The sequence below is a fragment of the Oryzias latipes genome, chromosome 5 (genome assembly GCF_002234675.1).
Source record: "Oryzias latipes chromosome 5, ASM223467v1".
NCBI classification, from domain to species: domain Eukaryota; kingdom Metazoa; phylum Chordata; class Actinopteri; order Beloniformes; family Adrianichthyidae; genus Oryzias; species Oryzias latipes.
In genome coordinates, this window is record NC_019863.2 from 27,624,862 (window position 1) to 27,694,874 (window position 70,013).

The 70,013-nt window shown below is 37.5% G+C and overlaps 6 protein-coding genes across 10 annotated transcripts in view; 2 read left to right on the plus strand and 4 right to left on the minus strand.

The window, feature by feature from the left end:
- Positions 1-1,664: 1,664 nt before the first annotated feature.
- On the minus strand, positions 1,665-15,219 carry LOC105354141. Its single transcript, XM_011475492.3, has 10 exons — positions 15,138-15,219; positions 14,608-14,690; positions 14,115-14,301; positions 13,868-14,019; positions 13,443-13,632; positions 13,123-13,271; positions 12,950-13,020; positions 2,380-3,889; positions 2,080-2,297; positions 1,665-1,992 (listed from the first exon to the last, which is right to left on the minus strand). Exons 2-10 carry the CDS (start codon positions 14,674-14,676, stop codon positions 1,923-1,925), a joined length of 2,616 nt encoding a protein of 871 aa, XP_011473794.3. The 5' UTR covers positions 14,677-14,690; positions 15,138-15,219; the 3' UTR covers positions 1,665-1,922.
- Positions 15,220-17,873: 2,654 nt separating this feature from the next.
- Positions 17,874-35,208, plus strand: LOC101175073 (natural resistance-associated macrophage protein 2). Of its 2 annotated transcripts, XM_004069131.4 has the most exons (17): positions 17,874-18,011; positions 21,883-21,968; positions 23,750-23,880; positions 24,002-24,121; positions 24,459-24,578; positions 25,525-25,631; positions 25,715-25,785; positions 25,877-25,944; positions 26,035-26,190; positions 26,343-26,501; positions 26,608-26,694; positions 27,518-27,637; positions 27,729-27,878; positions 27,995-28,068; positions 28,597-28,750; positions 28,901-28,954; positions 32,432-35,208. In XM_004069131.4, the coding sequence occupies exons 2-17, from the start codon at positions 21,935-21,937 to the stop codon at positions 32,507-32,509; spliced, it is 1,683 nt and encodes a 560-aa protein (XP_004069179.1). In that variant the 5' UTR covers positions 17,874-18,011; positions 21,883-21,934; the 3' UTR covers positions 32,510-35,208. The 2 variants fall into 2 exon arrangements, with proteins under 2 accessions (XP_004069179.1, XP_020559159.1); XM_020703500.2 differs by lacking the exons at positions 17,874-18,011; positions 21,883-21,968 and adding an exon at positions 22,713-22,800.
- Positions 35,209-44,498: 9,290 nt separating this feature from the next.
- LOC101175475 (protein canopy homolog 2) lies at positions 44,499-47,331 on the plus strand. Its single transcript, XM_011475494.3, has 6 exons — positions 44,499-44,643; positions 44,764-44,873; positions 44,951-45,066; positions 45,835-46,032; positions 46,171-46,267; positions 46,357-47,331. The coding sequence occupies exons 2-6, from the start codon at positions 44,771-44,773 to the stop codon at positions 46,398-46,400; spliced, it is 558 nt and encodes a 185-aa protein (XP_011473796.1). The 5' UTR covers positions 44,499-44,643; positions 44,764-44,770; the 3' UTR covers positions 46,401-47,331.
- Positions 47,332-47,539: 208 nt separating this feature from the next.
- On the minus strand, positions 47,540-53,251 carry LOC105354142. The gene is made up of 3 exons (XM_020703502.2): positions 52,888-53,251; positions 52,659-52,765; positions 47,540-51,739 (listed from the first exon to the last, which is right to left on the minus strand). Exons 2-3 carry the CDS (start codon positions 52,739-52,741, stop codon positions 48,034-48,036), a joined length of 3,789 nt encoding a protein of 1,262 aa, XP_020559161.1. The 5' UTR covers positions 52,742-52,765; positions 52,888-53,251; the 3' UTR covers positions 47,540-48,033.
- Positions 53,252-55,682: 2,431 nt separating this feature from the next.
- Positions 55,683-58,613, minus strand: eef1akmt3 (EEF1A lysine methyltransferase 3). Its single transcript, XM_004069254.3, has 3 exons — positions 58,176-58,613; positions 57,987-58,098; positions 55,683-56,218 (listed from the first exon to the last, which is right to left on the minus strand). Exons 1-3 carry the CDS (start codon positions 58,335-58,337, stop codon positions 55,821-55,823), a joined length of 672 nt encoding a protein of 223 aa, XP_004069302.1. The 5' UTR covers positions 58,338-58,613; the 3' UTR covers positions 55,683-55,820.
- A 5,561-nt stretch (positions 58,614-64,174) lies between these two features.
- Positions 64,175-70,013, minus strand: part of stx16 (syntaxin 16) — a 9,308-nt gene continuing 3,469 nt past the window's right edge. For all 4 annotated transcript variants that reach the window (XM_023955216.1, XM_023955215.1, XM_023955217.1 and 1 more), the window contains 7 exons: positions 69,972-70,013; positions 69,753-69,893; positions 69,511-69,673; positions 69,347-69,435; positions 68,183-68,326; positions 65,765-65,845; positions 64,175-65,522 (listed from right to left, as the gene is read on the minus strand). The exon at positions 69,972-70,013 is cut by the window's right edge and continues 66 nt beyond it. In XM_023955216.1, the coding sequence (XP_023810984.1) occupies positions 65,421-65,522; positions 65,765-65,845; positions 68,183-68,326; positions 69,347-69,435; positions 69,511-69,673; positions 69,753-69,893; positions 69,972-70,013 (762 nt within the window). In that variant the 3' untranslated portion in view covers positions 64,175-65,420. The remainder of the gene's footprint in view (positions 65,523-65,764; positions 65,846-68,182; positions 68,327-69,346; positions 69,436-69,510; positions 69,674-69,752; positions 69,894-69,971) is intronic.

The window sequence follows — 70,013 nt, forward strand, 5'->3', positions numbered from 1 at the left end:
ATCATTCCCTTTGCCTGTCTGGACGGATTTGGGTTTAAGTGTGGGTTTTTGACCAAATGAGATTAGTTGTTTAGCTGTTTTACTGTGTTTTGCCAAGTTATTTTATCCTATTATGTTCAATTCTTTCTGTACCATAAATGACAGGTAGGGATAGGATGATGAGGTTATTTTCCACTCCTACTGCTCACAACAGATACAAAAGGCGAAGGTAAAGTCAAAGCCACAGGAAATTATTAAGTGATATGTGTTGTACAACATTTCTGCGTCACATGTTTTAATTTGATAAAAATGAGAATAAATGCAGCCTCAAACTTAGACAAATGAGAGTGCAAGAAGTAAAATAAATTAAGATGGAAAAACATTTATTTAAATTGTAGGTAATATGACTTTTATTTAAATAAATATGTAAATTTCAGTTGTATAAACAATTATTGAGTTGGATAGACATAAGAAATTAGGTTGAATAAATTTAACTTAATTGATTGTTACCAATTGAATCAATTCATTGAGGTTGGATATACTTCTTCCCAAAAGCTTTTTTTTTGCTAATGCAGCCGTATTACTTTTTTGATGAACATATAATCTTCATGCGCCTTCATTAAAATCTCAGACTCCATCTCACTGAAGTAAAGCGCTTTCTTTTTTTTTTTCTCCACGCGTTTCCATGGTGACTCCGGAAATCGGCGATCCATTGAGAATGTCTTTATGTACTTGTAGTGCACGTTACTATTGTTACTGTCATACATATTTGTTCTATTTGTGTTGAATAATAAAGTTAAAAACTTGTAGTGCACGTGCATTAACCCAGGGTTACCAAGTCGAGCGTAATTACGCTAACTCATATTCGGTCTTCTGGAACCGACATACCCAGAGTATGCAAGTTCAGGCGGATTTCAGCCAGAGGTCATGGTTAAAGTCAGGCTAGTTTAAACATGCTTCCTGGAATACCCCCCCGGTTAGCATTCTTTTCCTATAATGATGACTGAAAAGAAGTATCCATTTCATTCACGGTATCCAAACTGAAGTGTTATTTTATTGATTAAATTGAACCTTAAGGTTTAAACAAAGTGAGTTTTAAGTTTCTGTAACTCTTTTAATACAGAAAAATAGAAAACACAAAGAGAAATTCCTGATGAGTCTTCTTTAACACCAAACCTTCAGCTACCATCATTATTATTCAAAAACATAGTTGCACTGAATTGGTTTCTTTTTCAATTCATGAAAATTTAAAAAAAATCTTTTCAGTTGCAATTTACATGTTTAAATTTCTCCACGACATGCTTCATGCGGCTGATCTTCTTTTTCTTTTCCTACCAGTCCAGTGTTATTTTACGCTGTTGTCTGTGTTTCATCTTTAATTTAGAGAGAAGTAAAATCACTTTACCTACAGCAGTTTTTGCTGATGCCTACATACATTTTTCAGATTTTCATCTTTTATTAGTCGATTTATTTTTAATGAAAAAAATGTCACATAGCTTTTCTAGTACACGATGCATGGAGGTCAGACTTTCTTCTGGAAAAAGAATACTGTTGAATTTTTGCTGGAGCACTTTACAAACTAAGTCACAGATGTTGTTATAAATATAAAAATTTAAATTGTACAGAATACAATCAGCCGTGTTTTGTTTTTGAAAGTGAAAAATTACACTGAGTCATGTTGTTTGATGATGTTGTTGTTTCTTGATACACTTCTGCAATCACATTAAAGGAAAGATAAACCAATCACGGATGTTTATTCCATTAAGGTTGTCCCTGCTAATGTATTCACCATTTGCGCCGTAAAGTAAACAAAAGTTATTTTAGAGAAATCCTTAAATCACACAAAAAAAGTTTGTTTTTAAAATGTAATTCATTTTGTTCATTTCAAATCTTTATTGTATTTTGCTCTGATTTAGTGATGACATCTTCTCCTGGCATCACATTTACTCGATACCTTTGGCCTTAAGCTCCTCCTTCACTCTGCTCAAGTAGGTTGGGTCAGGATATCCATAACTGTAGAAGAGCAGTTTCAAGATGAACATGTAAAACCCTTAAGGAGAACTAACAGTGAAACTTAACAGTAGAATTGAGGAACTTTACCTGTCTGGTCCTCCATACAAGCTTGTTTTATGATGAATGTCATTCCAGGTCACCCGGGTTTTAAAGCCAGTAATATTTGAAGCCATGATGGTGAAGATCAGCTTCTGATCAAACGCCTTCTTCAAAAGTTTCAGCACTTCGTTACCCTCTTTGTTGCCTGGAATATATGCCGTTTTAGTTGTACCAGTATAACAGTGTCCAGGTTTGGGATGCTTCTCCTATCAAGAGGAATGTAAGACATTTTACCTGAGAGCAGTGACAAAGACAGCTGTGAAAATCCCTTTTAGAGGAAAAACCTACCGTCTGTCTCCCATCTGGAATAGAGTAGATGATGGTAATGATTCCACAGTTTGAGAAACCAGGAACTTGACCAGAACTCCTAGTCCACGTCATTCTTCCATCTGGCTGATCTCCCTGTATGATGCCAAAGACTTTTCTGCAGACAGGACAGATGGGTCCATAGTTCTCCTCCGCTTTCTGCAGGCATCGCTTGCAAAATTCATGTTTGCAGTTCAGACTTTTCTTATCCCTGAAGGGAGACAAACAGATCGGACAGTTTTCCTCTGTGCTGTCTCCTCCTGTGGCCCCTCCTTCAGAGACAGGTCTCTTTTCTGACTCATCTTCATGCATCGTTGTCCAGTCCATGAAACTAGGGGCTCCTTGAAGCTGCGTGAAGTTCAGAGGTGATGTGACACTTTTCTCGTAAAGACTAAGAAGAGCACTGACAGCATTACTGTCCATGAAGGGGTTTCCTTCGGGACCCTTATAAGAGGCTTTCACCTGAACTCTAACTCCATCCCTCCTGACCTCTTGAAATTTCACATCAAACTCCGCTTCAAACTTTTCTTTGATCTTTGTAATTGTACCATCATTCTTTAATGCCTTCCAGGTCCTCTCCTCCATCTTCATACCTTCATCAGCCAGAGGATCTTTGATGGTCATCTTCTGGGGGGGGTAATCATGCAGCAGATAAGGTTTTTCATCAGGGCCATTTCTTTCTAGAACACTCTTTAACTGTGCGCTGTCTCCTCCTGTGGCCCCTCCTTCAGGGACAGATCTCTTTCCTGACTCATCTTCATGCATGTTTGTCCAGTCCATGAAACCAGAGGCTCCTTGAAGCTTCGTGAAGTTCCAAGGTGATGTGACACTTTTCTGGTACAGACGAAGGAGAGCTCTGACAGCATTACTCTCCATGAAGGGGTTTCTTTCAGGACCCTTATAAGAGGCTTTCACCTGAACTTTACCTCCATCCCTCCTGACCTCTTGAAAGTCCACATCAAACTTTTCTTTGATCTGTGTTATTTTACCATCCACATCTAATGCCTTCCAGGTCCTCTCCTCCATCTTCATCCCTGAATCAGCCAGAGGATCTTTGATGGTCATCTTCAGGGGGGGGTCATCATGGAGCAGATCAGGTTTTTCATCAGGGGCATTTCTTTCTAGAACACTCTTTAACTGTGGGCTGTCTGGTCCACGTACAGTTATTTCTTTAGGAGTCAAAGTGAGCAGAACTTTTTTCTCGTTTTTCTGGATGAGTTTGAACGCCTCACTGCACTGCTCTGGTCTTACATTCTGGACAGGAATGACTGACTCTCTGGATTCATTAAGGTGATTTTGGACCAGGTTTGTGAATTCAGAGAGAGCATTCTGTTGACTTCCATCTTTTTGTTTGGCTTTAAATGTCACGTTTAAATTTACTTCCATTTCACATCCATTCTCTTTTTCTATGCGCTTGATTTCCTCCTTATAGACTTGGCTCAGATACCAGAAGAAACCCACTGGGACAGGAACAGCCTCTTCCTGATTCTGCCTTATTCCTTCGCCCTAAAAAAACATTTATTTTACTTTATTTAAATAGAAACTACGTTATATTCGTGTGTGTGTAATATTTCCGAACATACATCAGATTTAGATGGAGTAGGAGTCATGGAAGCTTTATCTGCTTGAGTGTCCTTCTTTGATGATCCCAGAATGACTGACTCTACAGTGACTGTTGTACCATCTCCAAGAGTCAGATTTACACCAGATAATATCTGAAGAACCTCCGAAGCTTAAAAAGAAAAATTTGATGATAAAAAGAAAAAGAAAAAGAAAACCCTCAAAACATTTATTAAATTATAATATTTAAAAATATAATGAAAATTTAAACAATCATCTGGGCTGTTACTAAAATGTAACATAAACAGGCATACTTTACCTGCAGAGGGTTCAATGTTTATCTGAGCATTCTTGTTTTCAAGGATCTTGACAACTGAACCGCTTATGCCTGTTTTTCTCTTGTTGAACCAAGATTGTAGAGATTTCTCTCGATTTAGTACCTTAAATTGAGTTTGTTTGGGCCACTTTAACACCAGAGTTATTGGTGCTTCATCTTTTTCTTTTATGTCCTAGAAAACATGCAATTAGACCAATGTTACAAAAATCTTTACTTCTTAAAAAAAATGTTTATGTATTTTATTTTGTTCCTGAAACCTTTTATTGTTGTTAAATATACAACTCAATAGAGACTAAAACTAAAATCAATTTGAATTCTAACTCAGCAGTTTTTTCATGCATCACTAGACTGACACGTACTGTTTTATTCATGACATTTAAAATCAAATCCTAACCACGGATAACATTGTTCTTGCAGAAAAGAATCACAGTGAAAACTTAATAGCAATTTGTCTTTAACTCACTGTCTGAGTGTCCAGCTTTGGTGAGTCCAGAATGACTGACTCTACAGTGACTGTTTTAAAGTTTTTAAGATTTAGGTAATTTCTGAACGATGTTTGCAGCTTAAAATGTAAAGGAAGAAATGTTTATATTAAAAACAGAAGAAAAGAAGATCTTCGAAATAGTTTTTATTATTATAATTTAAAAAGATTAAATAAAAAACTTGGGTTCAAGCTAAAAATTAGTATTTAAAAAAGATGTATACCACACCTGATGTATACCACAACTGAAATCGTTAACCCTTTACATTCTTTTCTTGACCAACTTTTAAGAGATTTCTCGAGATCATTTGGTCTTTTTTCTCTGAGTCAGACCACTTCAACACCAGAATAAGTTTTCCATATTTTTCCTAGAAAACATTTAGTAAATAAATCATAGTGGATACATATTTGTTACTGATCAACCCTTTTTATAAAATGTCATGACTAATGTCAAAACTGGTACAGGTTTAGGTCTGAGGAAGCAGTTTCTCCGTGCGTCGCTAGTTTCATCCATAAAACAGATAAAAACCCACAACAACGAGGAAATGCGTTTAAAAATTAAAATCCTAAACACGGATAACATTTTACTGGCAAAAATTACATCACTTTGAAAATATAACAGCAGTAAATAATTAAAACTCACCGTGACTTCATGATTAGACAGAGAACCTGCTGGATTGGCATCTGCTTTAGGTTTTTTTCTGCTCGTCGACATTTTTTCTCTTTTTTCCTTACAAAATATTTTAAATAACAGTCATTTCATTTAAAGTCTAACTTGGTGTTTCTTGAAATACAGGAATCATTATAGAGCTACATAACAAAAGTCAGCGTGATAGAAGTAAACATTATTCTTTACTGGAACAAACTTAAAAAAAAACATAACGTAAACCAAAGCTTTACGTTAACTTAATGTTAATAACAAATCATCGTTCGCTGGTGAATAAAGTAAGAGGATTTCCAGGCCGTCGTGAACCTCTTAGCTTTGTGAAGTGAAAGTTGTTTCTATGATGAACTTTGTCTCTAACACGTCTGAGCGGAAGAGCTGCTGTTAAATAAATGCTGAGGAAAACCTCTGAATGTTTTGTGTAACAAAAGCAAACCAGAAAATGAACACAGGAACAAAAACACTGTGACAGCTGCAGCATTAAGAGCTGGATACATTGATGAGACAGAAGACATGTTCCACAGAGGACCAGTCTCCTTAAAGTCCACGTGACTTTATTTATTTAATGAGACCCTACTTGACTTTAAATATTCTGTTTTATTATTATTATTCATAATATTGTTGTTGTATGATTTCCACTAATTTGAGCACTACATAAAAATGTGTGCTCTCACAGTAACTGCAGGGGGCAAAGGACTAGAATGAGATTCTACTAAATGGTAGAGGTGTGTATTGGCAAGAAAGAGTCTGGCGATACGATACGTATCCCGATATTTTACCTAAACATAGTTCCTTTCTGTTTTTTTTAAATATGACTTTGAAAAAACTCTACCTGATTTTTAATGTCTTCCACTGTAATAAAATGGTGAAATTCAGTTTATTCAATGATCACAATGTTAAGCACTGCAATTGTATCTCATATATAAGTTGCGTTTACCAAAGCAAGTCATAGTGTTTTTATTTTGGTACGTTAAAATGTAGAAAGGGAACAGTCAATATTGTCTGATTTGCAAAAAATATATATTTTTCAATGTAAGAAAAAACAAAGAATGAATGAGCCTTAACCAATAAGTTTCTTTTGGGGGGTAAAAATGCTGTTTATTTTCAGCATTGCTTAATGTAGTAATCTAGTGCTTTTAAACGATTCAGGAGCCTGAATGGTGCTTCAAAAATAAAGGAAAGGGTGGGGGGGAACACTGATTTTTTCCAGAAACAATCATAGTGTGATGATGAGGCAGCATGACAGAACTAAGGAAAGTTGCTTTAAGTTTAATGTGACAAAAAAGGGGCTTTGTTTTACAGCTGCACCAGTTTGCAGCCACGCTTCTCAGAAGTAACTGGTAACGCTCCTCGCCACGATCTGACGACGTCTGTCTTTTTTCAGAGTGTTGTACACATCCCTTTGATCCAACAGTTCACGAAACTAGAATCTGTTGGTGGGAGGTTCTGCAGAACTTTAACCCGCTTTACCGATAGCATTTTAGCCTAAGCGCATTAGCCGCTGCCATGCTTCACTCGTATTTATCTGAGCCGCTAAAAAGCACAACAATCCACGTTTTTATATATTACTGGCAGCAACATGGCTCAGAGTTTCTGTTTGGTATACATTCCAAGAAAAAACGAAGTAGTTCATGTCTCATAACAACAGAACAAGCTGCCTCTGGCTGCAGTCTTCCTGTTGTTTTGTGCAGAGTAGAGCTGCTCAAAGAGGCTCCGTGTGCTCTGCTGCCAACTAGCGGTCGGAGGGTGAAGTGGACAACAAGAGTCAGACACTAAAGGACGCACAGAAATTATTAAATAACTAGAAGGGGCTGCATTTCCAGAAGAAAATGCAGGGTTGAATGCTGTATTGCTGAATGAAAGCTGAATTTGCTAAAGAAATGGCTGAACAGAGCTGGAAGAGCTCAACATTTTAAACGTAGAATGGTCAAAGTGGGTAAAAAACTGTATAAGAAGTTAAGCTATAAGATTTCCCATGTATTTTAATGAAGCAAAAATCCTCGAATATATTTAAAAGTTCAAAGATTTGAGAAAAAAAGTCATAGCAGGAATAAGCTAAAAAAGTTGAACATTGTAATAGTAGAATGGCTAAAATAGGTCAAAGTTTGTAGAAGGAGTTAAGCATGAAAGCTGAAATTGTTGAAAAAATGGCTGAACTTTTGAAAATTTGAAGATGTTGCTAAAATGGCCAAAAGTGCTAGCATTGGAATCAGCATCATCAACTGACTCCAAAAAACACATTGTTTGAGAGTATCATATTGGTCAAAGCTACATGTTCTAAGTTGATAGAAAATCCAGTCTTTTCAAAATGGCGGCTTTTCTATTGATTTTATCTCCATAGCAACCATTTTATGTTTGGGTCGCCTGGAGATGAGGAACAAATCAACGTCGGTTTCAGATGAATCGGAAAAAGTAAACTTTTGGACGTCCTTAGCAACGAACTTTGTTTGCTAACCACGCCCACATTCCTTATATGTCCAGATCCAGTGAATTTCAATATGTTCAGTTCCAGCCATGGATGAAGTTTATTGCAATATTTTCTTCAGATTTTGTCAAAAAATGCCCACCAAACAGTAGGTAGTGTTGCCATCCCATAATAATTTCAAAACGTATGTTGAAGTCCAAAGCCTTGTGAGCATTTCAATGTTTGAACGGTGCCTCTAGCTGAAAGCATGTTAAAGTTATAATGCTTGAAAGCAACAAAGGTTTTCAAGGATTCTCCATGTATTTAAATGAAGCAAAAATCTTGGAAAATCCTGGAAAATCTTGGAATATCTTGAAAAGTTCAAAGATTTGAAAGACTAAAAGTCGTAGCTGAATGGAATAAGCTGAAAGGGTTGAACATTGTAATAGTAGAATGGTAAAAATAGGTGAAAGTTTGAAGAAGTTTAAAATTGCCTCACATTTTGGCACAAAATGGCCGCCAAACTGTAGGTGGTGTTGCCATCCCATAATAATTTTGAGCCTTATGTTGAAGTCCAAAGCCTTGTGAATATTTCAATATTTGAACGGTGTCTCTAGCCAAAAGAATGTTAAAGTTACAATTGTTTAAAAAAGCAAAGGTGTGGTCAATGGAGCAAAATAATTGGAAAATCCGGGAATATCCGGGAATATCTGGAAAAGTCCAAGGATTTGAAGAACAAAATGTCATAGCTAGAATAAGATGAAAGAGCTGAACATTTCCATAGTCGAACGGTTAAAATAGGTGAAAAATTGTAGAAGGAGTTTAGCTGTGAACTTCTGCACGAAAAATTCTCCATGTATTTCAATGGAGCAAAAATTCCCGGAAAACCGGGAATATCTTAAAAAGTAAAAGGATTTGAAAAACCAAAAGTCATAGCACAAATAAGCAGAAAAAGCTGAACATTTTAAAAGTTGAATGGTTACAATCGGTTAAAAATTGTAGAAGGAGTTAAGCGGCGAAAAACGGCGGAAGATAGGCGTAAAGAATAATAAATAAAGAGAAACAGGAAAACAAAGGGTTGAATGCTTTACAGCATTCAACCAATTATCGTCATGGCAGCATTTTGAATCGATACAAGTATTGCCAAATGAACTATTGCAGCCCTACTAAATGGTTTAATAACAGCTTTTTATGCAATTGTGGTCATGGTAAATTTTTATATTTATACAGATTTATTTCTAATTTAGACCACTAACAGGAAGTTAGTTGTTGTTGGTTGTTGTTTGGAAAAGAAAAAACAAAAGACTGCAAAAAAATAAAAATAATCAAAAGATCAGATTATTTGTCCGTCAACTGTGGCTCAAAAAAAGTGTTAAAATACTTAAAGATATTATTATTCATACAAAGATAAGAAAGAGGTTTAGGTAATAATTAAGAAAACTTTGCTCAAAGGCACAATAAAGGAAAAGTCCAAGCTCATCAGTTTATGCTTCAACAGCTGCTGGGAGATTTTCTTTATTCAGATGAACTGTGTGAGAAAATGCCACCCAGAAAGAAAGAAAAATACACAAATATGTTTACGATACAAGAAGAACTCAGCGAATGTAACAACTGGCGCGGTATCACCCTTCTGTCCATCCCCAGTAAGATTATGGCCAAGATAATCATCAATAGGTTATCGGAAGCTGTGAATGCAACACTTAGGAAGGAACAAGCCGGTTTTAGAAAAGGGAGAAGATGCACGGAACAGATTTTTGCTCTGAGAAACATAATAGAACAGAGTGCTGAATGGCAGCAGCAGCTCTTCGTTAACTTTATAGACTGTTAAGATGTAAGGATTAAAGTGCGCCCTTACTCAATGTGTTATGGTAAAGTTAGAACCAGTGTTTATGTGTGTGTTCATACAAAGTGCTTTACGGTAACCTGTTCACAGTGATGCGCATGTGCAATGTTCAGGTGTGTATGGCAGACTCCATGATCCGAGGAGCATGTACTACGTCTTTCTCATGTGAATAAATGTGCCTGTTATGCACAAAAGAGAAAGTGGCTCTACGTTTCTTCATCAACATGCAAAGAGGACACGGAAGCAGACACTGTTCCCTCCATCCCTCTACATAGACTTTGAAAAAGCATTTGACAGTGTGCACAGAGACAGCTTGTGGTGAATCTTGAGGGCTTATGTAGTACCGACCCACATGATAAAACTGATTAGAAGCTTCTATAACAACTATAGATGCTGTGTGGGAGGAGGTGACATCTGGTTTGAAGTGAAAACTGGAGTCCGTCAAGGATGTGTGATGTCAGCTCTCCTCTTCAACGTAGTGATAGACTGGGTGATGAGGCGCACGACTGAAGCAGGACCAACTGATGGACACTCTTCTCCACCCTTGAGGATCTCGACTTTGCTGACGATCTGGCACTGATCTCTCATATTCACCGACACATGCAAGACAAGACTGACCGGTTAAGCCGATTTGGATCCCAGGTTGGTCTCAAAATCAACCAAAGCAAGTCAGCGATTTTGACCTTGAATACTACGGCACAGCCCCCCATCAAGGTCAATGATCAGAATTTACCATTTACTGAAAGCTTTACTTATTTAGGTAGCATCATCACATCAGAAGGTGGAAGTAACAAGGACATACAGAACAGGATTAATAAAGCAAGGGTTGCATTCATAAGAATGAACAATATTTGGAAGACATCACAGTACAGCACTAAGACAAAACTGAAGCTCTACAGCAGCTGTGTTCTGTCAGTATTACTGTATGGAGCAGAGTGCTGGAGAATGACACAGCAGGACTTGACCAAACTTTCGACCTTCCACACCAAAAATTTAAGGAGGATATTAAGAATTTTCTGGCCCCAAAAGATCTGCAATGAAGATCTATTCTTCCGCAGCAATCAAGAAGACATGTCATCAATTATCCTCAAAAGACGCTGGACATGGATTGGACATGTACTCAGGAGTGAAGACCACACAATAATAAGGACAGCACTACATTGGACACCGTATGGTAAAAGAAAAAAAGGACGGCCGAAGATCACCTGGCCCTGAACAGTAGAAACCGAGCTGAAGGAATTTGGACACACCTGGGGAACCATCATCACCCTGGCCCGCGACCGTCAGAAGTGGAAAGATTTCGTTGCTGCCCTAAGCGTATCAAGGCGTAAAAGGCAGTAAGAAGAACAAGAAGAATGATGTTCCAACAATTCACAGACTCAGTCATTAGAGCTTATTTTTAAAACTGAACCGTTTTTGAAGCGTATCCCTACTGCTAAGAAGCTTTTATTGCTATTAATCAGACATTTCATAACATAATTATGACAAATATGCATGTTAGACTATTTTCCCTAAAGCAAAGTTAAACACAAACACACCGTTTAGCCCCTGAGAAATTTTTCACAACACAAAAATATCATTTGTATGTCAAAATTATTACTGTAAAGTGCTGCGTTATTTTGTTTCTTTAAAATGTGCGTTTGTTATCTGTGTCACACAAACACAAAGCAAACAGGTGCTTGCACACTAAAACAGAATCACATGAGAAAAAACAGTCAGAAATACTGCAAATTTTGTTCCACAAACAGAGGAAACTATAGATATTCGTGCACAAACTGCCCCTTGCAGGTAAAAATAACTTTCTGTGCTCAGAGAAAAGTTTTTAAACAAACCTTGCTGTAAATGTTTCTGAAGAGATAATTGTACCTCTAGAGAAAAAAAGAAAAAAAGAGGGTAAGGACACAATAACACAAGTCCGGGGCTTTAAGACCCAGTTACCAATCATTGTGTTGTCTGGCAGATGTGTCTGTACGAGAAAATGACTGTCCTGGTTAGCATTTTTTTCCTATAATATGGAATAAAAAGTATTCATCCAAACTGAAGTGTTATTTTCTTGATTAAATTTAATTTGAAGGTTTAAACAAAGTGAGTTTTTCAGTTTCTGTAACTCTTTTTATACAAAAAAATAGAGAACACAAGGAGAAAATCCTGATGAATGTTATTTTACATCAAACCTTCAGCTATCATCATTATTATTCAAAAACATAGTTGCACTGAAATAGTTTCTTTTACACTCCATGAAGATTTAAAATAAATCTTTTCAGTTGCAATTTATATGTTGAAGTTGTCCCACGTCATGTTTCCATGCGCCTGATCTCCTTTTTATGATGCCAAAGACTTTTCTGTAGACAGGACAGATGGGTCCATAGTTCTTCTCTGCTTTCTGCAGTCATAGCTTGTAAAATTCATGTTTGCAGTTCAGACTTTCCTTATCCGTGAACGGAGACAAACAGATCGGACAGTTTTCCTCTGTGCTGTCTCCTCCTGTGGCCCCTCCTTCAGGGACAGGTCTCTTTTCTGACTCATCTTCATGCATCTTTGTCCAGTCCCTGAAACCAGAGGCTCCATGACTCGGCGTGAAGTTCAAAGGTGATGTGACACTTTTCTGGTACAGACGAAGGAGAGCTCTGACAGCATTACTCTCCATGAAGGGGTTTCCTTCAGGACCCTTATAAGAGGCTTTCACCTGAACTTTACCTCCATCCCTCCTGACCTCTTGAAAGTCCACATCAAACTTTTCTTTGATCTGTGTTATTTTACCATCCACATCTAATGCCTTCCAGGTCCTCTCCTCCATCTTCATCCCTGAATCAGCCAGAGGATCTTTGATGGTCATCTTAAGGGGGGGGTCATCATGGAGCAGATCAGGTTTTTCATCAGGGGCATTTCTTTCTAGAACACTCTTTAACTGTGCGCTGTCTGGTCCACGTACAGTTATTTCTTTAGGAGTCAAAGTGAGCAGAACTTTTTTCTCGTTTTTCTGGATGAGTTTGAACGCCTCACTGCACTGCTCTGGTCTTACATTCTGGACAGGAATGACTGACTCTCTGGACTCATTAAAGTGATTTTGGATGAGGTTTGTGAATCCAGAGAGAGCATTCTGTTGACTTCCATCTTTTTGTTTGGCTTTAAATGTAACGTTTAAATTTACTTCCATTTCACATCCATTCTCTTTTTCTATGCGCTTGATTTCCTCCTTATAGACTTGGCTCAGATACCAGAAGAAACCCACTGGGACAGGAACAGCCTCTTCCTGATTCTGCCTTATTTGCTTTTCAGAAGAGCTTCTTGCTGCAGAATCTGAGTGATTCTGGCTTCTCTTCTGTTCTGAAACCTACATAAAAGTACATTAGTACATAAAAAATTGACATTCATTTTACTTGATTGAAACAGAAACTACATTATATTTGTGTGTGCGTAATATTTCAGAACATACATCAGGTGTGGAGGGAGTAGGAGTCATGAATTCTTCATCTGCTTGAGTGTCCAGCTTTGAAGATCCCAGAACGACTGACTCTACAGTGACTGTTGTATCGTTTTGAAGCGTCAGATTTTCGCCACATAATTTCTGTAATATTTTCAAGACTGCAAAAGTAATGTAACAAAATTTTGTTAAATAAATTAAAGAAAAGAAGTAGAGTCCCTGGACATTTTTTTTTATAATTATTATTTTTGTAAAACCAAGGTAACGATAGAAATAATCATTCAGGATTCAACTAAAATGATTGTAATGTGAAAAATAGAGATATACTGCACCTGGAGAGGGTTTAATCTTTATCAGAGCATTCTTGTCCTCAAGAATCTTAACTACTGAGCATCTTAAGCCTGTTCTTTCTTTGATGAACCAAGATTGTAGAGATTTCTCTAGATATTCCTGCTGTGCTCCAGGTTGTTTGGACCACTTTAAAATCAGAGTTATTGGTGGTTCATCTTTCTCTGTATTTTGCTAGAAAACATTGAGTTAAAAAATGATAAGTTAACTAGAATTCTCATTTTCACTTTTAATAATAAATCTGAAATCAGAGTTTAAATCTGATACAGCAGATTTCCCATTACTTAATAGATGTCACTGTTTTATTCTTGAAACAGCTTAAACTTCATAGAAACACAGTAAAAAGACTTTTGAAAATGACATTCCTAGAATCAACATTCATAGTGTATATGTATATTTCATAACATACATCAGATGTAGAGGGAGTAGAAGACATGGAAGCTACATCTGCTGTCTGAGTGTCCAGCTTTGGTGATCCCAGAAGGACTGACTCCACAGTAACTGTTGTAGCGTCTTTAAGAGTCAGACTTTCACCGGATAAATTCTGAAGAATCTCAGAATCTTAAAAAGTAGAAAATATGTAAAATAAAAAATTAAGACAATCCTGTAGGATTCCAGTAAAAGGATATGAACATTAAAATAGAGGCTAACTGCACCTGGAAAGGGTTCAATCTTTATCAGAGCATTTTTGCCTTTAAGGATCTTGATTACTGAACAGTTTAAGCCTTTTTTTCCAGTGTTGAACCAAGATTGTAGAGATGTCTCCAGATATTGTCCAGGTTTTCTAGGTTGTTTGGACCACTTTAACACCAGAGTTATTGGAGCTTCATCTTCTGCTTTGCCCTGGTAAACATAAAGTTAGAAAAAGAAAAAAGGTGCAATAGACTTATGACTGTAATTTTTGAATTTTACGTTATTGTTTTTAATTGTAGACGTACACTTTTTACAATTTCAAAATCATCACTGAAACCATTTTTAGTCAGAAACGGCAGTTTTTCCATGTGTCTCTAGATGTCGCTCTTTCGTCCATGAATTATAAAACTTCGTAACAACAATAACAAAAATGAAATATTAAACACGGATAATAGTGTTCAGGCAAAAAATAAATGCTAGTGAAACTAGAATAGCAGTAATTTGTCTTTAACTTACCGAAAGTTCAGCGTTAGACAGAGAACCTGCTGGATTGTCATCTGCTTTAAGTTTTCTGTTTGTCGCCATTTTTTTTCTTCTTCCTTCAAAATAAGACGAAAAGATTTGAAACAATCATTTAAAGTCAAACGACATGTTTCTTTAAAATTATAAACTAATATAGAGCCACATAACAACAGACATTGTAACAGATATAACTTGTGTTTTTTGTTGCATTTTGTTCCGTTTTTAAAAACATCAAGTTACATAGTTTATACTAAAAGTGTCAAAAAAATTTTTTCCTTTTTATATAACTTACTATCTATACATTGTAAACGTAAAATGTCCCAATTTAGTTTGTAGAAGCACTGAGTCAGGCTATACTTTCCAAGCTACACATACATGCTCTAGTATACTTTCTATACTTATACTCAAGAAAACTTTATGAAATAAACTTTAAGTTTCTGCCAAAACTTTAAGTAGATATTAGTATTAAATCACTTTTCACTCCTAAATCTAAGAAAATGTCCAGGCTTTCGTAAACCTCTTACCTTTCCTCGTAAGTGAAAGTGAAAGACTTTTTAGCTCAGAGATGAACTTTGTCTTTCTGACAGGTCTGAACAAAAACACAGTGACAGGTGCAGCAGCTGGAGATATTTAGACAGAAAAGCTTTTATAAAAGTCTGCTCACTCGTTTGAAAGCTGAAACAAATCTTAACATACCTGAAATATTATGAATAAAACAAAGATAAGAAAGAATGATATGCTATGGATCACTTCTGCAAAGTTTCTTGAATAATACACAGAAAAAAAACACAAAGAGAAAATCATGAGTCTAATTTAATATTTGATTATTCATCTGTTATCATTTGTTGTTGTGTTTGTAAAAGGAACTAGTTCTGAAATGGCTTTTTACAATCCATGATTTCTTTCATTTTTCAAATCAATCGATCAATACTTCCAGTTGAGGTTTATGTCTTGGACGTTTTTTATCTTCTGGACAAAAGAAAAAGTTTTAAAGAAAGCAAAACATAATAACTTGATATATATGAATGTTGCAAAAATGCCCTTTCTGTCTCTAGATTTCCCCTTAGGTGTGAATGTGTGCTGTTGTCAGTCTTTGTCACACTGCAATGGATCAGTAAACTGTCCATGGTTTACCCCGCCTTCTCCCAACAGTATCAGGGCAGAACTCTAGCAACCCAGTGACCATAGTTCAAAGGATTGACTGACTGTAGTGTCTGTTTTCCATTTGTGATGCTGTAAGTGTTGATGATTTGATTATTTTTTTCTGCCTGACCCTGACTGAATAATTCTGCTGATCTGGATCAACAAACTTGAGAGAAAACGGTGATCACAGCTGAGCTCTCCTCAATAAAGTTTGTGAACTCAGAGCGTCATGTGGACTTCCACCCTCCTCTTCAGCTTCATATCACACATTGTCACGTGTCACCATTTAAACTTTGCTCTTTATTTCTTTGTCTTTAATTTCCTAATCATCAACGTGATTCACACGGCAGGAAAGGATCAACAAGGATCCAAAACTTATGTCAGAAACTATGAATTTTTTTCTTAAGTCAAATCTTGTTTGATGTTGGAGTTTCATTTTAAGAACATTTTCTCATATCACAATGTGATCCGTGGGACAATACACCAATAGGACAATAGGAATACACCATTAATCTGAGTTTTGTTTGTGTGGAAATAAAGGGAAAAATAATTCTCCTGAAGAAAATATTAGAAATTCCTAGAAAAAAAACAATACTTCACATTTCTTTTCCTTTAATTTACAAACATTTACCCATTTAATTTTAACCTGCATTTTACCAGGAATATCAGTTGAGAACAAATTCTTATATATTATATAAACATATCACTAATTTTGGTTTTATGAAATAGAAGTGGACTGTTTTACAGTTTTGTAACTTCCACCACCTACCTTCTGAATAAACAACCGTCTCCTATCTTCATATTTTCATCATGACCAGGAGACAAGAAACATAACATATTTATTCAGTTTTATTCAGACATACCTCTGGTTTGTCTGAAGATTAATAACCCCTGTTGTTAAAATAAAATTTATCCAACACAAGAGGCCTTCAGCTCTCATCTGTCTGCCCAGCTGTTGGACAGGACAAGTTAAAAAAAAAACATAACATATTGGTCAAATCAATATAAACACTTTATTTTTTTGGGCCTCATCCAGTTTCAATTTGGAAATGTCTAATAAAACAGATAATCTGTTATAACCTTTGAAATAACCATCAAAAATGGTTATTGTAATTTAGCTTTTGTCATGCTTAAAGTACAAATCACAAAGAATGAAGAACAGATTTACGTAATATCCGAAGAACAGACAATCAGATAAAACAACAGATAAAAAAAATACACATCAAAATAATTACATTCTTATTTGACAATCATTACAGTCAATGGATTCAGTGTGTCGTGTGTGTATGAAGAAGATATTATCATCTTCTTTAGTTTTTTTTTTTTAATTTTCCAATCAGTTTATTAATAAATATCTTGAATAGGTCTAGTATATTTTGTATTTATTCTTTTTGTCTTTTTCCTTTGTTTTTATGGCTATAAAATAAACCAGGAAAAAAAAACATTTCAGCTGTGACCAATACTGAGACCATGGGTTCTTCTTTGTCTTGTGTCTTTTCTTGTCTTTTAAAAGGATCACAGCAGATACTAACATGACAATAGACTATAGAAAGTAAAATTGGTTCAAATAATAGAATTAATGAAATCCTACTTGAGAAAGCTGCTCTTAGCTTCTGTCAACAAGTTTACATAAACAAGTTTTCTTCATTTTTTTAAGGTGTTTTTAAACCCTGAAGTATAAAACATCAAATGGGTAAGATTAGATTTGCTTTATTGTCATTGTGCACAGTACAATGAGATTTACATGGATGCAAATTCCCCTCAATGATCCACATAACCATTGGAGAACAGATACTAAAACTGCAAAACCTTCCATGGAATTCATGTGACATAACTGACACATGACAACTTTTGATATAATTAAAATAGAATTGTTCGAAAGGGCGATAAATCTTATTAATGGCTATGGTATGTATGGGATAAACAGTGTTATTTATTTATTAATACATCCATTCATAAATATATGTATTTATTTATCAGATAAACAAATCAATACAATCTGTTTTCACACCTTTAAAACACACAATCGTTTGACTTCGCTGACCAATGACAATAAGGGTCACCGATCATCTCAACCAATCAGATCGGTGTAAAAGTATTGCACATGCGCAATGAGTCGTTACGTCAGGAAAAGACTACAAGGTTGTACCCAGTGGCTAAATGTGCTTAGCTAGGTTTAACATATTTTGTCACTGTAAAAGCAGATTTCTTTTCGGATAAAAACTGACTTGTTTTGCTCCGTAACTTGCACACAGGTGAGACGTTTTTTCTTTCGCATCGTTTTTAACTTGTTCGAGTGGAGCGAGTTAGAGAGTCCGCTGTCGTTGCAGTTTGTTAGCTTGATTCAATAGTGTTGCTGGTGTCAGATCATTATGAGGCTGCGATAAGCGAGTCATTTATTAGCCATGATGGGAAATATCTATGTGTTTGCATGTCTTTTGATATTATTAATACGCAATTTTCAGAAGTCTTATTAAAACCAACTCTAGACTAAAACGAGTAATCATTATTCTGCGTTTTTCTCGTACAGTAGTTCAGTTGCAGTTTGTGTTGTTCGATAAAGAAATAATACAGCCAAGAGAATAGTAACTATTAGGATAATAAGTTCAGAAATAATTCATGTGCGAACAAAATGTGTTTAAATAAGTGACACTTTCAGAGGTGTTTGTACTGTGACATTTGTCCCAAGCTTTTCCAAGACAACATCACAGTCCAACCGTTGGACAGGATTAAAAAAGTCCAATTTGTTATTCTTTTAGTCTTTTTTTAGGACACACTTTGCTGTGTGTTTTCAAACACGTGATCAGCTCATCATCAGTGGGTTTAGAGTGGGTTTATGCTCCATAGAAAACATGGAGGGCAAAGTGCGCTGGGAAGCCCTGACTGTTATATTATTCTCATTGTTCATTTAGTTAAACCTTGGAGTTTGAACTTATAACGGTGCAATCTTATAGCCAAGTCCAAATTTAAAAAGTTGCCTTAGTAAAATTTTTATCTCTTTTGGTAAATACTAGAGCTACAAACTGTTACGCTTTTGGATTTTTTACACCTATTTTGACTCGGCCCTGTTTGGAAGGGTGGGACATCACAAGAATTTGTCCGTTTGGGTGTTTGCAAAGATGTAGTGATAAGAAGCTGTTTTGAGCCGATTGCGTTTGACTTTTTATTTATTTTGTGTTAATTTACAAGAAGTTAAATGAAGAAAATCCATGTTTATTTCATTAGTTTGTCATTTCCAGTTTTAAAATTTGTTGAAAGTTGAATATGAATGATAAGAGATTGACGTGTGTGAATCTTTGCTGATGCACAATATACTGTTTCGCTGAAGGTTTTTATGACAGCACATCCTCCATTTGTCTTTCTCACATTTAATAGAAATAGAAATGCTTTGTTTGTCATGTAAACTGGCTGTTTCTATTTGCTATTTTACTTTTTAAAATGGAGTTAGGTATTTATTAGGTATGTATTTGAAGTATTACTAGTACGTTATTTGTCATTGTCACTGGTTCAACAAAACTCTAAAAAGTGCTCTTTTGATCACTGCATCCTTCATTCATTAAGAATTTACTGAGAGAAAAAATATGGTTTAAATAGATATAGAAAGTGCATTATTCAGTCTTTGAAAACAAGAAAGTAAAACATTTAATAGCTGAATAAAAGCGTATTTGTCATTATCAACAAGGATATACCACTAAAACAGTAAAATTGTTAAAACTACAATAAATGATAATAAATATACCTAAAACTTTAATGACCACAGCAAGTTTCCAGATTTAAATTTTTAGCTGTTTTTCTTTTTCTCTTAGCCATTATTAAAATATTTATTGTCGTTAGATAATATATTCTGCGGTCTTTTGGTCCTTGCTTTGCTTGATCTTTAGCGTCTACGTGACGGCAACAGATGAAATGGGGTGATTGGGGTGTGAAGTGTCTTTTATGATGCCCTGTGCTCTGTTGAGGCAGTGGGAGCTGTGGAGGTTTTGCAGTGGGGGGGGGGACAGCCAACATGAATGTCAATCAGCAGTGTTGATGACTCGTTGGAGCGTTATGTTAATAAAAAAAACTGCTTTAATGTTATCTGTTCTGATTCTAGTTAAATGCATACCAGAAACAAAAGTTAGATAGGTATTGTTCTTCAACCAGGAGTGACGAAAATGAACTTAACTGCTTTGTAGTCTTAATCATTAACAGTGTTTTGATTGATTATAGCCAATGGGGGAAAATAAAGGGAAGTAAAAAAAAAAAGTTGTGATGTGTGAGAGCATGCTGGGTAATCTACATGAAGAAATTTAGGAAAGTTGATGGTTTGAGAAACATCCGTTTGGGATAAACCACATTTTCTCTACAATTTGTAACACCAGTAAAATGTGAATAGTGAAATGATTATTATAGTTTTTTGTTTTGTTTTTTTGTTTGGGAGATTAAAAACAGTTCCAACCGTTTGAAGTGATGCAGAAAAAGTATCCAAAGTCTGTCTTTGTAGTATTTTGTGAAGAAAATGTCTACAGACTTTGGTCACATGAAAGCATGTGACACATGGCATAGTGTTACATGTATGCCCCTTTCAAGCTGTTAAATAGTTGGAGTTCAACGGGCGGATAAAGCTCACACACACAATTTCACTGATCTGCACACCATGGATTCAGCACTTGTTTGAAAAAGCTGTGGGAAATGGTTAGAATTACCAGTTTCCCTAAGGTCAACATTACATTTCCACAGATCAGCAGTTTATTATAAGATGGTTGAGATGCAGAGTTGATATGAAAATGATTCAATTCAATTTATTTGTATAACCCAAAATCACAACAACAGTTGTCTCGATGGACTTTGAAGTGAAACATGGACTCACAAGGATCATGAATACAAAGAGTTCAATAGGAAAATACTAGAATGAACTAACAAACTGACTAAACTAAACTTGACATCCCTGCCCTTAGACCCTCCTTCGCGGTAAGGAAAAACTCCTAACAAAACGGATTCCGGAAAAAACGAAGAAACCTCAGGGGTGCCCACATGAAGGAGGGATCCTCCCCCAGGACGGACAGGCCATTTACCAGAACTCTTAGAGAAGAATTAACTTATCTAAATCTACAACTACATATATAAAGTCCAGCAGACGAGCTTCATCCAGCCGGGGTTGGGGGGACAGTCAGGGGCGCGAATCGAGCCGGAGACAGGAACCACAGCCAGGTGTAGGAACAGGAGCAGAGGCGAGGTACACGGTCAGGTACAGAGCAGAGACGAGGTACTCGGTCAGGAACAGGAGCACGGATGAGCCAACTGGAATCTGGAAGCACTCCCACTCCCCAGGAGGGGAGAGGGAAAGAGGGACAAAACATGAATCGCACTGCACCAAACAGAGGCATGGAGAACTAAATGATGAATAATGATCAAATGATGAATAATGATCAAATATAGAGAAGAGAGGAAGGGTAGAAAGATGAACTCAGAGAGGGTTAAATTTAAGATCCCAGTTCATTTACCCAAAAGAAAGAAGAACTTTGTCATAGAAGTTTCAGGAAAAGATCAATCCTACATATTAGAAAATAGTTGCTTTTGCGTCACCCCGTTAAAGGGTTACGTTGATTGTTGCTTAACAAAGAAAAATCCTATGTTTGGTTTGCGTTTGAATTGCAAATTTTGTTGTGCACATGTTCATCTGGAGAAAGTAGCCCAGCGGCGAGTCTCTATCTGTTGTCTCACCTCATCTCCTTAAGAACTTCCCATCTTTTCCAGAGACCTCTGTGTTAAAGAAGCAGTTGTGTGTTTGCTTTTGGTGTTTTATCCTTTGTCATCGGTTTCGAATGATGACTGCGTGTGAAACGTATGAGTAAGAGGAAGGATGTGTGTAAAAGAAGTGAAATGTGTTCTTTTTTTTAACTTATTTTTTGGCATTTGGCTTGCTTTTAAAGTTACTTAGTCATTATTATGACCTGTGACTTATTAAACTGCAAGGAAGACATTTTTTTTTGCATAGTCATGGGGATGATGCTTGTGATTGTTGCACCATAGTCATATTAAATCGCCATTTTTAAAATGAAAAATCTGTAAATGGGCAAATACAAAGAAAAATCTGAAATAATGTGTTTTTTTTGGGGGGTTGCATTAATACTTGTCTTGTTGCAGGGAAGGCTGAACTTAACCCCTCCAGTTTGTTGGAAGGCGTCAGCCTGCACTGATGACGGCTGAGCGAGACGAAGACTTTCTGGAAGGTATTGATAAGAAGAATACATGATACTTTACTGCTTTACTTCAACTTTACTCAACTGTCCAGCTGGATAGCTCCAATAATGCTCGCCAATTTTTTGTCCCACCGGTAATTTTAGGATGTGTAACTCGTGGGGGGCTGTAAGCTAGCGGAAAGAGTGGGAAACAGATGGATGATGGGAAATGAGCACAGGCTTACTCTACACCTGCAGTTTAGCCTAAAACTCAGAGGCGAATTTCTGATAAACTATTGGCGCTCTGCAGAAACTATGTCCTGGAAAACGTTTTTAAAAGTTTTACATTTGGGTTAAAAAACAGCTAAATCATAATCAATAGTCTTCTGGGAACACTTGAAAATAGATCAATAGATGACCACAGTGAGACTGTAAACTATGAGTAAACACAATACAGTTTTCTTTTCTTTTCACAAGTTATGTGAATCTAAATTCAATCAAATCTTTTAATTTTTTTTTTTAAATGTCTAAGTTTATCATCATACATGAATGTTTTTTGCATTTACATGCTGCTCCCTGTTTTGTAATTTCTCACATAATGCTTTCAAAGCCCTAAAATGGGAGGGCTGTTTTTATTGACAACTTGTAGCACATGATTGCTTCAAGTGTTTGCTTTTAGGTCTTTGTGGGTCACTTTTAGATAAAAAACTGCTAAGAAATGGCTGTGACTTTCTGTGTGCCCCCCCCCCCCCTCCCTCCCTGACACCCATGTAAAAGTTCAAGTCGGTGCTGTAAAAGCAAAGTCATTCTCAGACAGCTCTGGGTTTCGTAAGCAGTAGTGAGCTGGATATGAAGGAAGGAAAGAGTGAGAGGAGCGGACTCCGTAAGTTGCAAACACTGTTTGATAGCTTACTTTAACAGAATGCATATTTGTTGGTGAGGGTTGAACTGGAAGTTTATTTTTATATTTTTATTAATATCTTTCTTATCCTATTGAAACACCTAGAATTAAAGTCAGTTGGATTGTAATGTAATGTGGGTCTTCTTGCTGTGTTTTTCCCCAGTCTTTACTTTTGCTATAGCTTTTTACACGACTATTCAGACACTTATTTTTGGTTTAATCTTCGTAGAATTTCATGTAGGACGGAGTATTTTCATTCGTTTACCGTATAAACAGATATTTTAGGTGAAACATTGTCAAAAAAGGCAAAGAGTACTATGAAATGTTTTTGAAATTCACGTCCAGTACCTAAATACTTTAGCTTTTCCATGACAAAAACCACAGTTAAAAATGGATTCTTGTCTTTGAAACCTAAACATCATGAGAGGGGGAGGCAGAGTCACATACGTCTTATTATTTATTGGAGGATTGGGCAAATTAGAAGCTCTAATCTGGAATTTGAATGTCCATGTGAGTCCAAGCATCAGGCAGAAAATCAATCCCTGGAGTTCCTCAAGAAAACGTATTAGTGCAAATGTGTTTAATGTTGATAAGTCTTTACTATTTAGAAATAATCTCTATTTTTTCCCCCTCCTGTGTTACACAGTTTTACTAAAAGTTCATGGCAGATGATATAATAATAAACTACATAAAGACATCTGCAGATTTAAATTCTTTTTCACTTCTCATTTTCTCATGTATTCTTTTTAAAGTTTTGCTCTTATTGTCCGTAAAAAAAACCACAACTTGAAGACGGAGGAAGGAAATTGAAGGAAATTCAATTTTCTGTGATTTCTTTGCACACATGCTTTACTTCTCTTTTGTCGCTAAAAGCATTATTTTCCTTCTGTTTTTTTCCCCTCCTTCTTCTTCTTTTTAAAAATATTTTTAGATCGACAGGAAAATGGAGTCGAGACAAACCATTACAGCTCCATACCTCCTTCCCCCTCCCCTGAGGACCAGGACGAAGCCTTCTCCACATACTTTGAGCAGAAGGTGCACATTCCAGATACTGGCAACCAGGTACTTAATTACTAGTTTTAAAAAAAATGTACAATTAACATATAATCCTAGTGGTTTTTTTTAATTTAATTTCTTGTATTACAACATTATAAATCAAAGTTTTCCGTCCTCTTGCTCTCAGATATTTAGTTTCCGTAAACTCTGGGCCTTCACTGGACCAGGGTTTTTGATGAGCATCGCTTATTTGGATCCAGGGAACATCGAGTCAGATTTACAGTCTGGAGCCAAAGCTGGCTTTAAGGTAAATAGTTCAAACATGTTTCTCTACATAGCAAAACAAACTCGGCAGTTCAGCTTTTTTTCCACTTTAAATTTGGAGTAAATAAAGATATCTTCATTTTTTTCCCAGCTTTTATACTGAACTCATTCATTCATATTTATTCTTGCTTTCAATTAGCCATGTTTTGTCTACATCTGTTTTTAACACAGACTCAGACATTTCTTATTTCTGTAGTAATGTAATACAACAATTTATGGTTTGTGTCATTATTTTTATAAATGGATAACTGATTTAAGAGTTTGCTTGAATGCAGCTCTCTGTGGTTGTTTCATCCAGGTTGTGTTGTCCTTCTTCACAGCTCCTATGGGTGCTTCTTGGAGCAACCATTATAGGGTTGTTGCTGCAGAGGTTGGCCGCTCGCCTTGGGGTTGTCACGGGGATGCACCTGGCTGAAGTCTGTAACCGCCAGTACCCAATCGTAAGCAATCTTCACCTTTACCACAGCTCTTTTCTTCTTGTCTTTAAAATCCATATAGTCCTTTTTTTTTATTTGTCCTGTCTAACAGCTGAAAAAACAGATGAGAGCTGATGGTCTCTTGTGTTGGACATATTTTACTGTTACAATAGGGGCTGATGAATCCTCTGATTCACAAGGTGTATAATTGCATAAACCACTACTGTAGTTTAGGCTAAACTTTATTTATTTTTTTGTTGAGTACATTTGCAACTGTTTTTTGTTGGACCGGACAGAAAAGAAGAGGAGTGGAGAAGAGAGGGGGATGTGTGTGTGTGTGTGTGTGTGTGTGGGTGTGTGTGTGGGTGTGTGTGTTTGTGTGTGTGTGAGTGGGTGGGGGGGTACAATCATCTTTTGATCTATTTTCAAAGTATTCCCAGTCATCTTTTCATAATGATGATGCTGTTTTTAGCCAAAAAACAAAACAAGCTGTCTACTTTTCCTGGTACAGAGTTACTCCACCTCATTTCCCATCATCCATCTAGTTACACACTCCTGCTAGTTTACAGGTCCTCACACTTCCAACCTAACAATACCGGTGCAACAAAAATGAGAAGCATTATTGAAGTCGTACAGTTTTGAGCCACATGGAGTTAGTCATCCATTAGTGGATGCATCAGGATGGAGCGGAGCAGGGAGCTCGTGGCCCTCTGATTCTAGCACCTGCTACAAGCTTTTTCCAACTTTTGTCATCTGTTCCTGATTCACATTTTTTATAAAGAAATACTCAGAAATGTAATTCTAATCTTAATTTTCTTTACATGTGTCCTCCATCATGAGAAAAATGCCAGAAGAAGATGTTAAAAACACCAAAAACACGAATGTTATTGGAGCTGGTCTTTGACATATTTTTTAAATAAATTGAAATAAAAATACGGTTGTTAGTATTTCACTTTCTGTCCTTTGTCAGGTTCCACGAATCCTCCTTTGGCTGATGGTTGAATTGGCGATTATCGGCTCCGACATGCAGGAGGTCATCGGCTGTGCTATAGCTTTCAACCTTCTCTCTGTGGGCAGGTAACACATGACTGCTGATTCTGAAAATGAAAATGGAGCAAAGTTATTCTTAAAGTTTCTTTTATGGGTTTCCTCTTTCTCAGGATCCCACTGTGGGCAGGAGTTCTCATCACCATCACAGACACATTTGTCTTCCTCTTCTTAGACAAATATGGTTTGTAATAAGCCTTAATATAAACAAAAACCAGCTGCTCCCCATCGCAAAACCCAGAATTCATTGCTTCTCTTTGTACCTGTTTCTGTAGGCCTGAGAAAACTTGAAGCTTTTTTTGGCCTTTTGATCACCATTATGGCTATAAGTTTTGGTTACGAGGTAAGAGAGTTTTGATTTCATATCCAGGGTAATTCAGTGTTTTTATTTCATTGCTGCTTCACCTTTCTCCACTGTATGTTTTGTCTTTAGTATGTAATTGTGAAACCGGATCAAGGAGAGCTTCTTAAGGGAATGTTTTTGCCCTACTGTGCGGGCTGTGGGCCCGTCCAGCTGGAGCAGGCGGTGGGAATCGTGGGTGCCGTCATCATGCCCCACAACATTTACCTGCACTCTGCGCTTGTCAAGGTCAGGGATGTCATTTTTTTTAAATTTCACTTTCAAAAAGGATTAAATTAGTTGCTATAGTATTTTTAAATTCCTTCAAAATGTCTAAAATACCGGTACCTGTAGATATAGTTTGTAAAGATAAAAGCTATTTTTTATTATTTTTTTACCAGTCTCGGGATGTCGATCGCAAAAACAAAAAGGACGTAAAAGAAGCCAACAAATACTTCTTTATTGAGTCTGCAGTCGCTCTCTTCGTCTCCTTCCTCATCAACGTTTTTGTTGTGGCCGTCTTTGCCGAAGCCTTTTTTAATAAAACCAACATGGACGTGGTGAGTAAAGACAGAGCTCTTTGTTTCAACACACAAACCGATGCAGCAGTGTTTAAAGTTGGAGACGTTTTCCATCAGTAGTCAGACGTTGCGGCTCTTGTTGCAGAATGCTATGTGCAACGCAACCGGGAGCCGTCACACAGATCTCTTCCCTATGAACAACGACACGCTGGAGGTGGACATTTACAAAGGGGTAAGCGAGCTCATGAAGCCCTCGACTGTCATTACTGTACAGAAAAAACTGTAACTTATAGCCATATTTTATTTTTTCTCAATCAGTTTAAAAATAAAAACAAACGTCTAGATCAAGGGTTTGTAATTTCAAGCTTTTACTCCTTCATTGTGGCTCTCTGGCTGAAGAAAGTAAAATGATCATAGTATTTGTTTAAATGTAGCTTGTTATATTCATTAGTTCATGGCTAAGATTCTCCTATAACAGTAAGGTAAACTTTAAGTATTTTTATATTGATCTTGCATTGAATCAAGAGGTTTTGTGTTCCTTGCAGAATGCACACATTTCCACAACTAAGCAGAATATTGGTTAAAGTTTGATCTTCTTTAACAGGATACGTTTAAAACAGTACTTCCTGTTCAGAGGGGAAAAAAGAAAAATATGCACTTGTTGGATCTTTAACCTATGAAGTCATTTTTATATTCAAGTTAACACTAGTGATGTAAATAGGATGACAGTCCACCAAAGTAGACCTTTATATAACAGAGGAAAACGCTTTGTTGTGTTGTTTAACATTAAACATTAAGGCTCATTGGTGTCTTATTTTGAAAGGAATAATATTTTCTCTTTGTCAAGGGTAAAAACCAATCTTAGAATTGGAATAAATTCTATTTTCTTTTTATATTTCAATATTTTTATTCATCCCAAAGAGAAAGAAAGTAACATAAATGCATATGTGGGTTGAACTTTTCTTCAGTAAACTTTGTGGCTCCTTCTTGGCCTGAATGGTTCCTTTAGTGTTGAAGCATGGCTGATTATATGATGGAGGTTCCTCTTTGCTCAGGGGGTGGTGCTGGGCTGTTTCTTTGGGCCAGCCGCTCTCTACATCTGGGCTGTTGGGATTCTGGCAGCAGGACAAAGCTCCACCATGACAGGAACCTACTCTGGACAGTTTGTGATGGAGGTGACAATACGTCCATGCTCACCACGTCACATTTACTTTTGTTCTGACCTTTTAAAGGAAAACATTTTTAATATCCTCCTTTTTTGTTCAGGGTTTCCTGAACCTGAGATGGTCTCGTTTCGCTCGGGTGCTGCTGACACGTTCCATCGCCATCATACCAACCCTCCTGGTCGCCATTTTCCAGGATGTCCAGCATTTGACGGGGATGAATGACTTCCTTAATGTGCTTCAAAGCTTGCAGGTCAGGACATTGTTGATGATGCTTTCTGTATTGAGATTTCTTGGAAGTTCTGCCAATCTTCTGTGGCTCATTGTCTGGACAAAAGTCTCAATCATTTCTCCTCTTTCACCCAACAGCTTCCTTTTGCTTTGATCCCAATTCTGACCTTCACCAGTTTGACCTCCATAATGAATGACTTTGTTAACGGACTGTAAGTGACACAGAAATATGCACGTACTCCTGTCACTGTTATGTTTGGATCGTGAAATGTTCACGTCTCTGTCTTCACTGTAATGGTTAAAACAAATGTAAAAGACTGTTTTTCTCCCGTTTAGAATAAACTCCACAGCGGTAAATCTCAGTTTTAAATGTTAATTTAAAAAAAAAATCCTTGTAGAAAGAAATGCTGGAAATTCTCCTGTTACAGTAAAACCTGAACTTAAGGAAGGAAGAGTCCTGGTTGCTTCCAATGTGACGCGAGTTCATCACTACAACAGAGGAAGTGAAAGGATTAATCACCAGTTAAAGATTTTTTTTTTGTGAATGAATGGCTCATCTCCTCATGATCACGTGACCTTTCACTCTGCTTATTAGATAGCATCCATTAGAGAAGCTTAAGTTTGTGTAACAGGAATTTTCTCTACTCTGATGCAATGCAGTTTTCTTGAAGGTTTCCTGCTCTTTCTCTTATAAGTCACAGCAAAAAAGTAAAATTGGTGTTTTGTTTTTCTTTCTTAAGCGTGTGGAAAATTTCCGGTGGCATCCTCATCCTCATGGTTTGCGTGATCAACATGTACTTTGTGATCGTCTATGTGACGGCGCTGAACAGCGTGCTGCTCTACGTTCTTGCTGCTCTAATCTCCGTGGGATACCTGTGCTTTGTAGCGTACCTGGTGAGTAGAGGTGTCCAAAACCTCGTAAGCAGTCACTGTTTAGATTTACTGAACTGTGTTTTTTTTGTTAAGAAATTTGTCCTTCATTTGGAAAACAACATCAAAAAAGGGCTTCAAGTGTGTCTTTTCCTCTTTTTTTTTTTTCTGCAGGCATGGCACTGTCTCATAGCCTTGGGGGTTTCCTGTCTGGACTGTGGCAGCAGGGTAAGCAATCCACCTGCTGTGCTGATAGAGGAGCAGTCAGAGTACGACTCCTAGAGCTGAGCACGGCACAAACCTCCAGCATGTCTGTGGTCTCTCGTATTCCCCCCTCTATACGTAAAACTTTTAATGTAAAGGCCGGATTTCAGAATTTGTAGCTTTTTAGATTTGTATGAACACCACACCAGCATACTGCATGCACGGACAGGAATGAGCTGTATGGGTTTAAACGAGCTCTGAACTACACATACATCGCATGAACAGGTGGAGGAAATTCAAAAGACAAACATTTTTGCAAAAAAATTTTTTTGTCATTGTTCCACATTTTGTATAAACAGCTCCTGTTACTTTTTTTCCCCTCACTTTCTCAACAATCTTCCTCATAATAATTCTTTATTTCAAGCTGTAAATTTTACATGTGCACCTTTTCAAAGCAGGCATCTGTGAAGCTGACCATAACTGCATAATATGTGGGTAGATGTGACTTTCAGGACATTTGTCTACCTCAACGTCTAACACTGTTCAATTCAGGGCAGACTGAACATTTTCTACTGTAATTCAGAATATTCGTTGCAACATCACAGTTGATGCTAAAAGAAAACTCCAATATAATCGAGCCGTCCAAAAGTTGCTTTTAACAGCTGTTCCATTTTCTTTCATTTGTGTGTTTTTTTGTTTTGTTTTTGAACTGATAGCCGTCCAACATGTCAAGGAGCGAGAACAGAAGTATTATTGTTATGGATCTGCTGTGAATTTCAGTTTGCACAACTCTGACGTCAAAAATCCAAGTAAAACATTTTTCAAGTCGAATTTAGACTAAAAGACCAGCTTTGACTAGAATATCATTCTTAATGTGAAGGGAAGTTCATTTCCAAACTGTTCTCGTTTTTTTAATTAACACTTGAGTGTATTGGGTAAACTGAAGAATAATGTGAAGCTTAAACCGCAGCCTCGTTGTTTTAGTGCCTCAGTGAGCAGACTGCCTGAAATGCTGAGTATCTGTTAATGTGAGATGTTCATTATACAATGTTGTTTCATAAAATGCTTTTTTTTTTCGGGTCTGGAGACCTTTCTCCCTTCATTTCCTCAGGTGTGTCACTGCTGTTTATTAGAAAGATTTTTTTATGCCCTCTTTGTGAAATAAGGTTCTCCTTTGTTTTGCTTTTTTTAGTGAATGATTATAAATCAAATATATTGTGTTGTGCTTTTTAGAAATCCACATTCAGAGCATTTCTAAATGACATCATCTGTGCTCAGAGTGCTGTGAATAAATACTCAAAGGGTTAATGTATTTATAACAAAGCATTCCTTATCTTTACATATTTTTACTGTAGTCAGAATCAAAATGACTATAACTGGGTACAGTTTATTAAATCACCTCAAACTTTGACCTGTACATTTAACTGTCTAAATTGACCTTCTTTAAGAGAAAATGTTAACCTCGTGGCTCATATTCTGTAAGCAGTGTATGCATGTTCACTTTTCCTAAAGATTTCTTTTAAATTCAAAGCACAATTTTTGCATCAAAAGGCACATTTTTCAAGTTAAAATCAAACCTATTGGAACGGAGCTTTATGTGCTAAAATGAAGAGCTGATGTGTGGCTTCAAATCTCAGAGAGTCTTCACAACATTTTCTGTTAATGTAATTTATTTATTAACTATACTGTGTGAGACATTTAATTTTTGGTCTCCCATTGGATTGAGTTTGGGTACCTATCCTTGTTATTTATACACATTTTCCTTAAGTTTGTCATTACTTCTTTTTTTTTTTTTGGTCATCAATGTTCTGTTTTGTTGTGTCTCTTCATGAAGAAAAGCACACTGGAAGTGTTCCGCACACAGAAAGCAAACCTTTCTGCTCATTTCGTCCATTTTTGTCTGGTTCTGGACGTTCTCTAAAGTTCTCAGGCATTATACTGTCACTCATGAAGTACTACTGTCACAGTCCCAATGAAATATATACCGGTACACATTTTAAAATGATTCAAATTGTTTGAGAGAAAACTCTGAATGAACCGTTTCATTTGCAGCTGGATGACAAATACTCTGTCCTAATAAAAGCAGATGGTGTGTACATGTGGGCTTTTGTTGAAGTCTTTTGTCTTAGTATGTACAGGGGAAACTCACAATAAATGGTGTTCCCTTCATGGCTGAATTTATTTATTTAATTGTGTAAAAACTTTTTTTTTTTAATTGTTCAGGCAATGCTAAATTAATTGGCACTTTGCGAATTAGCAACATTCAGTGTGAAGAACGCCGTACAGTCACAGTCCTGTTCAGCCTTTCCCACGTACAAACACACCGATGACGGCGGCAGTGACCACAGAGGGCTATGTGAGGGATGATTGTACATTTGTACAATGATGAAAAAAAAACGACATATGGCACTGCTTTAGTTTGTTGAATTCATATTCTATTTTCCTCTAAACTACGTTTTTCTTTTGTGCGTGTGTCCATGTTTTTAGGTTTATATGCTTCAAGTCTTTAAAAACCCAAATCTTTCTACATTAATCACAGCTCAATATTAATTTCAGTATTTTTTAATATTTTGAATTATTACATTAAAAAAAAATCTCTTCTGAGCTTTTTTTTTAATTGGATTTTTCTTATTCGTGTACCGGATTTACACAACTTTTAATAAAGTATTATTTAATCCCAATATTGTACATCTGAAAATGAGTTGCTATTATATAGTCTTCCATTGGTACAATACATAAATAATCTGACCTGTAGGTACATTTGACAGTTATAAGATGTTTTATCAAAGTTAAAGTTAATCATTTTCATGCGTCAAAGGCAGTGTTGACTTAAGGCCAGTCCTGAACTACAAACTTATCTGATTAGCAGCGATCGCCACTTTCAATAGTCAAAAATGTAAATATTGCAAAACGGCGTGAAGCTCCAATTTGAATCATGGTATTAATATTTCCCTCAGCTTATGGCAAAGAACCAAATGTTAGTGGCACTTCATGGTAGTCCATGCAGATGCTCTTTTTCAGGACTTTCCAGGTTTAAATGGGGAAAGTCCTGTTTGGAAGATTACACTTTGATACAAGGTGAGCACCTTTATTTAATCTGTTTGCAAATCAAAAAACAATTGTATTATTCATTGGACTACATCTGATAAAAACAGCATTAATTGTTCGATTTTCTTTATTTTATAATTATAATAAATTTTGTCAGCATTTGTGGTTTCAATGAAACGGCCAAATGATGAGTTTTGTTTGTTAATGTAATGAAATGTTGTCATATTTATGTGGTTCATATAAGCTGTGTGATTTTATACAAAATGACCAAATAATCTTAATCACAAAAATAAAATTAAACAAATCATGTTGTGCGTTAACTGGTTTGTCTTTGATCCACGTTTGTTTTTCTGATCAAATCAGTGAATTCTCCGATTTGGCTGCAGGTTTTAGGTCAGGTCTCTGAACGTTCTTTTTCTAACCGTCATACGCCTCTTGCTTCCTCTGTTTCAGCTGCAAAGAGGTCTGCGGCGTCACACAGACGTATACCTGCTGAACGACATGGACTGTGACATGCAGGTGGACAGGTGAAAGGACAGATCCTGCAGCCACGATGGTTGAACAGAAGGACCGGTGAAGCTTGGGCCGTACGTTGTCACCGTCACTGCTCTGTGCCTGATGTGAAGTGTCCTTCTAAGAGCATTCTCAGACGTTTGAACCAGCAGGGGACTGTTCCTCCAGTAGCTTTTAAAGACAAGATTTTAAAGAGGAAATGGTAAAAAGCTTATCTCTTATTTGGGACACATCATGGTTACTGTGACGCCACTAAAAATCCCAACATACCTGATCAAGAATGACATTCTAGTGAGAGCTGCCAAATAGTTTCAACAGTAGAAAAAATGTTCATAAATAGACTATTTATGACTTTAAAGACAGTTCTGATTAACAGCCTTCGAGGGTTCATTTTAGCTGCACTTGGTGCCTTATATAAAATATATATATTTTTTTAAATGGTTTTTATTTGCAACCTTCAATTTCTTTCCATAGTTCCTGGGTTGGTTTGAAATCCATTTAATCAAACCAAACTAAGACCAGATGCTGATATTCTTCCAAATCCAAACTTTTTTTTTATCTGGAGAAAACTTATCAGTTTATGCCTGACTGTATTTTTAGAGGATTCCCAGTCTTTCAATGGGGCCAAGAACCTTTCAATCTTTTTACCAAAGTTTTTCATGAATCTTTATAGGACTGTTACATTTTGATGTTCTAACTGATATTTAATGTAACTTCATTAATTATTGTAATAAATAGGTATTTATGTGGGTCTCTGACCTTTTTGACACATTTTATTGGGATTAAAAAGAGCAAATATGTATCTTATGCAAAAAGGCCCTTGCCATAATTTAAGTTTAATTTAGATTTATTTTTTAACTGTCATGAAAAGTTAAATGTATTTATTTGAATGAGTAATAATAGAGGTTTCACAATTTAATAAACACACTACTTCCAGTAATATAATTTAAAAGATTTAAGGATTAAACGTCCTGTGTGGTAGCTTTGCTGCTTCAAAATAAAAGAGCTATCTTATACATACAGAGGCAGAAACATGATTTGTCGGTCACAGATCTGCAAATAGGAGTAAGAAAGATTTTTGTAATATTCATCATAGGTAAACTTCAACTGTTAAACAATATTTAAAAACAAAAAGAATCCAGAAATTCACATTGTCTGATTTCTGAAAAAAATTATTTGAAAAATGGTTTAGAAGAAGTATTTAGCTCTTACAAACAACCTAGAATTGTATCCCTCACAGACATGTTCCTTCTTCTCTGAGCTCTTTATCCTCCTCTTGTTGCCTGTATTAATGTCACGTGTTACAAAAAAGGTTATCTGTATAAAAACACCTGTCCACACACTAGAAACACTCAGACTACAACCTCCCCAACATGAACAAGACCAAAGAGCTGTCAGAGGATACCAGGAACAAGATTGTAGACTTGATCGAGACTGGGATGAACTAATCTATAATAAGCTTGGTGAAAAGAAATCAAACATTAAAGTCTAAGTTTAAATCAGCCACAAACATCTTACAGAGAATGAAGATTCAATCAAATAAAATGGCCAACCTGCTGAGGATGTTTCAGCTCTGAGGAAACTTGTAAAAGGGAGATTAAGGGTGAATTAGGCAGGCAGCTGAGAAACACAGAGAATGTTCCTGTGTTAAAAATAAATACTAAATGAATCAGGATTTATAAAAAAACTAAATATGAGAAATCTTTCTGCTTTGAAAGATAATCTGAGCATGTGTTGAGTTCTCAATGTTATAATGGCATTCTATGGAGAAAAAAAAACTGTAATTTTATTGAATCTTTACAAATCAGAAACAACTTCAACAAATCAACAATTCATCTTCACTGAATCTTTGCCATCTGCAGAAAAAAAATGTACTAAAGTTTTCAGATTTTGTCCTTAAACTAACTTTCTTGTAGTAGCATTTTAACGTGAAAAATAGGTTTTTCAGAAACCGGAAGCTAAAAAATATTAAATGTTAACTTTGGACCCGTACAGACCTTCCGTGAAAATATTGTCAGACATTAAACCGGTCTGTGGACTGAAAAAAGTTTGGGACTACTGCAAAAGAGAATCTGTGGAGGGAGTTGAAACACTGTTCCCCAGTATTTCAACTCCCCAAAACGTCAGAGCTTTAGAGAAGATCTGTATGGAAGAATGGACCAAAATAGTAGTTACATTCATTGTAAACCTGATGCAGACCTAAAGGAAACAGGAAAGGGTTGAGGGGGGGAGCTTTTGTTGTTGACCAAATTCTTGGAGCCACCATACAAATAAATTCTTTAAAAATCTGTCAAAGTGAATTTTCTGGATTCTTTTTTGACACAGTTGAAACGGCCAGAACAACTTGAAGAATAAGTGACTGACAAAGACTTTTTAGCCCCATAATAATATCATCACCAGAACACTGAAAGCCTTTAGTTACTTTTACAGATGTGCTTTTTTTTGTTTTGTTTTTTAAAGTCATGTTGTGTAGCAATGAGTGAAGGGCAGAACAAAAACTTGAGAGGCTTTTTCTGATGCCAGAGTCTCTGCAGCCAAAGTTTTACTGAGTAGAATGAACTTCTTGGTTTTTTTACAGTTTGAATTTTTTTCTTCTAAATCAATTTTAAAGGCTGTCTGTATTTGTACTTTAGTTCATGGTTGAGTGTAATATTTTTTTGTATGAAATATGTTATAAAATACTATAAAATATTTTGAAATTTGAAAATAAAGCAAAAGTATCAGTCATTTTGTCCAGAGTAGTTTTTATCCATCATTTTAAGGGGATGCTGTGAATTATTTTAAAAAGGAAACATTTTGCATTAACAGGTTTGATTCATACTAGTCATTGTCTTTGCTGTTGCTGCATTTGTTTTTCATTTTCATGTTTAAAAATAAAAACATTTTTGATAATTTATCGTCATGATTACAAAGAATTCCCTTTATTTTTACCAGCAAAATCCCAAAAACTTCACTTCATGGCTCTTTTTTATATTGATTTCTGTGTTCCGTCTTTTACACATTATTTTTCTGGATGCAGACGGAACAAGTACTTTTTTTGTATTTATTTTCAATAAAATTACAATATTTTGAGAGACAAAATATTTATTGTAAGAATTTAGTGAAAAATTCAAGTCTTGTTTTCTTAGTATAACAATTTTCTGCTGAAGTAAATGTATTGTAGCTGCGTGCTGTTCTGGTTTTCAATATTTTATGAAACATCTTCAAGAAATGTAAAGCAATAACATGGAAATTATTTACACAAGTCATTTTATCCAATGGTTTAAATAATAATTAAGTATAACATCCTCTTTCAGGAACAAAGTTAACGTACACACCAGTTAGTTCAACCTTTTGCCGCTTTCAGGTTTGGAGAATGAATCAAAGAAACCTGCTGCAGCTTCAAGTGTTGAGATGTAGAGGAATTGTTCCAGGTGATTTCAAAAAATGTATGGACACAGCAAGAAATGCAAAAAAAGAGATTATCTGGAAAAAGAAAATCGGCTTTTCTGCTTGGGTTTCTGCAAATGCTTTACTGGATTAACAAAGATCTGTCTAAAGAAAAACATGGAAAGCGTCGGTTTTGTATGGAAATACTTGACAGAAATTGTAACATTTTAAGACCAACTTTGAGTAAACTAGCGTAAAGCAGATGAAAGAAAAACACGAAGATAAAAAACAGGAAACTAGACTAGAATGTATTTAAGTTGCTGCAGTGTGATTATCTGATGAAGCTTTTTTAATCTAACACGTGTTAACTTGGCACAGAGAAGTTGGTTCCCTTCAGAGATGGTTAGCAAACTCCTTTCCAATAGCTGCATGGCTTCTATGATTGTTTACAGAAGCATACAGGTCAGACACAGCCACTACAGCATTTGTGTTAACGCTGTCTCCATTTCCCTCTCTGATTGACTCTGGCTCCTCCAAATGCACCACCCCAGGGTCCTGGTTCCGTGGGGGGCGACGTTTATTCTGCTTCTTAGCCTTGACGTGTAGATTGGCATAGCAATCCTGATTTTTTTTAAATTAAAAACACAAAAATGAGAAGGAACAATCAGATTACTCACATAATTCAGGCAACAAAGGTTTCAAATGATTGAGGACTTCAATATAAGGAACTCCACCTGTGAGTCAGATCCAACTTCTTGTGGATTATTTGAAGATAAGGAGCTGAGAGACACCTGGATGGGCTGGTTTTCATCGAACAGAACTGCATCTGTGGATGATGTGAGTTATAATACAGTATATGCATAAATGCAGGTACCCACACACATAATACCACTCACTTGTCTCCATGTGCTCTGGGTTTTCATAAATAGGATTGTCTTCCATTTCACGTAAGAGTTTCCTTTAATTTAACATGATGGGAAGTTTTAGAAAGCAGGTTAACTTGTTTTTTTTCTCATTTGTCTTGTTCACCCAAAGGTTTCTTACCTTTCTCTGTTTCTTTGTTGTTTTTTTCCTTTCAAAGTAAAAAAAAAAAAGAATTACCTTTTAGATGCAGAGTACAACTTTTTGTGTGCATGTTTGGAAATAAATTTTATGATTACCTGAGCTATAAATGAACATGCAAGTAATATTCAGAATCAGTGAGATGACATAAGTTGCACAGAGAACATAGAACGCTGCTTGAAAGTGATTTGATGTACAGGTAAGCGTCCATCCTGGAGAAAAACAAAAACAGAAGGATTATTGTTTAACAACTTAAGTTACCGTACTATGTCTTCAGCTTTTTTATCATGAGTCCAAAACGACAAAAACCACCATCCAAACAAAGAATCTAGTTCATTCTTAACCCTAGAAATACTGAGGCAGTCATTTTGACTGCTTCAAAATGTGTAACAATATAACTAATAAACCAATAGGAGCCTGACTTTTCCTAAATGTTTGCATATTTTATTCCAACATTGTTTTATCATTAACATTTCAAAACACATTAGAGATATGAGTATAACTACCTTGAATGACCATTGTAGTCACATTGACTCCATGCTTTTTACAGGTGTCATAATTCAATATTTGCTTTGTTTTCCTGATCTTTTTCCTGATGTGTTGTATTTTTTATGCTCTCTGAAGTTAAAATCTCGTTGAAGCTTCATTCTAAACCAAAGTAGTAAAAAAGAAAGACAGTTAGGGAGATTACTATGAATTGGAAAAGGCCTGAAAAGATGAATATTCTAGAAAAAAAACCTAATAAGATAATAATGTTTTGGTGACAGTGGAGGAGATAACATGTAGTCCTATACAACAGACCTGATTTTGTAGGGTTTTTTTTATTTAAAGAAATGATCTGTCTTTTATCCTAATGGTTGGTTCATTTTAAAAGTGAGTGATGGAAAATGCAAAGGGTTTAAAAAAAACAACTTCAAAGAATTTGTATAAATGAATTTGCATTTCATTGAGGGAAATAAGTATTTGAACCCTCAGAAAAACTTAGTACTTTGTAGCAAACAGTAAGCACAGAAGTCAGACGTTTCTTGTGGTTGATGAGCAGGCTTTTACACAAATCAGGAGGAATTTGGTCCACTCTACTTTACAAATGACTTTGAAATCAATAAGATTTGGTGGCTGTTGCTTAGCAACTCTGAGCTTCAGCTCTCTCCACAGGTTTTTTATAGGATAATGGTCTGGAGACTGGCTGGGGCACTCCATGACCTTGATATGCTTCTTGGTTGGCTTGGTTGTATGTTTTGGGTCATGATCCTGTTGGAAGACCCATGCACCATCTATTTGAAGCCTCCCGCCTTAAGGAGAGAAGGAGGTTCTCATTCAGGATAGGACAGTATGTGGCTCTGCCCATCCTCCTGGTGACGTAGCCCTGTGCAGAAAAACATCCCCAAAGCATAATGTTTCCACCCCCGTGCTTAACAGTGGGGAGGGTGTTCTTGGGGTCATAGGCAGTATTTCTCCTCCTCCAGACACGACGGGTTAAGTTGATGCTAAAGAGCTCCATGTTGGTCTCATCTGACCACAGCACCTTCTCCTAATCTCTCTCTAAATCATGAAGGTGTTCATTGGAAAACGTCAGATGGACCTGCACATGTCCCTTCTTAAAAATGGCCACTTTGCGAGCACCAAAGTCTTCCCAATTGTTTTCTTGGTGACTGGTCCCAGCTGCTTTGAAATCATCAATTAACTCCTGCCGTGTTATTTTAGGCTGATTTCTCACTGTTCTCGTGATCATGGAAATCCCACCAGGTGGGATCTTGTTTGGACCCTCAGACCTACAGGTGGATTGATGGTCCTGCTCTTGTATTTTGTGGACCAAGTGCTACATATAGACAGGTTCTTTAATTTGTTCTTTGACAAATGAATAGTGAGAAATGAATCATCCAATACATAGCCTTGCATCGTTTCACAGAGAATGTTTCCATGAACCTGGCAAAGGGTTTAGGTTGATAAAGAACTTAAAACGTGAAGTCCAGTTTGGCCGGCAGAAGAAGACGTGCTGCAGAAAAAGTCCCACAGAACGAGAATACCGGCCCCTTTATTGGTCAGCCACACCCACACAAAAAAACTCCAGCATCCTATAAGTCTGAAATAAGTACAGAAACAATTTGAAGCCCAGACTTTTATCTATAAAAGTTCAAAAGGATTTGTAGATGAGAACTGAAAACCACATGCATATCACTGCTCTGCTCGTGTCTAAATAGAAGGTTCTGTGGTTTTGAACTTCACACCTACATGCCTGGATGTCAACCCTTTAAGCACTCTGGATGTAAAAATAAACAAATTGACTACACAAACGTAATATTATAAATGCATGCAACCAACACTTTCATTTGGATGTTCTTGAAATACTTGCACAAGTGTTAATGTTGGCAACACTAATACCTGCGCAAGTATTTTAAGTGTTGCCGAGATGAATTTCCATCCGTCTTTGTGCTTGGTTACACTTAAATAAGTGTGAATAACATCAGCCTAAAATAAATTCTAGTGGTGAAATATTTCGGACCCTAAAAACAATTTGTAAAACTGTTTTCTATCTATCGTTTTAGTTTTTTGACTTAGTTCTGAAGGGACTTTTTTGCCTTTGCTCCTAACTTATTGTAACATTAGTGTTTTCTGAACTTTTCTTTCTGGTGCTTATATCAACTAAACGGTACTACAATAAAAAGGCATGTATTAACATTTCTGGAAAGAAGAACACTTCTTTTTTTTTACAAACATCTTTTTCATCCACTGCTTTCAAAATAAAATTATTATTTTTTTGTTATTGGTTCATGTCATCAAAGTAGTAGACTTGGATGCATGAATTATTTTTTTTACCTTCTACTCTGCAAAGATGAATGAAAATCTACACTCACCAGCTACCTTATTAGCTACATCTTGCTAGTGCCGGGTTGGACCCCCTTTTGCCTTCATAACAACCTTAATGCTTGGTGGCAAATAGACAACAGGGTACTGGAAACATTCCGCAAAGAGTTTGGTCCATATTGACATGACAGCATCATGCAGTTGCTACAGACTTGTCGGCTGCACCTCCATAAGGCCAATCTCCCATCTCCCGCATCCCAAAGGTTCTTTATTGGGTTGAGATCTGGTGACTGTGGGGGCCATTTGAGTCCAGTCAACTGTCAATTGTCTTGTTTGAGAAACCAGTCTGAGATGATTCCAGCTTCATGACATAGTGCCTTATCCTCCTGGAAGTAGCCATCAGAAGATGTTACACTGTGGTCATAAAGGGATGGACTAGTCAGCAACAATTCTCAGGTAGACTGGGGCTTTGTAACCATGCTGAGGTGGTACTAAAGGGCCAAAAGTGTGCCAAGATAATATCCCCCACACCATGACACCACCACCACCAGCCTGAACCGTTGATATAAGGCAGGATGGATCCACGCTTTCATGTTGTTGATGACAAATTCTGACCCTACCAATGGAATGTTGCAGCAGAAATTGAGGCTCATCAGATCAGACAACGTTTTTCCATCTTCTATTGTCCTGTTTTGGTGAGTCTGTGTGAATTGCAGCATCAGTTTCCTGTTCTTCGCTGACAGCAGTGGCCCCCGGAGTGGTCGTCTGCTTTTGCCTCAAGGTTGGACGTGTTATGCTTTCGGAGATGTTCTTCTGCAGACCTTAAACCTTAGCCTTAACAAAAGGGGTTTATACAAGTATACACTCAGGTCTGTCTATAGATTCATAAACCCCAATTGTAACAATAAAATCTGTCCAATACAAGAGGCACTCAGCTCTGATCTGCTTTCTCAACTGTTGGACAGGACAAGTTAAAAAAGAAAAAAGTACTTAAAAGCCAAAGTGATCATCTGTTGAATAATATATTGGGATGCAAGGATTCACTTTTGCCACGATTAGGTTAAAACCTGGATTTTTTCGTTTTGGTTTCAACAAATTGAGTATTAAAAAATAATAACAAACAAATTAAAAGTTTTCTTTTTTTTTTCTTTTTGCTAATGAGCAAATAACAATGACAATAAAAACTTTAAATTGGTTTGTGCTAAGCCTGCAGTAGCATAATAAAACAATAAATAATAAATTCTGAAATTGAGCACAACGCACATGTTTGACATTTTCTATATAAACATATACAAACATATGCAGTAAGGATGCAACAATTCACTTTCCCCACAATTCTGGAACCCCATTTAGCATAAAGTTCGTTTCTAAAATGAGAATTGTTGCATTCCTAACACTTACCGGTAAAAGTGCAGTTGCAGTTTTCTGTCATGGTATAAAGCTTTGATTGTTAAATGTTTCCCTTTCCTGAAGGAACTCTTCTTGCATTTAAAACAAAGACGACTATAGAGTCTGTTGCATGTTTATGCTTTTCAGCTACAATGGCGCTTTAGAGGAGTCTCACTTTTCTGTTTTCAGAGGGCTGCTGCAGGATGTGAGCATTTGCAGAAAACCACAGCACTTATTTTTAGACCACAAAGAACATCAAGAGAAAACGGCACGCTTATTTAGTTTGAGATGGCAAGCAAAGACACTTTGCTAAACACTCTGAATACATGCTTAAAAATCAAAATTCATTATTTTTAACATAAAGACTCCAAAGCCCAATAAATAACAGCAAAAAGATCTGAAACTATTCCCTTAAACATCTAAAATGAAACATTTGTCCATTCTTGTTGCTTTCATTTATAAAAAGGGGTAAACTGTGACAGTTATCAACAGTTTTATTTCAAAATATGTTTTTAAGGATTATAGGTACCAGTATTGAGCATTTAAGGCATGTTCATAAGTACACCACAATTCATGCACATAATTTAAAGGGCTTTATGGAAAAAAGACGAATTCAAAGAGCAAAACTATAAAATCTAAAGTTTATTTTTAAAGATTAGAGTGAAAAAATTGACACTTTAAGTTGGGGATCTGATGTTCCTTTGATAATTAATGGTGTAACAAATGTTAGACTTTTAAGTTAATAAACAGACATCTAAGTGATAATAAATTTTGGATTCTTTTTTACTTCCAAATCCTTTGGTGTACTACAGTAAACTTTAAAACAATTCAGATTGAAAATCTCTTGAAAAAATCTCCTGAAGAGATTGTTAGTTATAAATGCAGACTTCCGAACTATAAAATGTATCTTAACAAACCCTATCCCAATACCTTTAAGCAAGTATTTAAAAAATAAAAAGCACGTTTTTTTAAATTCTAAAACAAATGTGGGTGCTGCTGTGTTGATCTTTTGTTGACATATGAGCTATCGGCAACCATAAGCCCTAAACTGTTACTGTTCACCTTTTCTTTTTTTTTATTTTAAAATATTTGTGCGTCAGCTTTGTTTGTGTTCCACGTGAAAGACACTGAGAGAAAGGGTTCATTCAAAAAACATTGGAAAAAAAGTGTAAGCAGCTTTAAAGACATATCATAAAATATCCAAAAAGAAAAAGCTGACAAAAACAAAGGTGAAATCTGTATAGAAATAAACCACAATACTTAATAAATTTCACAATTATATAAATACTCTGAATATATTGTAATGTAAGACCTAAGAACAAATAAGACTTCACTTTGTTTTGAAAAACCCAAAAAACAGGAAAAAAGTAATTATTAATTTAATTTGGCTCCATATTGTTCTACTGTTTGGGGGTAACAAGTTGGTAGTGTTTGACAGGTGCTAAAAGATGTTAAGATTTTTATTTTGTGTTAATTATGTAATTAAAAAATCATAAGACTTTCTGAAATACCACAAAGAATGCTCATGGAAGCATGCGTTCCTTTTAGGAGACACTATCTCTAATGTGGTGCATGTTATTCTTTATTTCTTTTCAACAATAAACTCTTTCTAAAATGTTTTTTTTTATTAAATACAATCTGACCAGCACAAAGCGACATTTATATGATGAAAAAATTAACATACTTAATTTCTTAATATTTAATCAAGATTCCAAAAAAAGAAGAAAGAAAATGGTTTTAAAAATATGTCACCAAGCAGAAAATAAAAGCAAATTACGCCTTTAAAAAACACTTATATTGGTAGTCTCCATTTTCCTGTGTAAAAATAAACAAGCTATAACAACAAAAACTGTAACTTTGTTGTGAACATAGTACTGGAGATGAAAACATAAATAGTTTACAGTGATGTGAATATTGCAGTTACCTTAATACAAAATGTGTAAACATATCAGAGAAAATATTTAAATACTTTTAGATGCTTCGTTTATTTTGACAATCAAGTTATTTCTGGGCTCATATGTCTTATAACTGGTTCTTGAAGAACACCACCCCAATTTTTTTTTTAACTCAACTTTATTGCACATTATGCCATTTTACAAGGATGTACTTTTAAGTATGCAATAAAAAACACAACTGCAAATATCAAATACACATCTGTAACAAACAGAAGAACAAGAATAGAAATAGAAATAAGCCAGGGGGTTAAACTCTATGAAAAAATACTGAATCCATCACATACAGACAATGTTCTGATTGCTTTTTGCTTCTCTGAATTTCGAATACTGAATACTGTTGATATACTGATTTAATTCAGAAAGGAATACAGTGAAACAGGGTTTTCTACCAGAAAATTTACATTTATGAACTTGGAATTTGGCCAAAATGAGTAAAAGATTTAAGAGTAAACCAGAGTCCTTTTGCATATTTTTTGATATTATACCCAACAAGACATCTTTTCAAAATAAGACAAAACAAGAATCAATTTTATCATTAATAAAATCACACATCTTCTGCCAAAACATCTTAACTTTGAGACAATACCAGAAAAGATGGAGAACTGTTTCAGGGGAATTACAACCAAAACAATATAGTGTTTCAATGTTTAATTTAAATCTGTTTTGAATAAAAATTTTAGCTGGATAAATTCTATGGATAATCTTAAAAGAAACTTCTTTAACCTTATTAGTGATTAAAAATGTATTGGGTTTTTGCCAAACCTCCTTCCATGCAATATCTACAACAAACTCGTTTCAATAAGACATGCTACGAGGTAGTGAAACAATGTTCGTTTGAAATAATGTTCTAATGGCTTTATTGTTTTTCCTGGGATAACCAGTCAGACTTAGTTTCCCCACAGGAGTATTTATGGGAGAGAGTAGAAAAGGCTCCTCAACGTGAACTCTGTGTTGGAATTTAAACAGCATGCAGACACCAGAGGGAATAGCCCCAAACACTCTAGCGTATTCTAAAGGGGGAACAGGGAAGTTAAATTTAGATAGAAATTCCTCATAAATTAAAAGTAAGCCCTGGTTGTTAAATAATTGATACAAAAAGTAATCTTATTTCGAAACCAATGTTCTATGAAGAGTGATTTGCGTTTATATAAAATGTCCCTGTTATTCCAGATAGAATATTTGTGAGGTGGAAAGTTGTGTTTGTATACAAGGGACCATGAAAGGAAGGCTTGGCGATAAAATGCAGATAACTTAAGTGGGATTTTACATACATCATAATAACACATGAGAAAGAAATCAGCGCCACCAATTTTAGATAAAATATGAAGAGGTATAGTGTTCCAAATGGAGCTGGGATTTCTAAAAAAAAAAAAAAACGCCCCAAATTATGTCAAGCGGTCAACAAAAGAGCGTGGTGCTGTTCAACCCCTGGACACCAGGGGGCGCTAGCTGAAATCTCTCGAGCTCGATGATGTGCGGAGCGGCTCTGTGGCTACGTCATCACATTTCACGAATGTGATGGAAAAGCGTGGAGTAGCGTCAAAGTGGAATCCGGAACGTTCACGGAGGCTTGTAAGTTCAATGAAAACTTTGCTTAACTGCTTCATTCGTTCGGAGAAGTGATCACGGGATGTATCGCAGGTGCTGAGCTGGAAATATTAGCATCAATTATGCGGAAATGTGTGTTTTCAGAAGCAGAATGATGAAGGAAAACGCTCTCCTGCTGACTTCGTGTGTGGTAGTGGGTCTCTTCCTGTCCTGCAGCCAGGCTGCCAGGCAAGGACAGGACATCAAATGTGGAGGTGAGTTTCTACAGTTGTAGTTTGGTCGTCTCAGCAGCTCACGCGCGGGTCCTAATGCGCCCTCCTCCTGCATGCAGCCTGCAGGGCTCTGGTGGATGAGATGGAGTGGGCCATTTCCCAGATAGATCCCAAGAAAACGATCCAGACAGGATCCTTCAGGATCAACCCCGACGGGAGTCAGTCCATCAGGGAGGTAAGATGCTGGAACTTCATAAAGGAGGATGAGAAATGAGGAAGTTTTATTGCTATCTGACACTAATATCTTAGTTCACTGTTCACATATATGGTTGATCACAACCCAGCAGGAGCCACAAAGTCTAACATCAGCCTTTAGACAAAGACACGGATTTGCATTTATGTTGATGTTGCTTTTAGGATATATCTTTTTTTTTCATAAAAAAACATAGAGAAATATTCATTTATTTATTAGAAATATCAAACAGCTTATAACTGTGAGAGGTTCACATTATTCCCTTTCAAAATAAAAGACAGCCTGTACCACATAGGATCATCTCAATGCAGCAAATGTAGTAGTAGGTTGGGTGATGTCAGCAGTAGTGTAAAAATAAAACTACACACAGTCTTTATTTATTTATTATTGTTGTTGGTGCATCTTAGCCAAAACCTTGTCAATCTAATGAACTAAAATAAAAGCAAAGCTAATAAAGGGACCCTTACTGTACTTTTGGACCATATGGCACATTTAAAATCCTTGACTAATATCCACTGCACACTTTGGTAAAGCTGCATCGCAGAATAATGGATTGTTGGAGCATCTTAAATGAAAATCTTCATTTTCTGTTTTGTTTATTCTAACATATCATGCTTTAAAGTCTTTGCATAGTTTGGTTTCAGTGTTTTTTGTTTGTTTGTTGTTGTTTAAAGTGAACCCACCTGGGCAGAACAATGAATAATAAGAATTTATTTCTGTTGTTATTAAGCTCTCTTCGCTGTCAAACAGGTTCCGCTGGCTCGCTCAGAGGGGAACCTCTTGGAGCTGATGGAGAGCGTGTGTGAGAGGATGGAGGACTACGGTGAGCGCACAGATCTCTCCACAGACAGGAAGTCCTACATCAGAGTTAAGTCTCGGACCGGTGAAGCCATGGACCTTTCAGAGGCAACTCTGGACTCCAGGGTCACATCCAGCTTAAAGTTTGCTGTGAGTACAGCAGCTGCTAATGCTCAGAATAATTACATCCAGTGCTTCATTAATATTATTTTGTGGTTATTTTATATTAATTATGAGTTATTCCATCTGCTGTCTTCTCTAAACGTCTATCATGATTTATTTCTCCAGTGTGAAACAATTGTTGAACATCACGAAGATGAAATCATTGAATTCTTTGCACATGAAACAGAAAATGTTAAAGACAAACTTTGCAGCAAGAGAACAGGTATGTTAGAAGTCGACACATCAGGTTTGTATTGTGCGTTTTTTGTTCTGATCTTCTGCGGTTTGGTTTTTCCTGCTTTGTGTCTGCAGACCTCTGTGATCACGCTCTGAACATGGCCCACGACGAACTTTGACCTTCTCCCTGCAGAGTCGCCTCCTTCTGTAAAAACTGAGATGTGTTGTCCTTCTCGTCCATCTATTTATAGGAAGGCAGCAGTTGCAAGATGAACACAATTTCTATTGTTTTATATCTAGGGATGTTTCCAATGAGACTCTTTGCCATTTTTAGCCTTTAGCACCTCACATTTAGGCCTTTCAGGTCCTTGCTGTGATGTATGACTTCTGTCCATCCTGCCTCTTTAGTGAAGGTTGGTGTTTTGCACAAACACACTCTTTGCTGAATTCTACTGAAGCTGTGAAGCAGCAAATTTATTAGGACCTGCCTGTATGTACAGATTTTTCTGAGGAAATTGGGTTGAATTTGGCAAACTGTTCTTCTACTTCTGCATATATTGTGGTTTGATTCCAAAAAATACTCCGTTGTTTGTATTGGTGGCAGATAAATCATCTGATGATGACTTTGTCCCAGTTGAGTTTTGTCCAGAAAATTGGTGTTTTTCCCTTTTCCTATCATAAAATGGTAGCTGGAAGGTCGCAGGAACTAGTGACCAAATAATAAGTGTTTTTTTTCTTAATGTTAGAATTTATTTCATTACAATCTTTATAAAGAAATATGGAATTGAATTACTGTTCTATTGTTCTTTAAAAAGTACCTTTACATCATGTGGATATTGTAAAATTTTATAGCTTCCTATTATCCAAAATCAAAGAACTATAACATGTTTGAGCTCTAATCCATCACTGTTTACTATGATTATTGATCTAAACCAAGATTGGTTTGATTATCTATTAGAATTATATAATTATTGATTGGAGATGAATATGAATTTATGTTTACCTGGTGGTGGGTAAAATACTGGACCCATTTCTCTGAACTTCCTCCTGAAATGTTTGGAAAACCTTTTGTACTATTTTGTCTTCAAATATACTTGTCTGATGCTAACATGTCATCTCCGTGTTTCATTCCAGTCGCATTTATGGCTCCAGAGTTGTCTGGAAGTGACTCAACCATCACATGCTCGCGTTCAAAGTCAAAGCTTGACCACTTTCACGCTTTTCACAGAATAGAAATGATTGGAAATATTACATACATTTGCTTTAATTTAATCATTAAGAACACATTTGACACAAAAGGATTGCTTTTTTTAAACACTGGTGTTTATTTATGTGAAATGAAAATTTTTACTTAATTTATTTCTATTTATTTCTTCTAACAAAATCCTCAAACTATAAATCCACAGTAGTTAAATATTTGAATACATGTTAAATAGTATAACTGCATGTAACAGTTGTAAATACATCAAATATGAAGAAAAACTAAAGTTACAGCCAATTTACTGCAAAGTCCTACAAAAACCCTTAATTTTCACATTTGAGTCAACACAAATTCAGAATCTTCTAACTCCTGAAATGTTTTTTTTAAAAGAGTTTACAGTTGATAAATTCCAGTTATTACCAAATTGAGAGATTTCTTAGTTGATCACACTTAACCAGGTTTGTTAAACCTGAACTGTCTCTATTATCTCCTCTCTGATTATCTCCACCCACCCATTTGGACTTGTGACCAGACTTGTGCTTCATTTTTCTCCTCCAAAGTTTCTCTAGTGTAACCACGGCAACATCTGTCTCCAACAGTGGCATCCATCCTCATTGTTCTTCGGCTCCTTTCTCTTCCTCTGCCACCGTCACGGTGTCGTCAGAGACTTTGCTGCTGGCGCTGCAGGAGGACAGCGCGCTATCATTTACATTTTCCTCAGATTGTTTGTTTTCTTCATCCACGTTCCCGCCCTCGCCGTGTGAAACCTCCTGTTGAGCACTGAAAATCTCAGAACCCACGTTGTCACCTGCGTTCTCCAGATCCCACGACTCGCTGGCGTCCTCCTCCTCGTTTTCAGAGTCGGGTGCAGTGTGCTTCCTGATGCGGTTCACCACATCCCAAAGTGACTCTGGGAACTCAGGCTCTCTTTCATCAGCAGGAGATGGGGGGGATCCGGGAGACATTGTTCCATCTTGGGGTGGAGCTGAGCTGGGAGGCAGAAGATGGGGTGAACAGGAGAGGGAAGAAGATGAGAGCTGAAAGTCTTCTTCCCAGGACTCAGAATGAGCACCTTTGTGACTTGGATGAGAAAAATGGAACGAGTCCTCCTCCAGCGGGGAAATGACCTCAGCTTCCGATTCACATGGTCCATGTGGTGAGGATGGAAGCTCATTGGATGGGAAGTCATTCAAAAGGGTTGAGGAGCCATCTTTTAAAACATCCGCCTCAGGTTTCTGTAACCAAAGGTTTTCAACAGGCTGACAGGACTGCTCTTTAGTCAGATCCCTCTCTTTGACATGAACATCTTCTTCCTGGCAAAAGTCAAACTGTTCCTGCAAAAGGTTGACTCCTATTTGTTCACCTCTTTCCTTTTCTTCATCAGTTTTGCATATCTGCTCTGCTGGATCCTCAGTGTGTTTTTCCGTGCTCAAACTGCTTGGCTTGACAGAAGCATCACTTTCTGTTGCGTCACACTCAGAGGGTTGCAGCAGAACGTCAGCATCTGTATTAGACGTTTCAAATCGGTCAGTTTTATCCGTGACACCAGCAGCACCGAGTGATGTCTGAGGTTCAGCTTGATGCTGGAAAGCTTCTTCCTCTGATGTGTCCGCTGCCAAACACTCCCTGTTCACCTCCTTTTCAGGTAGATTTGATATTTTCTCAACTCCGTCTTCATCCCCAGAGCTCAACCCTGCAGTACCTGTTACATCAAGGGAAGGGGAAGGGCTTGGACGATGGTCTTCCTGCAAGGTAGAGCTTGTGGAAAAGTTACCTGTTGGAGCAGGTGGAGGCGTTACAGGATGAGGGTTTTGGGTCAACTCAGAAACAGAACTTTCCCAGACGGAACGAGTCACTGAAGATGAAGAAAACTGATGAAGGTCAGATAGTTGAGAAGATTCTGTTTCAGTCTGTGTCTGTTCATTTGCACGTTGTTCATTGGTGGTCTCTAGCTGAAGATCTTCAGACATTTCAGGCTCAGCTAAAGATCTATTGTCTGTTTCAAGATGAGATTCAATCTCTTCAGACACATCTGCCACACACTCATGACATCCAACCAGATCCTCAGGTCCTTCCTCTGTCACTCTGTGTGGGATAACATCCTGGGATTTCAGCGATCGTCCTTCCTCTATGTCCTCTTCTAACTCTACTCCATCTGCTGGGTCCTCTGGAAAATGTTCATCTTCTGCAGTTTGAGGTTGGATTTTCTCTGAAGGTTTTTCAGGTGTTGGATCGTTGGCAGGTTCCTCAGCCATTGTTTCCTCCGCAGGTTGTCCATCCATTACGTCTTCTTCAAATTGCTCAGCCATTCTTTTCTCTTGAGGCTGCTCAGCTCTTGGCTCTTCTGAAAAGTGCTCAGCTGTTGTCTCCTCAGAGGGTTGCTCGGACAGAGAAGGTGCCGCTCTTTTTTGCGGGTCCTCCACATTTGAACCATCTTCCTGTGGCTGCCTGGTGATGCAGACGGGTAGAGGAGACTGGATAATGTTTTCAGCGTTCTCATCCAAGATTTCTCTTTCAGGAGAAGCAGCGGGCTTCATGCAAGAGAAAGACATTTGACTTTCGTCCTTGTGCTCCTCCTCTTTCATGAGGACAGAGATAGGATCATCTTTACAAAGATGACTTGATTGGTGGTCTGTTGCCACATCTTCAGCAGTAGCTTGAGCATCAGACTGACTTGTTTGGGGGTTTCCTGCTGCGTCCAAATAGTGAACGTGCTCCTTTTTCAGTGAAGGAATCATTTGAACCTTAACAACAACACAGCTGGTGTCAATGACCAGCAGACCCTTGCTGTCATCAGTGTCATTGGGATTCTGTTCTTCATCTGCTTCCTCATCACTTACTTTTGCAGCATCCTGCTGCTGTAAATCCGATTTGTCTGCTCTCAGGGTTGAACCCTCAGCCTCAGTCCTGTTAGTGAAGCTGGGTTCCCTCCACAGAGGATACTTGACGCCCACCGGCTGAGCTGTGCGACCCTCGTGGTTTTCAGATGTAGACTCAGCATCAGCTTCTGATGTTTCAAAGGAGGCAGTGTCCTTTTCAGCCGAGGTTAACATCTCCATCTGTGCGGCATCTGGCGTTGGTGCTCTAAAGTCCACCTCATCTGACATCTTAGGCGCTTGGTCTACCTCAGGTATGACGCTCGAGCTTTCAGGAACACTTTCTTTTTCTGTGCTCTGCTTGTTTTTGAGGGAGAAGGAGAGTGGCAAAGATGTGGTTTCAGTGGAATCGGCCATTCGAGACACCAGGCAGAATATGGTCATCCTACCAGTCTTTCTGTTTAACCTGAATTTTCTTCCTTCGATGACCTTTGAGGGTAACTCCTGGCATATTTTTGGGCCGTGAGCTGCTTGTTGGGGCAACGTGTGCTCAGTCTGTGTGTTTGTTTGTTTGGCATCAGTGGAACTGTCTCCTTTCTGTTTTCGTTGCTTCAACTCTCTCGGCTCTGTGAAAGTTTCACCTGCTTCAGGTTTTGTGACTTCCTCTTTGTCTCTTTTCTTCTTATTTTCCAAATTTACAGAGACATCCTGCGTTTTTAAAGCAGGCTGTATCCAGAAAGCAAGACTCTTATCACCCTGCTCCCAGCTTGTAGCCCTTTGGTAAACTAAAGCGGAACTTTTCTGGGGATTATTGTAAGGAGGAGGAGCAATGTATCCAGGAGGTTGGCTGAACATCTGTCTTTGCAAGCAGACATGTTCTTTGATGTCCAGGGTGTGGGTTGTGTGAGACCCAGAAGATTGATATGGATTGTATTTGGTTGTCAGTCTACCCTGTCTATCCCACAACCCAGATGCATGTTGTTGTACTGGAGGTTCTGGACTGCCTCTGCCATCTCTTTCCAGACTCCTGGAGCTCCCCACAGTCCCCTTGGAAGCCCCACGCAACTCCTCCATTTGTCTCTTCCTTGGCAATGAGTGGCTATACCGAGCGGCCCAAGCCTCCAGCTCTCTGTAGCTGTTGTCTCGTCTCTTGGCAGAAACCTCCCTGTTGTAGCAGGTAGGGCTGCCGTGCTCCCACCGTCTCTGCCACCCTTCACTCAAAAATCCTCTCTGGTAGTCCCTCGCAGCTCTGTGGGATGTTGGCCACTCTCTCCCCTGAGCTTCCCAGGGGTGATACTCCTCTGGGCGCAGATGGTTGTGGTCCGCACGGCGGTCATTGATGAAAGGAAAGTGGGAAGAAGGCGTCAGTTCTGGGTTTTTCCAGTTCGTGTACTCGTGTAGAGCTCCTGCAGGTCTGGATGCCGGCATGGTCCAGTAACTGGACTCTCTGCTGTGATCCTGCTGATCTTTGTAGTTCAGTGGAGAATGGACTGAGTCAAAACTGTGAGGAGAATGGTGGAAACATCAGCAGCCACACACTTCACAGGATAATGGCAATTACAGGCCTCTACATGAAAGTTGCAGCTGTGCATGCATTAAATAAATTAAGAAAACAAAAGCTTTACAACGCTTCTAAACTAGAAACAAAGCCAGACTTTTGCTGTGACCGTATGTTATTTTAGTTCTGTGAACTTTTAAAAAGGAGTCTGAATCTATTTTTGTAATATTTTCTTTAAAATAAACCTGTCATTGTTTCACTGAGGTCCACAAAACTGCTAAGTCCACCACTGTCCGACAGGGAAGAAATGCGTTTCTCAAGTTAATGAGAACTCTAAATTGCAGAGTAAAGAGAGCAGAAACGTTAGTCTTTTTTTCCGATGATGCTGGATAATGTCTCTTAAAATTATTTGTGAATTTTAAAGTTTTTTGAAGCTGAAAAACTCACAAGCTGTGCGGCAAAAAAAATGCTGTCATGTCATGAAAGATGCAGGTTTCTGTTTGATTTTCATGTGTATTTTTAAGATTGTACATCAAATATGCAAAAACGATATATTTTTATAAACATTTATTTATAAATCACTTTACATTTCAAGAAAATCTCAAGGCGCTCTAGGAGAACCCTCCCCTCCGCCCCCATTTTTGCATCTTCAATTCGTTTTGTCAAAAGCTGTTCAATTTATATTTCTTTATAATAAAAAGGCAAAAAAACAAATTTTACTTTATTAAAACAATAAAAACGATGGGCAGTAATCTAGTACATAAACACTGAGCTGTAGAGCGTGGCTTAATCTGCAATACAGAAATGGCTGACTTTATTCTTAGATCAAATATTTTCAGTCTTTCTAGAGTAAATTAAAAAGAACATAGCTGTTCAAATAAAGGTTAAAACTTCAAACTCGGGTGTCGGGTGTCAAACTCACTTTTGTGAAGTTCTTCTTCCAGGAATAGTTCCAAATCTGGAGTACAAGTGATATGGACCCTGATTGTCAGACCAGAGCTCCATCTTTCGGTTTCTTTCACTGATTTACTAAATAATGGAAAAGGAATATAATATTTAGATCTCTCATAGTCAAATACAACCCTTACTTACCTAAGAGTTCACAAAAACGTCATTTTAACTATAATGAAATGTCCCACATGAAGAAATACCTTGGGTTGATGTTTTTGAGCTCCTGTCCTTTGCTGCTCAGGAGTTTAATGATGTCCAAACAGAGCAACGTGTTTTAAAAGGATGGTAGCTGCAAGCCCCCCTCCCACACTGAAGCACGCACAGACACATGCAGGGCTCCCACTGGAGGCCCATTCTTCTTTCAGCAAACAACCAGCTCAGTTTAAACGGCAAACAGAAGTTTTCACTCAGATTTTTAAAAACTGTCACACCTTCCCCATCCATTCCGCAAATTATCTGCTTAAAACAACACTACAAAATAAACGGTGATGTCATTAAAAGATCATAAAAATTGATGCACTTAAGTCAATAGTGCAAAGGAGAATAAAAAAGCAAAATAACCTAAACCTTCAGTGTTTTTTTTTCTTTTAAAGTGCCTGTTAGACTTCATTTTAATATAGTTAACAAATGCATAATATTGTGATTTGGTATTACAGTGAAAAATATTCATTTTAAAATCCCCTTTAAGTGGACACTTCATCTAAATCTGATGTTTTTCGTTTTTCTGCTTTCATCCGATTTCTGCAGCAGTGATGAATGTTGGTGAAGCCAGTGATTTGCACATTGCCTGGCAGTTGTGTGGGAGGTGCTGGGGAGGCATGATGGTAAGCAGACTGAGCGTGGAGATAGGGATCTGTTGTTTTGTGGGACGAACTGAAGCAGAGGAGTGACGGGCAGCAGTCGGGTTGGCTGCCTTTCTTTGAAACTCTCCAGCGTAACAAACAGGCTTTCCTTTGCTGAACAGAAATCCTGTACATCAGCAGAGTGCAGGAGAGAGGGGATGAAGGATCAGGCGGCAGGCTGATGCCCAGGCGAGCGATTGCTGGTTAACCAAATAGTTTAGGATCGGATGAATTTCATTTGGGATTTTTTATGTAACTCGTTACAGACAATTATGTGCTGAGGGTTCAAAAGCTCTAAGACAAAAGAAATGTTTTTGTCCAACAAAAAATCAAAACACAAAAAATATTAAAGAGTAGAGATCAAGGTCAAGGTCATTACTGATGCATTTCCTTCTCATCAAAATAGAACTCTATTGAAGTTTTGAATCTTTATACTACATGATTCCCCCCTTTGTTTAAGTGATCTTGAAACAGCGATTCACCCCGGATTACCTCTTGGATAGATTATTGTAACTCTCAGTTCTGTGGTTTCATCGCTCATCTATTGATCTATTTTCAAAGTGTTCCCAGTGGTCTTTTCATTATGATGACGCCGTTTTTGCCTAAACAATAAAAACAAAAACCTGTGTCATTTTCTAGGATATAGTGTGTGCAGAGCAGCAGCAGTTCTTTAGAAATCCGCCTCTGAGTTGTGGACTGGACTATTGACAAGGAGTAAGCCTGCCCTCATGGCCCATCATCCCTATGTTTTCACTCTCCCACTAGCTTACCGCTCCTCACACTCCCAACCTAACATTACCAGTGCAAAAAAAAAAGTGGCGAGGAATATTCTAGCTTTCCTGCCGTACAGTTTAGATCCAGATTCCAGCTCAGATGAGGAAAACAAAGACGTACACGGATGTATTTGTCTACAAATGGATGCATTGGAATTTAGCGGAGAGGTAGCTTGTGACCCGCCAACTGTGGTTATCAACAACAAGCATGGTTTGAATAAAGAAATCCTCAAAAATACAGTTTTTAAGTTTAATTTTTTCATGTACATGTCCTCCATCATCAGAAAAATGCAAGAAAATCATGTTAAAAACTCAATTTTACCATTCTGGAGTTTTAAGGTCAGTCAACTGCTTCATGAGCTCAGGTCATGTCAGGAGCACTGGAGTGACCGAGCTGTTGCCGGCCCTCATTTATGGAATATGCACAACTCTGTGCCTGAAATCAGACCCGAAAAGTTTTAAACATCAACTAAAGACTTACCTTTTAATACTGGCTTTAAGATGGTGGCATCTTATTTTCTTTGACTCATTATATAGAATTCCTATCAGTCTCGTGTATTTTATTGCCCGTTGTAATTTTATGCTGTTGGTTAAAACAAAAGTAATTGCTCAATTTTAAAAATTTCTTTTTATTTCTTTTTTTTTAAAGCACTTTGGCACCCTGATGGTGTTGTAAAGTGCTACACAAATAAAAACAATTTATTCATTCAAAAAACATTTGAACTTGTTGAAATATGATTCTTCACACCCTGTTTTAATCTCCAAAACCCCATAACAGTGAGGGAAACGACTTTCTGTCTGTTCATTACAACAACAAAAAAAGGTCAATCCGAACAAAAGATGTTTCTTCATTTTATTTACACTTACTGGACTAAAATCATCCACAAACAAGAAAAACGTTCATGCCTCATCAATGGTGAAAATCAGTTCAATTTTTCCGCTTTACCTGTATATAATGCTGCAGTGCTTGAATAAATAAAAAAGAACAAGCAAAAAAAAGAGATGAATGTTAAGTAAAGACATACAAATTCAATAAAAGATACAGTAAAGGTTAGTAAAATGTATAAACAATGAAAATTAGCTTCACGTGTATTGTCGTTGAAGCAATACTTTAAGTGGAACAAAGTCTACATTTTAAGTTTCTGTAGATAAATTAAGAAGCTGCCATCATGATGTTCTCAGCTGATCCAGCTGATCCTCGGCTGAGGTTTCCAACAGGAAGAGAGAAAAGTTTTTATAAAAAACAACTTCTTTCAAGCAAGCATTTTTTTTACCCAAACAAACTTCTTAACTGGTAGCATTCTGCAAAAGAGTAACTATATTCAGAAAACGGTTGGAGATCCATAAATGCCAAAACATTTCTACTATAGGAAATAAAGTATGAGTATGTGGGTTTTGACAGAAATAAAGATCATCATCAGCGGGAAAGGGTAAGGGTGGGCTTTCACTGGCTCTTTGAGGGGCTGCTGACCTGTCGGGTCACCCAGAGAGGCTTCCGTCCCCCTGCTTGTTTTACTGTCACTCCTCTGTCCTTAGAGACGCCCTGTAAATATTGTTGTTCTGCTTTTCATCTCTGTGAATGAGCATGACATGAAATCTGCTTGGTAGGTACTCTTCAAAAAAGATGTGAGTCCCGTGTTCTCTGCGCATTTTAGATGAAAGGTAAACGACGGCTCCACTTTTGCACAAATGAGTTAGCGTCTTCAACAGAAGAGGATATGTTTCTGAGAGATAAATGATATCTGCACCGAGCACCAGATCCCAGTCAGAAGGGAAGTTTAGGTGGTCCTCACCCCAGGACAAAGGGAGGACAGCTGGCTCAGCTGAAGGCCAGCCACTGGACAGAGTATTAGCCGAGACATTGGCTTGAAGCTGTGGAAGAGCCAGGGGGAGGTCTGTGAGCGTCACCTCTGCACCTGAGAGAAAACACACGTATAACATTTTTATTAACTAAATTAAGATAAGAGGATGTACAATAAAAACAAGCTTAGTGAAAATGTACCTGGACATGGATTAAATTGTCACTTTTTATCCTTCAATCTTCTACATGACAAATGAGATGATAGATGTAAAGATAATTTTATTCCTTTATATATTTTCTCTTCCAGACAACAATATTTAATCTAAAAATGATAAATGTTGCATTAATGTCATTTCTGTTGTTATTTTGATGTGATTTTTTTTAATATACTTTTTATATAGTTGGGTCATATAGACCCACTAGATAGTGCGCTGAACCTTTTTTCTTCAATGATTTGTGATCTTTACTGGTGTCCATGGATTACATGAAATCTTTCCACCTTTATCCACCTTTGTCATGGTAGGGAGAACACGTCAATGTAAGGGTGGGGTCATCTAAGATAGCACAAGGGTTAAATATGAGTGGTGATGTGTATTCTTGTCATAAAAACATGTATGATCGTGCTACATAGTTCAGTGTTTTTCAACCTTTTTTGAGCCACGGCACACTTTAACCCTGACAAAAATCCCGCGGCACGCCAGCATCCAAAAATCAAAAACAAAAAAGCAGAAATTCATGGTCTGCATTGATCGACAGCCCCCCCCCCCCCCCCCCCCCCCCCCCCCCCGCAGTCTCACGTGGATTTTTGTGATAATTGTGGCAGAAAAAGCAGGAATTTGCGGATGTTCTTTTCTAAGAGATGGTATTTTTGTTTGAACTGAGCGACTTTATCAGCACAATTAAGAACAAGGAAGTGAAGACTTTAAGCACTTCTGATTGGTCAGACTGATGAAATGTGATTAAGCCTTCAAGAATGATTGGCGGAGACAGTTAAAGGGGCGGGACTTTTCCTTACACAGTTATAGCTGCAGCTAAATCGCGGTACCGTGATTCTTATCAAAATGTCTTTGATAGAATTAAATAAACACAAAGAAAAAGTAATTTTAAGATCTTTTATATTCCTAACTACTCAATGTTTTATCAGGGCCTGTTTGGATGAACAGAGAGCTGAAATCCTGGAGATGGAAAATTTGTTTTTAGATCAGTGAATGAGGGCAATTTCCCACAGCGCACTTGACCATCTTCCACTGCACACTAGTGTGCCGCGGCACACTGGTTGAAAAACACTGACATAGTTTATAGTAGTTCATTGCTAATACTAATAAGATTTAGCATGTAGCAGACCATTTAAAATTTGTGAAAAAATAATTTTGATCAACACCCATGACTCAAGTGGGAAGGCCTTGGACCAAATTCCAACAGGGATTGTTTTGTTTGGAGTTTGCATGTTCTTCAAAGAAAATGTATTTTTTTTTTCTTTGGGAACTGGAAGAAAGTCATTACTTTGGGTGGCCTCACACTAACTCAGTCCAGTAAAGAAGATGAATGAGTTTGAATATTACAATTACTTTGAGGTACTGTCAAAAGGTTCCAGCTCACATGTACAGTAGTTAATTATAGACATTCATTTGTTTTAATATAATCTTCAAGTTTTGTGCAAGTCTTATAGATAGCTCGATAGATAGATCATTGGTATAACTGTTACTGCAAGTTTTTTTTTCCAGATTTATAATGGGATAATGGACTGGACCAATCGAAGATGAATTTAGGGGGGTTGTGGTGTGGCTTCTTCATGATAAACGTATAAAGTAGTTCTTCGTCCCACATATGGATGTGGATCCACCCCTGCTATCACCTAAAACCTTGACTTTTCCATTACATACCCAGACGGGCAGCCAAAATTCCCACCAGTCCGGTTCCCGCTCCCAGCTCAATGATGCGCTTTCCCTTTAGGTTGACCGACTGATCCTCCAAGAATCGACATAAATGCACAGCCTGCGCACAAATGGCAGGAATAAAAACATTGTTGTCACGTCACGAACGCATCAACAGATAACGCCGAGCGCTCTCACAGCTTCCCAGACCGCAGCAGCCACGCCGAGGTTTGCGCCAAACACCTGCGAGATCTTCAGCTGCTCTCCCATGAAGGTGAACACAACCTCTTGAGAAAAACTCTCCGAAAAAAGACCGTCATCTGCGGGGAACGGGTCTTCTTCTTCAGCAGGGCAAGACATAACTGACGCTGAAAATACTATTTCTGTTCCGTTCTGGTTGATTTAGAAAAAAATTATTTACGCTTAATATTAAATTCAAAATGACAAACTTTAAATCGGCCCCGAAAAAAGGAAAAGTTTTAATTTAGAACGTTCACGCATGGACATCAAATACGACCTTTATTCTGAAAAGGGACGCATGCGCATATGTTGATTCCGAGTCAGCTGACTGAAGTGTAATTGTATCTCATATTTGAACACATTTCGACTGTTTTGGTGTCATCACAATAAAAAAATGTTTTATTACTATGGAGTTATTTCAGTCTCAATAATCAGAAATGCACACAACCGGTTTTACAAATACACACGCTCCGATTCACAAATGTCATTTTATGCAAACGTGAAAAATAAATTCGGAAATACACACCCTGTGTTTCACAAACACACACATTGTGTTTCACAAATGCACACTAAATGTTTTACAAATGCACAATAAGTGTTTCTCACAAATGTGCACACTGTTTTTCACAAAAACATTTTAGGAATTCACAATAAATGTATCAGAAATGCACAGTAGGTGATTCACAAACGTGATTTTTAGTTACACATGTGATGTGAACTCACAGATCATTCGAATTGCAGACTGTGCATTCAAAATCCCGTTCTCGTTTGTGAATCTCCCCGTGTGTGTGAGAGATTTTTCTACGGTGAATATTGAGACTCATCTGACGGAGCGGGTCGACTAATGTCACCATTGGCTAGTGAATCTGTCAATCAAACTCATCGGCAAAGCAGGCGGGTTCGCTTTTAGCCAATCGAATGGCCTCTTACACTCCTCACTTTCAAAGTGACGAGGGAGGGAGCTGTTCAGCACAGCAGTTGGGAGGACGCGGGCGGCAAACATGGCGGAGAGGTCTTCTGAACGGGATCAGTCTCAGCCCGTAAGTAATGCACTTATTTGATTATTATTCCCTCGTTGTACGTCCTGTAATGTTATTGTATACTAAGTTGAAGCGTTCTCCTTAGCCAAGTGACATGTGTGAATGCTTTATGAACACTTCAGACGAGTCGTTTGCAGAGAACCCCCACCGCAAATTAGCTTAGCTTAGCCTGTGCGGTCATATTTTTTATGAAAGCTGGGGAGGACTTATGAAGGTTTTGTCAAGTTTTATACTTGGCATACCAGCTCTTCACACAACACGAGTAACTACAACCAACCAGGGGCCTCGAAACTAGCCGGCTTTCGACTCAAATTGTGTCTGCCTGCCCTGTGTGTGAGTGTGAGTGAAGTTTAAGCCGGTGTCGGTTCAAGCTAGATATACAGCCAATGTAGGTTCTTAACATGATTCATAAGGAGCTAAGGGGATAAACATGCCGGATTTACAGCAGCACAGAAAGTTTAATAAAAAGTATTGATTTAGAGACGGGGATTTGTTTAAACACTGATGCTATGCTAACTAGCTAGTAAGTTAGCTGTCCCGTGTGCTGCCTTTATGTAAACGCGATCCGGGTTAAAGTTAGACAGTCTTTTCACAACCCAGACTTTAAGACGGGGTGGATATATGTGCAACAAAGTAAATTCATATGACATTCATGAAAACGGCATTTTTTAAACATAACAACATACATGAATCCACTGAGAATGAAAGAAGCCTCATTAAGTTTCTAACGTTAGAACCCGTATTCATTGTGATGACCAGCCTTGTGAGATTGTGTCAGAGTGACAGCCACTAAATTCCCCGTATCTTTACTTCCAATGACAAAATGACAAGAATCCCAAACATAGTGTTTTTAGGCTGTTTTGTAGTCAATAAGTAGTCACAGAAAGGATGGATGGGAGAAATATGCTGTCAACAGTGATTTGAGTAGAAGTTACTGTAAGTATTACACACAGGCTTCCTGTGATCAGTGTCTTGTCTCTGATATTTTTTAAAGCTGTTCTTTACTACAAGCTCAAGTTATCATAGCAAGAGTGTTTTAAAAAATTCCCCTTTCTAATATTTGAAAATTATGTAATTTAATCTCAGACAGCTAAATTATCTAATCCATGTTTGTCGTGTTTTTATTTATTCTCTAGGAATTGCTGAAGCGTGACATCCTAAATACCTTTCTATTCTATTCTATTTCATATTTTATCATCCTATTGTATTACTGTTTTACCTGTCAATTGGGAATTTAGCATTTTTGCCCCTGTAAATATCTGTCAGTTGAAAGTATTTGTACTTGTATTCCATGTATCCTGTACCTGAAGATAGCAGACAACAACTGTGCAGACACCCACTTGGCCTTCTTCAGTGACGCTGTGAACGTTTATGGCTTACCTCTGAGGTATTCATGTTTTTCATAAAGAAATCTTTTATTCACATATCAGGCAGTATAAGTACTTGGTTTTTTGTACAAAAATAAAATAACTTTTTTTAGACTCCTCTGAAAACAAAGCCAACTCTAAAACTTTCCCCTCATGAATAACATTTTACCCCCCCTTAACAGTCTCTCTCACCTCAATTTTTTCCCCAGTGATACATGTAACCCACTCCTGCAACTTATCTAACCTAGAAATTCTACTTATTGGCATCATACATAAGAACATTACATTTTAAGTTGATGTGTACCGTATTTGCGATGCATTTGTAATTATGGGTTTGAGACATGATTTTCATGTTATTGTCAGGGTGAGAGGAGATCACGGAGGAGAACATGTGGGCATAGCCGAGTAAATGCTCACAGAACGTAGAACTGACACAAACGGCTTCATTACAGGAAAAGTGTACACACAATCAACGGTGAGTTGAACCTAGTTTTAGATGCTTTAATATATACATAAAAGTGAATGATGTATTAAAAAATAAATCTGACAATATAATATTTCTTTTTGCTTTTTTCCAAATACAGGATTGAGCTCCTCTGGTGTGATGTCTTCGTGACTGTTACTGGTTTATATTACAACATCCTGCACTCTCCTGAGGACCAAGACTTGCTCAATATCAGTAACGTCACGTATTCTGCTGCCATTACATCTTCCTACCACGCATTCAGGCCAGTTTGGATGTCTTTAGTGACGCGTGGGACAGCCAATCAGGACGGAGCAAAGCATGACACCAAATCAGCTGTGGCATTTGGGCTTGACCCAGAACCCTGTTTCTGATCCCCGGGTAAGTGCTTTATTTCAGTGTTTTTCAACCTTTGTTCTCTTGTTCCACGGTCTGACACCGGACTCTGTGGAAAGTTACACCGCTAAAGACGAGCTTTAGCTGGTATTTTTGTTATAACTGAGCGACTTTATCAGCAGAATTAAAAACAAGGAAGTGAAGACTTTAACCACTTCTCATTGGTCAGACTGATGACATGTGATTAAGCCTTCAAGAATGATTGGTGGAGACAGTTAAAGGGGCGGGACTTTTCCTTACAAGGTTATAGCTGCAGCTAAATCACGGTACTGTCAACCTTATCAAAATGTATTTTATAGAATTAAATAAACACAAAGAAAAAGTCATTTTAAGATCTTTTATATTCCTAACTACTCAGTGTTTTATCAGTGCCTGTTTAGATGAACAAAGAGCTGATTTCCTGGAGATGGAAAATGATTTTAGATCAGTGAAGTAGGGCAATTCCCCACGGCACACTTGACCATCTCCCGCGGCACACACACTGGTTGAAAAACCCTGCTTTATTTAATCTCACTGTACTGGACAACTGATTTGTGTGCAGTTCGACTAAAGTGGAAAGTATCAAGAACAGTATGATGAAATCACAATGACTACAAGGAATTTTCATCAAAAATGAATGAAAAGTATTATTGTTGTGTGGTGCAAACTATTTCCCTAAATTGTTTGGTTTTTTAAATTAAGTAGGAAGAATAGCACATCTGCAAGTTCAAAATGCATCACAATGTTTGGCATTATGAGCCATCAGCTGTACTAATCTCACTACTTTGTTAAGAGTCACTTATTTGCAAATTATAAACAGTTATGGAGATATGAGGTCTGCCTGCTAGAAACAATATAAGTCATTATTAGTGGGTCTCTGTTCCTACATAATCTAAAACATTAAAAAAAACAGTGCTGTTCATAAACAGTATCTATTTTATTTTTTTTTGTCAGGGTATGCTGGTTCCAGAGATTGAATGGGAGGAGAGTGGATCCATGGCTGAACCTCATCCTGGGATCAATGTCCTGGTATGGGACAGTCCCCTTTTGGGTCCACAAATGTTGGAACTGCAAGACGACATCAATCCATTGTTTAATTCAGACCGTTTGGGAGTGGACCTACATCTTTACTGTCCCGTTTGTTTAGAACTTAATTTAGGCGACATAATTACATACAGAAGAAGAGAGACTGAGGGGAGGAAGACAGAGTTCAAATCAATACTGCTGTATTGTTCAAGGGACTTCATTGTATGTAAGGAAGTTATGAAAATTAGTACCAGTTTAAATAAAATTCAAATCATTAGAGATCCCACATTTGCTTAAATTTTGATGTTTTAATCTGTCCATGTTTTCACTTTTACTCTGCAATAAAGGGTGAATGTTTGCACTTTGTTGTTCTATGACCATCTTTTGTTGTGTAGTATTTAACCAGTTATAAAACCCAGAGAGATGAGGATCTTTTTGCAAGGGTGACCTGGCCAAGAGGTGTATATGTATATGGTTACAATATAAAATCACTGACATTTGAGTTATTAAAAAAATAAAATTAAGGTCAAGCAAAGTGACTTCGGGCTGAGCAGGGGAGGTGTATATTGGGCGTCTGTGATTGACAGTGAGATGAACTTGAGGTAATGTAGTCCCACTGCGTGGTACGGATCAAAGTGATGCCAGTTTCTCCACAAAACCTGTGGAAGTTGAAGATTTTTCTCTTCCACCTTCATATGATCAAAACCGTGTCTGAGTGTTGAAATGACGCTAGCATGAAAGCTAAGAGAATAACGTACAAACGATCCCGAGTGAAACGTTCATTGTAAATCTCATGACCAGTACAGAGTTCGATGGATTCAATGTCAACTGCATTCAACCACTGTTGCCTTGCTTCCAGGTCCACTGAAAAGTTGCACAAGCCAGTAATTTTTGACAACCGAAGGCAATAAACCGACAAGCCATGCTAAGGCTAACACGCTAACAACCGACTGGTACAGAATCAAATATGGGCGGGGCTTTTGCCACCCGCAGAAAGCGTAGAGAAAGTGTAAGGGGCCATTCGATTGGCTAAAAGCGATCCCGCCTGCTTTGCCGATGAGTTTGATTGACAGATTCACTAGCCAATGGTGAGATTAGTCGACCCGCTCCGTCAGATGAGTCTCAATATTCACCGTAGAAAAATCTCTCACACACACGGGGAGATTCACAAACGAGAACGGGATTTTGAATGCACAGTCTGCAATTCGAATGATCTGTGAGTTCACATCACATGTGTAACTAAAAATCACGTTTGTGAATCACCTACTGTGCATTTCTGATACATTTATTGTGAATTCCTAAAATGTTTTTGTGAAAAACAGTGTGCACATTTGTGAGAAACACTTATTGTGCATTTGTAAAACATTTAGTGTGCATGTGTGAAACACAATCTGTGTGTTTGTGAAACACAGGGTGTGTATTTCCGAATTTATTTTTCACATTTGCATAAAATGACATTTGTGAATCGGAGCGTGTGTATTTGTAAAACCGGTTGTGTGCATTTCTGATTATTGAGACTGAAATAACTCCATATATTACTGTTAAGTATAACAAACCAACCTTTTTAATCAGCCGAAATCAATTTTAATAATTATCTGATTTTTTATGATATCCATGTCAATTTAAAATGTTAATATTTTAATTTCTCTTCACTAAGATGTTTCATTTCAAACAATACTAAAACACTGTTATTTTAACAATTTATTTATAAAAAGGTAACATTTTTGCTCTTTTATTTTGCTTTCAAAACCAAGACAAATGTTTAAGTACCATAAGACATTCAAACTGTTGCTTAAAAAAAAAAAACCTTTACAACGAGAAAAGAAATAAAAAAAAAATTCAACAGGACCCAGAACAGACAGTAAAGCTTTTCTTCACGTGATCAGTCTTCAAAAACGCATAACAGGTCAATAAATGTCAACAGATCACAAAGCAAATATGTCTTCCAAACAATGGTAAATTATAAGAGGCTGCATTTGTAGTTACTACATCACAGTTCAGTTCACTGGAGTGAATCATAATCTTCAGGTTCATAAAAACACACAGACACGCTACTTAATATTCAGTAAATCTGACAGAAAACCGCAAAAAATTATATGATATCAGAAAATAAATTATTTTAATTGTCATTCACATGACAGAAGGATAACGTCCATAACATGTTATATTTCCTTGTAGGTCTAAATATGTGCAAACTGCAAGAGTATAAAGAAAAGAAGCACTTTATGCAAGGACCAGAGAAAACATTTAAGAAAGGGTCGCAAAAGTGTTCGAGGACTGAAATCAAATTTGCAAGACGGTATGGAATAAGGTCGTTTCTATGGAACCCATTTATGGACAAACAGCAGACTAACTTGTTAAACAATAAAGTCTAACTTAAATAAAACACTTGGCCCTTAAATATTCTCTTTTTTTAAGATATTGGTCCTAAAGACAATACTAATGGGACTCAGTTCAGTTCTAAAACAATCTTGCAAACTTCAGTGTAAAATACTAATAGAAAGGGAAAAAAAAAAAAGTGTTTTTCACAAATAATGTTAGTTCTTGCAAACAGACGTCTCAATGATTGATGAGTGTAAATACAGCATTGAGTTTAAGCAGCTGTTCAACACTGGTAGTGCATTTTCACACACCTAATGTTTTTTCTATAAGACAAGGCGAAGTCAACGCAGTCAGGGGCCGAACGGACGTCTGTGAAAATCTGGGCTGTCACTTGATTTAAAAAAAAAAAAAAGCAACAACTCAGACTTTTTTTTTTGATTAAAAAGCAAGCAAAGAAACGTCCCCAAAGTTTACACAACACCTGCGAGTGTCACAGCATAAATTTGAAGTTGTGTTTCCTTCCGACGGCAGACCACTTTTCCTGCGTTAAAATTGAGTCCAGGGCGACACAGATGCACAACAACCAGAAAAGAGCCAGAGGAATGGATTGCTAAAACTTTGTTCCAAAAAGAATAATAATTAGAACAATAACTATGACAAAAAGGATCAAAATGACCAGCATCTTCCTGTTTTTCTTCTGATACTGTTCCGCCTGAGAAGAAACATAAAACAGTGGTCAGTTAGAGGTAACGAAGCATGAAAGATGAAGTCAAGTTGCTTATTAAACTCTAATTGTCTCACTCTAATCTTACATTTCAGATCCTCCTGCTGCTTCACATAAAGCAGTTTTAACATAGCAAAGCAGAAGTCATCCATAATGTTCTTGTGAAGCTTTCTTTAGTAACCCAGGAATAAAAAAAGCATCCCCACCCATTATAATCTGCTTTTGTTTACCTTTTGTAACTGTTTCAGTCCATCCTCTGTTTTAACACAAGCCTGTTCCACATTGAAGTCAATTCTATCTAGAACAGTTCCCTGCAGGAAGAAGAGCACACAATTTCATTAGCAGAGTTTGGTCCTGTAAAAACTTTTTATTATTATTAGATTAAACCATTTTTCAGTAAATGGAGGTGGTTTGTTGACACATTACAAAGTGAATCTTATTTTATTTTTTTCCAACTGAAATTTGCTTCTACATTTGTTTTTGATCAATTAGACGAAATGCTTTATATTTATTAGTGATGATAAGTAGTTTGTAAATTTCTGCCTTAGTCTAACTTACGACTAACATGCTTTTATTTAAAAAAAAAAAAAGGGAAAAAAAGTGATACAAACTTAACCAACAAGCTAAATTCGACCTCCGTCAGTACTGAAAATCCTGAATAAAAATTATTGTGTAAATCTCTGTTTCTAAAGTGGCATCTGAAAAACCAAATATAGCGGTTATATTTGGTGACGGAAGGAATTTATTTTTGTTTCAGGAATTCACGGCTGTGAAGTACCGTAATTTCCGGACTATAAGCCGCTACTTTTTTCCTGCGCTTACAGCCGTGCGGCTTATTCAGTGACGCGGCTAATTTATGGATTTTATTGGCGGCCGCCGTGTACGCATTTTTGGACACAGTGAATGGTTGGAATTCTCTAACACCAAACACAAGTCATATATATATCAACACACCTCTAATCAGACAAACAGCATGGACCTCACTTCAGGTCTTAGACACTTCAGTCATGGTTCAACAAAACGAAACACGCATGCCCAGCTGCATCCCAGAATCCTTTGGTGCCATTAGACCCAACGTGCACGTGATCGCCGCTACAATATGATGAAGCTTTCAAGTTAAAAGCAATCGTTAGAAGCAGCGTGAAAAAATCCACCGTCACCAACGGGTTTGGAAAAGCCGGTCAGCTGCGTGACGGAGAGAACAGCGCATGGAGTGAATTTACATCAGAGTCATAGTGACTCGGCTGGCTGCACGTAAATATGTGGGAATAACATCAACCTTTATCCTGTCGGGACACGACTGGAAACACAAATTGACGTGATCGTTTTAACGGTTTCTAAGAACTGAGCGGAGTTTTGCATTGAAACGCTCACAGCCTCCGTGTGAGCTGGAGACATCTTCTCCTGCTGATTGAGCTGCGGGGCCGATGGCAGTCTGAAGGCTCCCACACGTAACAACGCATCCGCCCCTCATACACAAAACGTACAGTATTAAGTCCGATTGCTCTGCACAGACACGATTTGCTCCGTCCACCGGCGCAATGGGGACGAAGCACTCCTCCTTGGAGCCGCCCTGGCCAGAGCTGTCGGAGTAGATAGGAAGGGGAGACAAGGAGCGCGCGGGAACGCGGAGGCGTCGAGCCATTCTGCAGGCTGCAGCCAGGGCTTACTCGAGGCGTCCGGGGAACAACAGTGTTTGTTGTGGAAGGAAACTTCTGACCCACGCGCCGCGAAGAGGCGCGCGTATCGCGCTGAGGCGCGCGCTTTTCAGTCGTCGCTGCTTTATTTTACTAGCGTGTTTTTTAACCAGCCCTGTTACTCCCATAACGCTGCCGCGACACAAGCGGAAGGACAGCTTTACCCGTTCACCCCTCCATGCACTGCTGATACTTGCTCATTCTTAAACACGTACAACAGAATGGCGAGCCGGGCGTTGGCCCCGCCTTTAGCCCCTAAGACTCATGGGAAATGGGGGATCGCGGATGTAAATTTCCTCATCATAACTGAGGGATGTAATGTTGATTATATGGTTACTGTTTGTAATTTTATGTATGATACCTAGATTGTCAATAAGTTAAAAAAAAAATAACTGAGGAACTTGTGAACAGAATAGAGGTCCATGCTGTTTGGCAGATGTAGATATACTCATATACATTAGCCTGAGGCTAAACTGACTCCACCCACTGTGAGCTAATAAATCACACTTGCTCTGTGAGTCAGGACGTGATCCGTCAGGATGACAATGTTGCCTAGTTCATGCGGCTTGTACTCCTACGTGGCTTGTGCATGTAAAAAATTAGTTAAACACGTGAAAATAGGTGGGTGCGGCTAGTAATCGGGTGCGCTTTGTAGTCCGGAATTAACGGTAACTAAATAATGATCAGGATTTATTCCATTTCTGCATAAAATCAAAATATTAGCCTTTTTAAAAGATTAGTCATATCTGAGCTACGTTTGCCAACAATATTTCATCTAAGATTAAAAAAATTTAAAAAAAGTCCCCCCAAAATTAAAAGAAAAGAACATGGAGGTCAGTGATTTGACTATTTGTTTTCTTTCCTAAAAAATCTGGTGTAGTGTAAAAAGAGTTTTCTTAGGAATCCGTCCTTCAATCTTTGTTTTAGAATCTCATTCCTTCCTTTCCATACCTGCTCCACCACCATTCCTGCCAGGTCCCGGAAGATTTCATTCAGATCCGAGATGGACTGAACTATTTGTCGAATCTCCCGCTCTCGTTCTTCAACCAGAACCGTGTTCTGCTCCACCAGCATCAACTGATCGTCTGTGAAGCCCTGAAAGGAAGGCAGCAAATATCAAATATAGTTTCAACATGAAGAATAAAAAACACAGTTTTTTTGCCAATACTAATGACAACAACACACATTTCTTATATAATATTAATTCTACACAGACACTGAGGAGAGAGAACCACGACAGTGTTCAAAGCATCAACTATAAAGTAAAGATGGATGATAAGTGAGGTTCCATCATCTACTGGTTTCTATAAGGCTGTTTTAAGCTCCCTGGTTTTGGAAATGTTATATTTGCTAATTATTGCTCTGTAGGTCTTTATTCTACTATTTACATTTATTTTGTTGACGCCCACTTAATGTCTTTAATTGCTCCAATACTTATTTTGTCTCTACAGCACAGATATCTGCCACAAAATGACAGTAAAAATGAACAAAATGCATTATAACATCCCCCACTGTTAACATGACCCCATATAAACGTCACTCAACTGTCAAGGTCATTAATAAATCACAGATATAAATTCTATTCACAAAAAGAATTTTTAAACTCATTTTTACATTTTACATTTGCAACAAACCACTGTTTGGTTAACTGTAATTTAGTTGGCTCAATCCGGAAGCCAAAAAGAGAAAAAACACTGTTTGATTTTTAGGGAATAAACTATTGAAAATAAAAGGCTAATGGTGTAACAACAATTTGGAGTTTAGAAACAGTTGAGACGTTTGTCCTGAAATTTTTTTTGAATGATTTAAATCAAGGCACCAGAGTCAGTTTGCTTGAAAGGAATCTGCAAACCAGATCCGAAACGCACAGCAGCGATTCTGGATCAATGTTCCGAGGGTCAAACATGTGTATATGAATATTATAATTTTACAATTCTCTTTATTCTTTACCCCCCCCCCCCCTTTGTTGCCTTCATCTGACCAAATGATTAAAAATATCACAGACAATTATTTGAAGTTGTTTTTACCTGAAACTACCACCAACTTTAGATTTTTACACATCAAAAGAGTAAAGAAAGAAAGTTCTAACACTTGAAACAAACAGAGAGCTCTCACCTTGTCATAAAGGGCTAAATCTTCATCCTCTTCCATTAAAGGTCCTGAGTCAAAAAAGTGCTTTGATCTCTCCTCACGATTCTTCATACCTGGTAGATAAACACAGAATACAGATGTCATTCAAGCCTTTAAACCTTGAGAGGAAGACTAGGAAAGCGCCTCACGTTTTAGGTAGCTGGACTGTGTGTGTCTAAAGTTGGTGGAGAGGTCCTGAAGGCTCTGAGCCAGAGAGGACACCACGTTCCTCAGGAGCCTCTCCTCCTGCTCAGTGCAGTGACCACAGCGGGACTGTAAGCCCGTCACTGCTCGCTGGCATCGATGGAACATCTGCAATTAGGCATACATTTAAGAAACTGAACTTTTAGAAATAAAGCTGTCCATTTATGAAATGGACAGTAAAGCGTACCTGTGTGATCTCTTGAGTCGTTATTTCTATGGCGTGTTCCTCTTCACTGCTGTCGTCTAGCGTGGGACGGTTCATGTGCTTATCATGGAGCAAAGCCAGGTCCTTCATCTTCTGCTGAATCCGAGTGATTTCATACTGAATCTGAGAAGAAAGCTTTGGTGAGATTTTTTTTTTTTTTTTTACATTTTGTAAAGAAACAGACAGAGATTCAAGGCTTACCTCATCAACACCATCCACCCATTTGGGGGGCAGTTTTTTTGT

What these genes read in the sequence shown, in the direction of transcription:
- LOC105354142 (XM_020703502.2), bottom strand. Translation starts at nt 52,741, where the DNA reads ATGGAGCTCTGGTCTGACAATCAGGGTCCATATCACTTGTACTCCAGA. An exon ending in GGAAGAAGAACTTCACAAAA is followed by an intron (nt 51,740 to 52,658) that starts GTGAGTTTGACA and finishes TTCTCCTCACAG; the next exon opens with TTTTGACTCAGTCCATTCTC.
- LOC105354141 (XM_011475492.3), bottom strand. Translation starts at nt 14,676, where the DNA reads ATGGCGACAAACAGAAAACTTAAAGCAGATGACAATCCAGCAGGTTCT. An exon ending in CTACTCCCTCTACATCTGAT is followed by an intron (nt 13,633 to 13,867) that starts GTATGTTATGAA and finishes AATGTTTTCTAG; the next exon opens with CAAAATACAGAGAAAGATGA. An exon ending in TCTTCTGAAAAGCAAATAAG is followed by an intron (nt 3,890 to 12,949) that starts GCAGAATCAGGA and finishes CGAAGGAATAAG; the next exon opens with GCAGAATCAGGAAGAGGCTG.
- LOC101175475 (XM_011475494.3), top strand. Translation starts at nt 44,771, where the DNA reads ATGATGAAGGAAAACGCTCTCCTGCTGACTTCGTGTGTGGTAGTGGGT. An exon ending in GGAGTCAGTCCATCAGGGAG is followed by an intron (nt 45,067 to 45,834) that starts GTAAGATGCTGG and finishes GCTGTCAAACAG; the next exon opens with GTTCCGCTGGCTCGCTCAGA. An exon ending in CATCCAGCTTAAAGTTTGCT is followed by an intron (nt 46,033 to 46,170) that starts GTGAGTACAGCA and finishes TTATTTCTCCAG; the next exon opens with TGTGAAACAATTGTTGAACA.
- LOC101175073 (XM_004069131.4), top strand. Translation starts at nt 21,935, where the DNA reads ATGACGGCTGAGCGAGACGAAGACTTTCTGGAAG. An exon ending in GAGCCAAAGCTGGCTTTAAG is followed by an intron (nt 24,122 to 24,458) that starts GTAAATAGTTCA and finishes CCTTCTTCACAG; the next exon opens with CTCCTATGGGTGCTTCTTGG. An exon ending in ATAAAACCAACATGGACGTG is followed by an intron (nt 26,502 to 26,607) that starts GTGAGTAAAGAC and finishes CTCTTGTTGCAG; the next exon opens with AATGCTATGTGCAACGCAAC.
- eef1akmt3 (XM_004069254.3), bottom strand. Translation starts at nt 58,337, where the DNA reads ATGTCTTGCCCTGCTGAAGAAGAAGACCCGTTCCCCGCAGATGACGGT. An exon ending in CTGCTGCGGTCTGGGAAGCT is followed by an intron (nt 58,099 to 58,175) that starts GTGAGAGCGCTC and finishes ATTTGTGCGCAG; the next exon opens with GCTGTGCATTTATGTCGATT. An exon ending in AATTTTGGCTGCCCGTCTGG is followed by an intron (nt 56,219 to 57,986) that starts GTATGTAATGGA and finishes GTTTTCTCTCAG; the next exon opens with GTGCAGAGGTGACGCTCACA.